General features: G+C 45.9%; 1 protein-coding gene across 1 annotated transcript; it reads left to right on the forward strand.

Moving 5' to 3' along the window:
• Window positions 1-3045: 3045 nt before the first annotated feature.
• Window positions 3046-37102, forward strand: LOC146200118 (cytochrome P450 4V2-like). The gene is made up of 11 exons (XM_084592872.1): window positions 3046-3295; window positions 12003-12112; window positions 12787-12875; window positions 18005-18204; window positions 19999-20068; window positions 22749-22875; window positions 25953-26138; window positions 28729-28902; window positions 30519-30585; window positions 32868-33047; window positions 36221-37102. Exons 1-11 carry the CDS (start codon window positions 3046-3048, stop codon window positions 36385-36387), a joined length of 1620 nt encoding a protein of 539 aa, XP_084448998.1. The 3' UTR covers window positions 36388-37102.
• Window positions 37103-72089: the final 34987 nt, after the last annotated feature.

Raw genomic sequence — 72089 nt, forward strand, 5'->3', positions numbered from 1 at the left:
TAATGACTACAGAAACACGAGGGGAAAGCACAGTAAGACAATTTTAATGCCGCAAGTTAAAACCAATGTTTACCGCTTTTCTTTCTTTCCCAGAACTATTCTCGAGTGGATCGGTTTACCTTACGAAGTTGTTGATGCGTCATCCGTTGAATCTTTTGTAATGGCCGTGACACCTTATCTGTGATAGCCAGTATTTCTTTGTAACGATGCTTCATTTTTCTTTGCCATATAGGCGCCTTTCGAACATTGGATTTTCTTTCTGTGCTTTTTGTATGTCGATCATATGTTTTGTTCCCCTGTCGTTAAAGTGCAACTCGGCTAGGTTTCAACAACATTGTAACCACTCCTGCTCTCACTGCCAAGAGGCGGTTGGCAGTATATATTAAATAAATAAATAAATAAATAAATAAATAAATAAATAAATAAATAAATAAATAAATAAATAAATAAATAAATAAATAAATAAATAAATAAATAAATAAATAAATGTTTTTGCACTACTTATTCAAGATAAATATAACCTAGCGCGACTCTCTATCCTGGTAATTTTACTAATATGCCGTAATGCCATATTAATTTCAACTTATTTACTAAACACTTAGAGATAGTCGTACTCCGCTAACTAACATAGTATAGTGCGAAAGAATCAAACTCCCGACTGTCGATCAATATCGCAGGTATTTCCGATCAGGTTTGCGGCTGGGCAACCTAAACATTGAATACAGGGCAAGTCTATTTTAGAGGTGGTCCAAGTAGGTTCTGAAGTCGGCCAACTCAATTTTCTAATTGGCAACAATCAATTTTGGGGGTGAGCTAATTAATTTCTGGAGTAGCTTTGTTAATTTTCAACGTGGGGTGGCTCAGTTCTAGAATTGGGCTGAATTTATATCGGGGGTGGGTCACACAAATTTTGGGGGTGGGCCAAGTAAACTTTCTTATTGGGCCTCACTTTTGGGCACGTGCTTATCCAATGCTCACTCGAGCCCATGTAGAATGTCCGCGCTCAAATTTGGCCCAGGTCGTTTCAAGGTCAAATTTCGGGTGAGTCTTGACATGTCCTAGACATGCCAAATGTCGTCCATGCATCATCATCGTTACCCTGACGGCCATCCTCAAACATGAGCTCTGCCTTGTTCAGTAGCAAAACACCGACCCATTCTTTTACAAAGTATGGGTGAGGCTTTGTTTTAGCAACATCGATTAGTGGCATGTTGGTATTGCATTTCGATAGGACATAACAGCGCATTTAAGCAAAGTACCAGAGCCTGTGTCTTTTCTATACCTGGCCCCTGTGTTAAATGTGCTGTTACGGTCTATCGAGGACTTCATTTTCGTTGCGACAGCCACCTTCGAAACCACTAGAAGTTAGTCTACACGTGTTTTCGCTCGAAATTGCGCATATCACCTCCACGTGCGCAAAAACACTTAGTGTCTATATATTCACACCTTCCTCGAACTAGTGGAGGCGAAACGAAGAAGCGTTAGTGTGCTTTGCGTTGTCAGCACACGTTAAAGATCCCCAGGTGGTCGAAATTACTCCGCAGCTCTCCACTGCAGCTCCTCTTTCTCTCTTTCCACTTTCACTCCCACCTTCCTCCCTTCCCTTACGGCGCGGTTGAGGTGTCCACAGAAAACAAGTGAGGCAGTTACCACGCCTTTCCCTTCCTATAAATAAATCAGTTTTTTCCTCAAACTAGTAGACCATGATTAGGAGAAACATCACGTTCCTCGGAGATGTGTGACTAGGATTACTATAATGGCTAAGCAAAGTATATAAAGCCATTACAACTGTAAACGTAGAGCAACCTGCTGAGACATCGCTTTGCGCCCTTGCCTTTCTTAGCACTTGTATCAGAAAGCTAAAATTACACTGCAAGTTTCGGGCTCATTTTATTGCTCTCCACAACACACAACAGTAAAACAGCGATGACTTTCAGCCTTTAACGAAGGAGGTTGATCTGGTTACGAGGTTTAACGTCTGAAAGCGACTGAGGCTATGGTGACGACCTAGTGGAAGACTCCGGATGATTTCTTTTGCTCGCGGTCTTACTTCTAATTGTGCAAACTTACAGGTCGATTAAGATAAAAAAAAAAAAAAAAAAACAATATCTCCAGTATTATTAATTTTCGGGAAAAATGTTTGACATGCTAGCTTTTCTGAACTCTCTAAGCAGACAAATTAACCTCTAGCCGCCAAAAAAGGTATTCGGTGCTCCTGCCTAGGCGTCGTGTTGCCAAGCTTACATTGTCTTCCTCTTACCGCCGGAACGCAATGAAACACAAAATAACGACATTGTTTCTCCAAAGAATATGATTCTTAAGCATGCATCATCCACCCGTTAGTCGTTCCAATTATTCCGGTTCCACTCAATAAGGAGAATGAGGGGCTGTAGTTTGCGTGAAACGCTGCCTAATATATTGCTTTTTTCTTCTTACGACTTCTCAGGAAACACTGGTTCTCATTGCACGGATCAAATTAACAGCGGTCTCCTCGCGAAAGGCCTTCCACATGTGTCTAATGCTGCAGAACAACAACGAGAGGTGAAAGAAAAGGGTACAGAGGCCACACATCAGGAAAAAAGCAACTATGTTTATTTCTTGACGTCGCGAGCACTTTGCCCCTGCCTTCCTCGTATTCAACTTCGAAGAACTTATGACAGTCTTAGGAAAACGTTCCACCGCGAGTCGCATTGCTATTATAGTTTTAGGCAAACATCAACTACATCATTGCATCGTACACTTCGCTCCGTACCTAGCTTATAAGCTGCTAAACTCGACGTGAGGCAAGGGTTACTAGAGAGAGTTCGCTTGCAGTGTACGTAGGCAAACGTAGGTCATTTCCCCCCTCCCCCTCCCGAGCACTTTCGCTTCCTTACTTTAATTGCTGTTAAGCGAGTGAACAGAGAGAAAGCGGAGGGGGAACAGTCGGGGGCTGCTGTCAGTGGCCCTCAAACCAAACACCTTATAAAAAGCAGGCGCGGGGCGTCCCGCGGGGAAGGAACGCTTTCTTTTGAGCCGTGCGGGACACGACAGCTTCTCGCGGCGATGATGCAGCTACACCCGCTGGCTTCGGTTGTGCCGGCTGCGTGTGAGCTGGTCACTTGGCAGGCACTCTCGTGGGCGCTCGCTGTGCCCCTCGTGGTTTGGCTCGTGAAGAGCTGGTACCTGCCTTGGCTGAAAGTGTGGTTGGCGCTTAAGCCACTGCCAGGGCCCTCGGATTGGATACCTTTCTGGTACCTGATCTCAGTCTACTGGGCCCGCAGGAAGCAGCTCAGCGCGGATAACTTCACGGCAGGTAAGTGGTGGCGCTGGATAAGTATTGTAATGAAGGTAAGGCAGCAGACGTGCAAACGGATCCTGAATCCGTTTAATCCGTGCGCTCATTTGCTAGCTGACTGGACTCGTAATAATAACCAATGAATTTGTATCTTATGTACTAGTAAACTCGCTAGTGCGATTATATAATTGAGGTTATAAACCCAAGAAGGTATAATAGGTTATATTTTGGACATTTTCATCTAAAACTGATCAATAAGGATGTGACAGGCAACACTGACAAATTCTATTTGTCTAGGAACTTGGTAAAGCGCGGGGAATTCACATGCGCAGACAGAAAATTTTAAATGGACAGAGGAATGAAGCCTAATCTGTGAAGCGAGTGCCCTCGGTCGCGTGATTTTGATCTCGGTGGACGTTCCACTTGTGCCTCATGATGGGCAGTACTGAAACCCTGCGCACAATTCGGTAGCCTCTAGCGGTGCGAGACAAAGCCAAATTAGTCTCGTTTTATGCTAGGGATTTACAGACAAGATACCTCTGCCGAGACGTTGAAAGAAAGACTGCAATCTGAGCGCTTGGAAGACCGTTGACGTAAGTTGCGACTGAAAATTTTTCACGCTATTAATTATTGTTATGTTGGTATCGAAAGGAAGAAATACATGTTGATGCCTCGTTATAACTCTGCGTGCATCACAGCTTCAAAGTACCTCAAAAACTGATATATTTCGGTTGCCTTTTTTTGTTTCAACAAAATACGCAATTGGCCCAAATTGGTTTGGTTTAGTATGTGGGGTTTGACGTCCCAAAGTGACTCAGGCTATGAGAGACGCCATGGTGGAGGACTCCGAAAATTTCGACCACCTGGGGTTCTTTAACGTGCACGGGCCAAATTGCCGTCAGACACTGCTTGTATTAATATCCAATGATGTTACTTTTCTGTGTTACAGTAACCACTTCAGTTTTGTCGGACCGAGAGTTTTTTTATTTGTTTTGTTTTCTTTTGCTTTTTGATGCTATGTTGGCTTGTTTTTTTTTTGTTTTTTTTTGCTGATACTGTTTATGTTTCTTTTATGCATACTCTCTCCTAATGTAATCCTGCTCGGCGCTGTGGATAAATAAATAAATAAATAAATAAGCAACACTGGTCAAAAGGAGATCGCGATGAGACAAGAATTCTAGGACCGACATCCGATTAGTCTGACCGTGCTGCAAATAAAGGTAACAGCAAAAGTAAAACAGCTCAAGGCTTCAGCGTACACACTGGACGCTTAGAGGCAGTAAATTCATGAGCAGTACGTGGTCGATGTGACGGAGATGAAACCTCGGTGGAAGTCTGAGGCTGCGCAGGCAGCAGTGTAGTAAGAGCGTTGAGCAAATGCAGGCGCAGCAAGCAACCTTGAGTATATCTGATCAGTCGACGCAACGCGGCTCCGGAATTGCCGTAAGATCAGTAGATAGATAAACGTTTGTGGAATTACTAGATGAAGTAAGGGCACTAGAGGCGAAGCAGTCGGTGTGAAGGAGACATTGCAAATTTCGATAGCAAGCCGTTGTGCGAGAGCCGAACATTCGGAGATAAAATCATCGGACGAAGGTCCTTCGGTGCAAGGTGACGGCCAGCTCCGACGATCCGCCAAAACCTCTGCAGAGAATCCTGTCGCTTTCGCTTCTGGCTTTCTGACCGGTTTTATAGAATACAGAGACTGATAAATATCAAGCAGGCAAAGAAGAGCGCATCTGAAGGTGCAAAAAAAGCGAGGGAAGCAGAAAAGAAAAATCAGACCACTCTGCAAATCCGGACAGAACTGTAAGAGGCTTGCATCTTCAAGGCGGCGATAACAGGTACAACCGAGTGCGTTCTTAGTTTAATGGCTACTGTGCGAAAAAATAGGTGTTTCGGATCTCAGGATATGAGATGACGTTTGCTAGAAATGTTTCAAATATGTGTGGTGACGCAGTTCATACGTTTTGCCAGGTAATGCATAATGTGGGTGGTATGTGTAGCCCATGTGGTCGAGAATGGCCGCTTACAACGAGGTTTCCAAGCTATCGCACTGTCACCTCTAGGGGCACATAGTTGTAATTTAGTGATTCTGTTCTGAAATCGCGCCAAAAAGGGGCCGACCACCAGTCATCAAGTAACAATAACATCCATCACGTATCCATCCAGAAGTCAAATGCAGGTTCTGCTTTTACTCACCATTTCGGGGGTAAAATATGTGCGTCGGTATCAAATTCTGCGTGCTGATCTCGGAGGCAATGCGTCCCATGTTTTGGGATGTTTATCGCGAGCCTGGATCGACAAGCAAATATCCTCGTCATCACCACCACCACCAGCAGCTTGACCATACACATCATCAGGGCAAACGGCTTTCCATACATTTCCCATAACCCGTCAGCTAACACAGTCCTGTGCCAGCTGCACACAATGAACTCCCGCAAAATCCCTAATCTCCTCCGCCTAGCTACCTTTCTGCCACCCCCTGCTATATATGCCTTTCCTCAAAGTCAAGTCTGTCACCCTAAGGACCATATATGCTAACTTGCCATGCCTGTCACCCTAAGGACCATATATGCTAACTTGTAACGCTGTCTTGGCGTTACATTACCTGCCCAGGCACATTTATTTTCGATTTCTAGTAGAATGTCATTACCACGAGTTTTTTGCTCGACTAATTTGGCAGGCTTCCTGTCTCTTAACGGCACACCACCCACTTTTCGTTCCATAACTCTCTGCGTGGTATTTAATTTAAATTAAACTCTTCTCGTTAGCCCGTACTTTTCTGCCCAAAAAGTGAGTACCGGTAATATATATCTGTTATATATAGTTTCCTCCGGATGATACTGCTAACCTGCCGTTCATGATCTGATAGTACTTTCCGAATGGTCTCTACCCAATCTGATGCTTCTAGCTGTACCCCTTTCGTGATCCGGGTCTATACCTGTCCTAATTTCTTTACTACTTCCAGCGCCTCCCTACATGGCGAACTAAATTAAATAATTGGTTCACAGGAAGGGAAAGGCGCAGTAACTGTCACACTTACTCTCTGGACACCCGAACCGCGCCGTAAGGGAAGGGAGGAAGGTGGGAATGAAAGTGGAAAGAGAGAAAGAGGAGCCGTAGTGGAGAGCTACAGAGTAATTTCGACCACCTCGGGACCTTTAACGTGCGCTGACATCGCACAGCACACGGACGCCACTTCGTTTCGCCTCCATCGAAACGCAGCCGCCGTTGTCGGGTTCGAACCCGGGAACTCCGGCACAGTAGTCGGGCGTCTTACCACTGCACCACCCCGGCGGGGCACATGGCGAACTGCTGCTGTTCCTTTTCGAAGCTTTTGAGCGTTACTCCAGAATTATGCATACTGGTTTAGTCTGCCCGTAGACTAGCGATACGTTTTTTTGTAATCCTTCTTTTTTTATCACGGAAGGCCTCCTTTAATGTCGGATAAACGTCTTCGTGCACAAAAAGTGACAGGCAATCAATCATACCAGCATACAAAAATCCCGCGATAAAATTCTCAGTGCTGTTTACGCTACAGCCGCTGTAATGATTTTATTTTGAACATGCTAAGTACTAATGCGAAATACTAAGTGTGAAATATACATATTATCGTGAGCCCGTCGATTGCGCGGGCAAACGCCTTTCCAAATAACCTTGCTTTTCTCGTCGCAAATGACTGTCTGCTGCCCCTGCTGTGGCTGCATTTTCTTGGAATCCGTTCATGCACATAAGGGGTCGTATCTTAATTTTATACGTTATCCTAGCTAGCCACGAATCGACACATGAAGGATGTCCCCAATGGGTGGCGAGAGATCACCTGAATAAATGCACGTAAATTCGGAGGAAATTGTCCTGTATGCGCATGCATTTGGCTGTCGCTTAGTTTTTTCTCGCGATCTTCACGATAGCTTTCCGCAAGAGGAGCAAGTCGGCTTGTTTTGAATTAAGGTTGCTTTATTGTTGTCATTATCTGGTTATCCTGTGATGTGGATGAGTGGCAACGGACAAGTATTACAAACTAACTCCTAACAAATGAAATTTTGAATATCTTGGAGCACAAGCTGTCCTCTAATTTGCATTGCACTACATAAATATAGAGGTGGTGTGTTAAGCGTTACGTTGGATACAAACGGATTTACCGCGGAATTTGGAACGTTTAGGCATTAAAAGTAAGAGAGAACGCAGCGTAATCATGATTTCGACATCTCCAAATAAGCTTTCAGCATTCTGTATGCGGGATCGAATCCCGGCCTCGGCGGCTGCGTTTCGATGGAGGCGAAACGAAGTGGCGTCCGTGTGCTGTGCGATGTCAGCGCACGTGAAAGATCCCCAGGTGGTCGAAATTACTCCGTAGCCCTCCACTACGGCCCCCCTTTCTCTCTATCCACTTTCAATCCCACCTTCATCCCTTCCCTTACGGCGCGGTTCAGGTGTCCACAGAGCAAGTGTGACAGATACTGCGCCTTTCCCTTCCTATGAACCAACCAACCATTCTGTATGTGGCTTTTACCTCAAGAACGCTGTAAATTTATGGGAAAATAGGAGTCGCGACAAGGAGCGTGAGTTGCGACTGCGGATGAAGCTTACTCCGACGACAAGGAAGGCGACATACAATATGGCGATCACCCTGATATGAGCTCTGCGGACCTAATTAATGCCGGTAGAGCAGTTCGCGACGACCTTCGATGGATAAAGAAAGCAGCTGGGGATATGAAGCGGAAATGGAGCTAAATACTACTCAGCTGACTTTATGCCCAGTGATCGGAGACAACAGGCGTTTATTAAGCTTTAATTCATTCCTTTTTTTAGGAAGGGTAACATGCAGCAATATTGTCGTTTCTTTTTTTTTTTCCCCGCAAATCGATGAGTGAGCGTTCGCAGTCCTTCTTTGGTGGTTGCGCACTTCAAGGACAAAGTTGTAATAAAGCTTTTACAGCAATGTGTTCGTTCAGCCATACAACGTCTGCAATGCCTATAACAGGCATTAGATGCAGTTTATTCCCCTATGGAGCAGCACACATTTACAGTATAGTACTGGGCTCATTTAGCCACATGGGTGCGCGAAAGTGGGGAGACCACGGCACCAAGGCTTCGGCGGCCGGAGCGGCTGCGGGAGCGCATCGCGTCGCTGCTATCTCGCACGGCTCGTTCGCTGCGAAAGTGCCCGGCGTGACCCAAAACTTTCCCTTGCTCTCGGGCTGGCGCTTGTCATGACTAACAAACTTCCAGTGCGGCATCCGTCTAGTCTACTCTGCTGTTGACGGTCACGTCAAAAAGAGCGGCATCGGAAGGTGTTAGAAATAACGCAGTCCCCCATTAGTCAATGGTGGATGGTAACGCTACGTCGATCTACTTGACTCCGCAGCATCAAATGCCATTTTAATTTTAATTGCACCAATGTTTCGTATTTTGCTCCCTGCAGAAGGAATAGCACTATATTTTAAACAGATAGCGTCAGTAAATCCAGGTCGAGAAGTAATTAATGTCCGTCAGCGTCGAAGGCGTCGGTCGTTTGAATACTCGAAGCCTTGAAGAATTGAGCAATCCCGAACCTCCGTTCTGACGGAACTCATGACAGTGATCGAACGATACAGCACAAGGCGTCACCCATTCAGGAGTGAAGATTCTAATAAAAAGGCTCTGAAATGCGCTTTGTGGTTCATGGAGCAAGAAAGATCGCTCTGAATCGCTGATTGGACTGAGTTATATTAGCTGAATTATTTCAATTATATCGCGCAGTCGAGTCAGCTGATCAAGATAAAAACACACCACAAGTCCTTCTGCGGGGAGAAAAATACGAAACGTCGGTGCAATTAAAATTGAAATAGCCTTTGATGCTGCGCCCCGCCGTGGTGGTGCAGCGGTAAGACGCCCGACTACTGTGCCGGAGTTCCCGGGCTCGAACCCGACCACGGCGGCTGCGTTTCGATACGAAACGAAGTGGCTTCCGTGCGCTGTGTACGTTAAAGATACCCAGGTGGTCGAAATTACTCCGTAGCCCAACACTACGGCTCCCATTTCTCTAATTCCACTTTCACTCCCACCTTCCTCCCGTCCCTTACGGTGCGGTTCAGGTGTCCACATAGCAAGCGTGACAGATACTGCGCCTTTCCCTTCCTGTGAACCAATTATTATATTAATATTGATGCTGCAGAGTCAAGTGGATCGAGGCGGCTTTACCATCCACTTCATTCACTAATGCGGGACTGCGCTATTTCCGAACACATTCTGATGCCGCTCATTTTGACGCGACCGTCAACGGCAGAGTAGCCGAATGCCGCACTGGAAGTTGGTCAGTCATGATAAGCGCCCGCCTGAGAGCGAGGGAAAGTCTTGCGTCACGACGGGCACTCTCGCAGCGAGCGAGTCGCACGAGATAGTAGATAGAAGCGACGCGGCGCCTCCCCGCAGCCGCTCCGGCCGCGAAAGCCGCAGTCTAACCACTTTTGCGCACGATGGTACAAATATCTTTAATACTCCTTGTTCATAAAAAGACAACCGCCGCTGCAATAGTCACAGTGCAGGAATCTATTTCTCTATGGAGCAGATCTCTGCACGACATGCGTGACTCAACATCATTGCCACTGATCTAAAGCTAAGTAAATTCCGAAAGAAGATAAACCGTGACGCAAGTACTGTGTAAGGACTGGCGGGGGCACATTGCGACCGGATTGCCGCCGAACGTAGGCCGCATATTCCCAGAAACGGAAGTAAAGCTGCTCGCGGAGGGGCTACATTTGCTGTGACAGCTGAGGATTCTTGTGCAGGGCTTTTATTTTTCCCTGTTTGAGCGAGGCTGCGTTTGCCTTGTCTCAAGGCTGGCAAGCCCGTTCAAAGCTTCAGCGTAAATTACGGGCTGGGAGCTTCGCCGCCATTGCAGCCCCTCTGGCACGTGAATCGTGTTTGCACTCTGGAGCCTTCCAGCGATGACCCTTGCTCACCTCGTACTGAGAAGAGCTCGATTACCTCTACCGCAAAAATAAGCGAGCAGCCAAAAGAAGCGGCGATGTTCCGAGATATCCTCTACAATTGCTTACTTTCTCTGCTTCATTTGCTGAAAAACATGCCAATGAGGAAGAAAAATTGATTTTATATATTTTCTGTTCATTGAACTGCACAATAATAAAATTGAGCAGGTAAGAACTCAAGCAAACATAGTACCAAATGCAGCTCATAGGCAGTCCACATCTATTTCTTGCAACTGACTTGTTAGCACTCATTCATTTATTTGTTATAATATTGCGCAGCCATTTCCGCGCTATAGTATTCGGCGACAATCAAAACGACATTCGCATGAGGGTAGTATACGTAGTTTGTGTACTACCATGAGGATACTATATAGAGTTAGTGGAGAGACTAATACATATAATCTACGTAACCATCAATGTTTCGCGCTTCTTTGCAAGCTGACTACATAGTTAATGTTTACTATTTGAGCCTTAGACAATACAACATTGGCATATTCGCCTGAAAATCTTCACATAAAATAAATAGTACTCAGTGGTGATATTTTCACACTGATACTTTTATATTTCTAGTATTTGCGTTCTTGTTCTGTGTTCAAGTGAAATCCTCAGCTTCAGGAACACTAATGGCGTCAGCAACGGCTGTTGATCAGTAATTTCGTCACTAACACTTTATTAGTAAAATAGGAAAAGTTATTGATCAGGATTTTTTACGGGCTGCCGTTTCTGTCGCCATATGGCTAGTTTCGAGCACAGTGCGGGCAACGCGTACCTGAGTGATGACAAACTGCCTACAGTATATATCGTTCTGAGGGGCTCTATAAGAACGCCGAAATGTTATTTCTTCAAGATGGACACAGATTGCTACTTACTGCGCCATAAAACTGATTATAGTGATTCGCATCTCTATATATATAGCTGTCTAGATGAATACGACGTGTTTGCAGGCATTGTATTAAATTTTGCTTTGCCTAGTAGTAGCAGTCTCGCAATTTAATTTCCTTTCTTATTGCTTGCGTTTTTAATCGCTATTAAGGCACATTGCTTCTGTCTGCATATTACATGAGGCTGCACTGCACATTTTGCAGTGTACTTCCATGGTGTGCAGGTTGTGATGTGCAGAAGGCGTGTCAGCTCTTTTTCGTTTTTTTTTTCTTTTGCCTTGGACAGCAAGCATCATTCTATCCATGCTGAAGGCCCTGCTTATCCTTTCATATTCTCAGCTATATATATATATATATATATATATATATATATATATATATATATATATATATATATATATATATATGTTTGTGTGTGTGTGTGTGTGTGTGTGTGTGTGTGTGTGTGTGTGTGTGTGTGTGTGTGTGTGTGTGTGTGTGTGTGTGTGTGTGTGTGTGTGTGTGTGTGTGTGTGTGTGTGTGTGTGTGTGTGTGTGTGTGTGTGTGTGTGTGTGTGTGTGTGTGTGTGTGTGTGTGTGTGTGTGTGTGTGTGTGTACCAGACACTTTGCCTTTGGCGCTCACTAAATCCGTACATTCGTGAGAAACTTCGCGAAAACTGCGCATATGCTACCTAGACACGTAGTAGCAGCCATTTCCCCATCAGTGGGGAGGAGGACATACGTTGATCTTGGATCCTATACGACTCTAATTTCCATTGTCAGCAGAGATGACATGACGTTCAAAGTGATACATTCTATGGATCATGTAGGGGAAAAGGAAAAAACACCTTCGTTTTGTTTTCTCTTTCTTTTTATGCACATTGCTCACAGCAATATTCAGCGCTGTGTGCGAGTTGAGCAAGGAATACGAGGGGAAGACGTTCAAAAGCTACCTCTTCCTGACGCCCATCGTTGCAATACACACGCCTGAGGCAGCACAGGTGAGCGACCATCCGTTTAGCACTCTGCTAATTTGCTACAGATTGGCTGTTTTATTTCATTGTGTGTGAAGTGGGTTCTATATTGGCTGTAATAAGAGCCACCTATAAGAACCGGCGGCCTTTGTTTCAATGCAGTCGCTTGCGGAGTGGGAGAGGCTATGCGTGAGACAATATTTCAAGTGTAATGGGCGTTCAAAAATGCATGCAGTACCGATCTATCTCTGCACCAGAATACTGCCATGACGTTGTACATTTGTAAAATACGACCGTTTCTTCGAGTTTGTTATGCACGGGCTGACACTTCAGCTTACACATAGCCCGAGACGCGGGATGTGTTCGTTCTCGTCAGCCAGTCGCATTTAGTGTGTGTACATAGTCCCCCAAAATAAAATCCTCTCTACGTTTATTAAACCTAACCTTACATTTACAGCAATTTTTTGTCCGCGCTTATTATGGAGGTAAAATTACAGGACGAAAACAGTCTTGCTTTCAGCAAAAATAAAGAGCAGCATATTGCGACAATAACGTAATGTCTAATATCTCTTGCGGACAAAAATAATACCCTGGTGTTAGCAGAAAAAGGCTTCGATCATACCGCGAAATATTCAGCTCAACAAATACGAGAACTGCGCTTAATGAGTAGCTAACCTGTAGAATGTTCCAAATTTTTTCAGGCTGTTCTCACAGGCAAGGTGAAATCAGACAAGCCTGTTCTGTACCGGTTCCTGAAGCCCTGGCTAGGCTATAAGAGCCTTCTTATGATGTGAGTGAGTCCGGAACATTCTCACTCGTACTCCAGCATGCGCTCTTTGAATGGCACAAAGCTTTTAAATGCTAATATGCCAGCCTAAACTACTAACTTTCTTTGGAATCAGTAGGGGCGTAAAGTTGCAAGGAATATTTCCGGCAACATTGTTCCGGAGACAGTAAATAACTGCCACGAGAGTGCGAATTAAATTCACGTCTGCTTTTTTATTCAAGCAATTCGCATCTTAACCAGCAATCATTTTAAAACATTGTCCAGTTCGTCACGGAAACCAGAATAAATGCATTTGATGTGGTCTTACTGAGGAATTTCTTTGTATTTTCTTATAGTACCGGCACAGAGAAGCTAGAACTTGCGGGGACATTTAACTTCACTTTAAAGGTACAATGCAAGGATATTTACTAAATCTAGATAACTCGTGTGTACAGTTGATATTCAGCCAATCGACTCCGCAACTCAGACATTTCTAATGCAGCTATTTTTAATGGGCAATTAAAAAAAAAAAAAACTTAAGTCGCAGCAGTGCACCACCGCTCGCCGTCCTACGCAATCCCGTCAACGTCACTTTGGCGTGCCCAATAAACAGGCGAAGTCGGACAGCCCCGTTGACATCTACGGACGGGGACGACTAAGAAAGCACTGAGGTGTGGCCAGGAGAAACTCTTCCAAAATTGTAAATTATAACAGATAAGCACAGCTTTCGATTCTTACTCGAATACTTACAAACCACCTCTACGGACTTGCTGCATTACAATATGATTATAAGCATGCAGTGTCAGTGCCGCGTTAAAGCACCCCAGGTGGTTAAAAGTTCCGAAGCCCTCCACTACGGTGTCTCTCACATAGCCCGAGTCGTTTTGAGACGTTAACCCCATAAAACCAGTGATTTTGTACGACTGGCAACTTGCTAAAAGCGAGAGAAGTTGCCGCGTGTGGCAGTTACGGTAGCACAAATGAGTATGGGCGCCATAGTACGTCATGGACGACTCGACCTATTTTTTGTGACACGGACTCTCACCGCCGGTGTGATTGTCCCCACAACACGGCGACTAACACTATTGCCCTAATATCTAGGAAAATCATCGACCATGACGCCTACTGAGTTGCTGTAGAAGCATTCAATTACTCGCGTTTCAGACGTCGAACACTCGACGGTGCTAGATAAAGAAGACCTTAGTTCCTCTTCTGCTGTTCTACGAATTAACAACTCACCTAAATCAATGACCTGCTCCAAACAAATGATATGCAGTGGTGTCTTCATAGACTAGACCTTGCAAAGGTAAAAAATCTAGACAGAGGAAAAAAACAAAGGTTTCCAAGGCGCAGTAATGAAGGGCGAGCTGTTCGTGGGCTGCACGCAAGCGTTGGGTCGACAAACGAGGAAGATAAGCGTCTTCACTTGCGTTCTGACGTGGGAGAGGTCAGCTTTGAGAAGCGCCTTGGTCCGCAGCTGCACGTGTGTTTCGACTCAGTGTATGCACCTCTGGCCTTGTCAAACATCGGGCGTGGTGTGAGGAAAACATTTGAGCAAAAAGGGCGTGTGAAACCGGGCTATACGCAGGGCCACACTTATGCAGGACGGCAGAAATGGAAGCGACGTTTGGATGGGAGGTCACCAGATTGCTTGAAAATTGCGTCGTAAGGAATAAAGCAATTTCTGAAGGTTCCTACTCGAGGAATTGATGTCGACAAAAATAGTGATTAAATGCAATCTGTTCCAGCAGACCAGGTAGCATTCGCTACCAACTTAGGTACCAGTGAAAGCATGGTGCAATGAGGGACCGGTAACTACAGCAGTCGTTGAATTTCTCAAGCGCTTGCAGTACTGATCGGTTATTACATTTCCTGGCCGCTCGGCTTTCGACATCTGTATAGAGGAGGCTGCCACTTCGAAAAGAAACTTACGTTACCTGTGTCACATTAGTTCGGCTTGGACGCGTATTTCGTGGGGAAATTGTCCTTGCTTACCTTGTGCCTATTTCTGCCTGAATAATAATAATAATAAAAAACTGCCAGAAAAAATTATTCTTTTCAAAGCAGATTACATTGCCAGAAATAAAGGTTTCATTCTTTAAATGTTCTTAAATGTAAAGACAAGTGTGATTATATATAACATAACGATCCCTTTTTGCTTTGTGGCTCTTTTTGTTGTTTTTAACTCGTCGCGAACACCTCGCGGGCAGGCTTCAGTTTTGATAAGGGTGCAACGATTCGAGTATGCCGCTCTTAACAACACTTTTAAATTTTCATTTCATGCTAGAAACATGAGCTAATGTAACCAGTTACCGAAACATAATTTCGACACTGCCATTACTGAAACATTTATTGCAAACTTCAACAAAATGCGTATTTGATGTTCTTGTAATCCTGTGTGCGATTTCGTTTGCCCTGATATGACGCAGTTGATGCTTGTTGTATGGTGTATACCTTTTACTATATGTAAATGCTTCGTGCTCACTTCTGCTTGGAATCATGTTACTCTTCGGTATTGTTAAAATTAATAACGAATAATTATTTGAGTGATTTTAACAATACCGAATAGTCTTACGAATCCAAGCAGGAGTGAGCCCGAAACATTTACATATAACAAAAGGTATACACCACACATTAAGCATAGACATTAATTAATTAATTAACTGAAGCGATGCCGTGGAAGCTTAGGCATGTTGATTTGTCAGCATCGGTACGGCGCAAGAGTCGAGCTTGAGATGAGTACAGGCACATAACGCTAGACTTACAAGTGATCTTTATTCACGGTTAGACGCTGCCTGAGTACTGTGGCAAACAGTCTCGAAATAAAATGCACACGCAACTAAAAATGACTAGCATGGGAAGACAATAGCTCTACATTTCGTAATGGAGGAACATATGAACCTGGAGAAGCCATTCATATGTATGAAAAAAAAAAAAAAAAGAATCCTCGGGCTAAGCCTGAAAATCTTCTTCACCACTAAACAAATTAGCTATATCTGGGTTGTCTCTTTGCAGCAGTAGTTACTGAAGATGACACACGATAAAAGAATGTCACATTGTTCCTCGAAGACAAGCTGGAACGTTTGTCTATTGAATATCCTTATCACGTAAAAAAGCTCTAACCAGGTTTTAAGTTTTGCGGTAAATGTTATCTTGCTTCATCCCCATAAATGATCTACATCAATATCTTCCTTTAGCTCGACATTTTCAATCTGGATAGTGTCTGTCTACATAAAAGAAAATGGCGTCGCAGTGACCTATATGTAGTTAGTTAGTTAGTTAGTTATATGGAGTTTTATGGCGCATAAGCTCTGACCTATATGTAGTTCTGCTCCTAAGTGACATTTATCTCATGCGCTATGACACACAGCTAGAAAATGCAATTGCGGAACGTGCTTTTAGATCTTTAGATAATTTTCTACATTTTGGTTGGGAGATGTTCAGTCGCTGAGACAGAGTTCTCGGTCTCGAAAGTTTTATCGATTCTTTTTCGTAGTGCCTTGAGCCGCTTGTTTTGAATTTCGCACAAAAGGTTCCTAGACATTTCCACGCGTTTCTCTGGCTACCACGCGTGCCAGCAAAGCGAGTCAAGTAGCCAGGAGGCTCTAACTCGATTCACGTCAACGCATTCTAAACTTGTTAAGCATAGTATTGCTAAATCATACTTTCGTAGCACACCAGAGAAATCGTCCAGGCAAGCAGTGCAAGATAGCTTTCGTAATCAGGCGCACCAGGACGCCCAAATTATCTTTTAATCTCCAATTTAGACCATAGAAAGGAAAACCAAACAAAAATAAGAACTAGAAATGCCGGTTTTGTTCCGTACTTACACATTGTTTCAGAGGACCTCAAGGGTCTGGGTTCACGTTTCAAGGTGAATGTTGTTCTTCCTTCATCGATAAGATGTCCGTGCTTCGTCATGTGGCTAATTCTTTATACGTAGGAAAAGCGGTCTGCACCAAGAAGCAAAGTCGTACAATGCGCTAGAAATAATATATATATCAGCTTCTGTTGTCACGAGGCAAGCACTACACGGGATAAATAGGCAGACGTCTCAATGACTGCCTAACGGAACGCAATAATAACATGAGGAACATTGGGGCCGGTTATCTTGGCAATTCATTGCGGAGACTGCACGAAAAATATGAATGAGGAAAAAAAAAGAGCTTCTCCTGTTTTCAACAAGCGCGCAGATGTGAAAAGTATGTCAAAATCACCAGAGAAATAACTGAAGCCTACGAAATACACAGACACCAAAACCAGTACGCAAGTGTAGCATCAGCAGCTTTGTCGAAAATATGAACTACGTATTGTTAAAGATCGACTGGAAAATGCGCACAGCTAATCATATGTCACTGTTGCAACGTGCAGAGGTTTCATGCCATTCTTGTCCTCTTTTGTTGTGTGTGTAGTTTCTTTGTTGCGTGTGTAGAGTGTTGGACACAGTGCTTAGGCAGCGGCTAACCCTCAATAAAAACAAATTGTATGTCAGCGCCATGTGTGTGTGCTCGTCTAGTCCTGGTTTCTGACTCTGTGCCGATGTTGGTGAAGTCTTGATGATCGATAGGCTAGATCCACTCATAAAGAGGCGGAACCAGCCATTCACAACGAGAGAAAGCAGTGGTAAAGGACACTTGTTCATGAGTTTACCGCCATCATTTGCATTTAGGAACAAAGGCATTAGGGCTGCTACAGAATAACTATCTGTGTCGGGTTGTTTTTAGTTCTCGCGCGTTCTTTCCTTAATAATATTTTACACTCACGTTTTCGAATGACTTCGCTGACAGCTACTTTCGGGAACCATAACTCATGTACTGGAGTAAAGACCACACCTTTTTGAAATTTTGGCCGGATACAGAGTTTGCGCGAAAGTGGAATTTTACAATTAAATATTTTTCGCTTCTAGCTCTTTTTAGCGGCTCCTTATTCAACACAAAGGCTAGCCTTTATATCTTCCTTTCGATTTTGCGACGGCCGTAAATGCTGGGACAGGTTTGTTTGTTTTATTTACTGAGCGTCCAATGGCAAAACGAGCTAAAAGCACTGAGAGAAGGGTTCCGCCTTCGGGACAGTTCAGAACTTGTCCTAATTCTCGCCCGTGAGTGTAGACGTCACATTCTACTTGTTAGATGGCGGTTTCTTTTGTATTCCAGCGGAGGTGATGCCTGGAAAACCAAGCGCCGTGTATTTTCGCAAGCTTTCCACACAAATGCCATGGATGGATATCTGGGCTCAATGCGCGAGAACGCTGACTGCCTGATTGCACGAATCGAGCAGCTCCTCAAGGAGTCACCCGAAAAGCCTGTAGTCTGCCTAGAGAACGTTCAGAAGTGCTCCCTGGACATCATAGGACGTAAGTATGCAGAATAGAGGTGCGTACTTGTTTATTGCTCATCACTGGCGAAAACAGCGCCAGGCATGGAGATGTTCGGGGACTCTTCCGTCTCCGTCCACGTGCCTTGCACTGTTTTAATCAAGAAAGTACGCAGTTCCTCAGCTAGGAAGAGCGTTTAGGCCGTTCACTCGAAATCACTGTTCCGCTTTTCTGAAAGAAAATTCTTGCATTGCCGGTTAACATGCACGCAAAGTATACAGTGTGCCGGAAAAGCAACTCAAGGTCAGAGTTGCCACGTTTGCGTGTAACAAAGGGCTACACGAAACTCCAATGTTGAGCACGCAAAGCGGCAACGGGATATCCTTTCTATTCATATTTTTGTAAGCAGTTTAGGTCTGCAAACAGCAGTTCTCAAAACTCGCATTTAGCACGCCGCTGCTGTGAGCATTGATTACGAGCAGGGCAGGCATGGACTGCGCACAATAGTTCACGTCGTATGTCTATGCTTCGAGCATTTCTTGCTTCATATATGCGTGTTTTATTTTTATGTTGACCAAGAAACACTACTCTAAACTTTAATTACTTCCTCTCACTACTTTAATAAATAATTTATGACGCATATGGTTAGCTAAATGTACGAGCAAAGCTTACATTTGATATTATTCACACCTTACTCATGAAGGCCATCTGCTGCGATCTAAGCTGCTGCGCAGAAGCTTTATACTCCAATATCAAATCTCACGGCCCTGAAAAATGAAAGAGGCGCGGGAAGGAACATCGCCAGTATGGCGAGAAAGCGTTAATGGCTCCCATGTTCGACGACCCTTGCGGATCATCTGTTGGGTATACAGTCTAGAGCGATTTGAAAGTTATCGCTCGAGCGCCGACCAGACCATCGTTTCAGGCGTCTAGCAGCCGGTTTCGGAACAGGGAAAATCACGACTTCACATTCTTCTCTCCCTCGTTCGCTGTTCCAGGCTACAACCATCGCCCCCGCGACAAGCTCACCACCATTTCTTTTCATTCTAAGGTTTCCATTAGTTGCGATAAAGTGTGGACTTGGTTACCTCTTATCTTCGCGGACGATAACAAACATTGGGGCAAATAAGTCACGTGTATTTGATCAATGTCTATTCGCTAAAACAATAACAAAACAAATTAAAAGATGTTCGCCCTGAATGGAAGTGGTGACTGCCTAAGGAACCGCAAAGAAAGTGAACGCATATGGCCTGATAACTCCCTCGATTACCCTCCAATCGCGCTAGGCTGTACATGCACATGATGCCAGTTCAATAAATAATGCTCTGATTTGTGCCGCTGGTATCTTAAGGGCGCTGATAAGCATCCAGTCTGAAGCTTAAGGACTCCCGACATCATGCTTAAGTCCACCCGCCGTAGATATAGAGCCCTGCTATCACCGAGCGGTGCGAATATATATGCCTCGGTGGTCAAAAAGCAGCATGTCTGATTCGGGATCTATAGGTCCCTGGTTCGATTCCCGTCTCAACCTGTCACCTCGAACAAACTACACGAGTTGGCTGCGCCTGCCAATTTGGTCATGTCACATGGATTCGTGACGTCCCACTATCCGCCGACCACTCAGGGCCATGGCCATGTCACGTGATAGCTACCATTCGTGATCTTTAGCTGGCAACACCGGCTCTAACGCTGACGCTGAAGTTTATGCAGAATGGGACACTTACTGCTATCGCGTCGAATTTAAGCGTGCAGTTCTAAAGCAGCAAGACCGCATTACAACGTTCAGGTAATTGCTGGTGCCTTGGACACATTTCATCCTTCTATTCAACGCAGGTTTTGCGCTGGGTGTGGAGCTCGGTGTACAGAAAGAGGCGCATGGAAACTACGGCACTTACTTTAACTTGTGAGTCCAGGTGTTCAATACCCTTTCATTGGTGTTCTGCTCGCTAATGGGAAACCGAAGAGTGCAACCCTCCCGAAACTTATTTACGCCTTGCACTGTATTTTCCCAGTGCGCTTCCCTTAACAGCAAATTCCTGCTGGCAGTAAGAAGGAAATGAACTGCCCTTTTGGTGTTAGGGAAGTGCCCACAATTAAGGTTACGCTAATTGCTTGACGTGCATGTGTAAAAAATGCCGAGTGAATGTGGATGCAGTGTCGGTGGGCAGGGGAACAAGTCCAACGAGAAAGATCGGTCATTTTTGAAAACATTGTTCTTTATTTTGGTGTTTCATGTCTATGAACTATAAGCAATTTTTGCGTGACTGCGAAGCACACAAAAACTAGACTATTGAAAATAAAGAGAGGGCTGTCGTTATTTATATGCATATTATTTGATGAAAACGCCGCCTTCCTCAGTTCATAACAGAGTAACTATAAGTTTTCTTCTTTCCCCAAGGACATGACGCCATAACGGCTGTGTTGAAAATTACTAAACAATAAAAGAAATAAACATAAATTTTCTAGGTGTAGAGTCCTCGGAACCAATACAGAATATTTAGGCTCGAATCTAGAGTTTCATGACGAAGACTGCAGTGAACTATAATCAAAGTTTTCATTTTCGGTCATGCTCGGTCAGGGCAGGTCAACTGGGAGTCCAGTGCCTTTTGAAATCAATTCTAATTCTCCGTTTATTAATGCAAAAGCATTACTTTGCTATGTTCACAGATTTCTGTTCGCAAACCGCGTCCGCAGATAGCGTCCGCAGATAGCGTCCGCAGATAGCGTCTGCAGGCCGCGTCCGCAGGCCGCGCCCACAGGCCGCCTCCGCAGGCCGCGTCAGCAAAATCGTGTTTGCAGCAGCTGTGAGTAATTGAGAAGTGGTAGAAGCTAATGAGTGGTATCAATCGATAGAGGGTGACATAATATTCGTTCGAGAAAATAATTAGGCCTATAAGTTACTTAGGTAACTAATTAGAGGCAAAAATATTAAACTCAAGCCCAAAATGGTCTCATTAGCCAATGGCTTGGCGCCACATTTGAATGTTTCAAATACTGAAGTGGTTAATTAAATCAGCAAATTAAGGTAACGTCAAGGGTGTGACGTCACGCAACCGGAAGTAGAGCCGAAAAAGCGCAAAGGAAGGGTTTGGAGCTCAATTTGAAAATACCGAAGACTAAAATGGGTAAACAAGAAGTGAATTAATAGTAGAGCCTAAAAATGGGCATAGGAAGGGATTGGCGTGCTATTTGAAAGCAACAAAGAATAAAATGAGCAATCAAGAAGTGAATAAAGCAACTAGAAACAACCACAAGCAACCAACAGCAGCATCCGTGCTTTCGCATTACTCCAATGAAGATTCGCCAGTGATCTTTAATTTTTGCTTCCCCTACGCCATCAACGTTCTCAACTTTATCGCATTACCTGCGTCACCACTGTTGCTAGTCGCGCGTTCCAACCTTTCACCAAGCATTCACAGGACACAACAGTTCATCAGACCTGCGCATCGCATGCGCTGCCCAAATGTATTCTTATTTATGAATTTAGCCGACCTATTCAGCCAACTTATAATCTTGTTGTACAAAGCACAACGCTATCTGCACGTCTCTTATAGTGTCGCGTAGTGTGTCGCTGTATTCTTAGTTGTCCTCACTACTTTAATTTCAACGTCTTCTTTGCTGTCCTCGAAAATTAGAAATATGAAGTGCTAACAGTATATACAGGCGGGTAATTGTTGCTGCATTTTCCAAAATTTTATGCATGAGTCAGGATCGCGCGAAACGAAACCGCATTCATTACTACTCCCTGGGCAATCCTTTCGAGAAGTTACCAATTTCGGGTCCCTAATATGGCTCACTCCACATTAATTTTACCAACAATGATGGGAGGGTGCAGTTCACGTCATTGATTCTTCACTGTGATACTTTGGATGACATTAGGAAATCGAAAATGTTTCCAGGCTCACTATTGAGAATAATGTTTAGGGAGATGCATTGTAAAAAGAGAGAGATTATACCTTCATGGTCTAGCATTTAGAAGTAGTATTTTATCGCTCGCGTCCTTCGCGGACTGCTTCAGTAGCACCGGCCCGACAGCTGATGCTGAAGGAGATATTTTATAATGCACCAGGTGTTCTCGCTAAATGTATACCAGGTTTTAAAATGAGCACAAAATACTCTATCAACAGTATCTGTGTGTTGTTTTTCTTCCAAACATACCTGGTGTAAAGAAGAATGTGAAAATTGTCCTGCTCAGCTAACTTTTTAATGTCGTTGATGATATAACTATAAGCGATTGTAAGCTGTCTTCAGTCGGCTGGCTGAATAGTGTAATGCTGCTTTGATTGATTAGCGGTTATTTTCGGAAACAATCGCAGGCGCAAGGATAAGGTAAGTTAGTCGGCCGTCAGGGCTTTAGGTATTTGGCACCTTTCTTTTTGAGGATTATAATATTGTGCCTGTATAATTCCATTTCTCTTGCGCACTTCAATAGTGCTGAGCGAACATATTTTGCTAAGAAAGCTAAATATACATTATAAAGCGAAATACCGTATACTCATATGTTACCCTCAATGCGCAAATTCTAATATTTGCCATGGTACTCTCTTGCGTAACCTCAACATCCTTTTCTCATTTGATTGCAGGCTGACAGTCTTGATAAGCACGCGGACTTTCCAACCTTGGAACTGGCTAGAAGCAATCTACTACTGCTCTCCTAACGGACAGCTTTTTCGGAAGACTTTGCGAAAGATTGAAGAAATCGTCCAAGGCGTATGTGATTGCTGATTTACGCTTTTTCCCCGGATAGAGACATTTACTTTTCATATTTTATGGCATTAAGGGATTTGGGCTTGATGACGGCGCTGGCTACTCCTTTTCACAAGTTCAAGAAATCACTCGTATTTGCTATATCAGCCTGACGAAAGGTAACTTAACTACAACATCGCAGTACCGATTCAAAACAGGTGACAGCAGAAACAATAATAATGAGCAAGCTAAATCGCTCCGGATACAAAGTAATCGAAAAACACTTACCGAGGACATTACAATGGTAACAATAAGCAAGATATACGGACTTCTCAATATGCAACGATGAATAATTAAAGAAATAGGCAAGGACATACGGATATAATGACAACGAAGACACATGGATGTTAACATTAAAAATGGCTGTCCAGCTACAATACCAAATATGCTGTAATAATTTTATTATTGTAAATGAACACTAAATATTGTTGCGAAGAAGAAGGTCGGCAGTGGCGCGAGAGGAGCCCTCGCGTTAGGCCAGGCATTAAATCATCGTTCATCATGTCGCCATGTTGTGCCGTCCTCTTTGCTTGTCAGCACGTAACAGTATATTGGGGACATTCCACATGGCATTAATGAAGAGGTGTAGCCGCTCTAACGTGGAAGTAACTCGTGATTCTCAAGGTTGCCGCTGACCTCTCGGAAATCATTTTAGCGCCATTAGTTCTCGTTGTTGCAGCGCATACGTCGGTCGCGGGATTAATAACTGTTGGAGAAATTTTTGGTCAAAAGTGCTAAGGTCCGTCGTCAACTGGGTCCTGGGGTGTTTGTGATATGAAAAAGTCAAATAATCGGTGAGCGACCTCCTCGTCTTTATGGCCGTAAAGTCATTATTGGCTGTGTGCGCGGCAAATTTTATGTAGAAAGCTTTGTATTTAGGCGTCTTTCGAACGTAAGCTATCAATTATAGGTGTCTCAAAATTCAGTTTATATATAATTTAATATTAAGCGGTATGAAATTGAGATAAAGACATTGATATCTTGGCTGAAACGAATCATGTCGCTCATTTCAATATACACTGACCTACACAAATGGCGCATTAACGGGCGGACAGAAGGGAAATCATTAGTGGGTGCTTATCAAGCTACTGCGAATTCTTCGGTGTATACGGAAATAAAGAAATGTCGGGCATAATTGGAAAACTATGTATGCGGCACTTCAGGAGCACTATAAAATGCTTTAAGGTTTCATGTTCTGGCCTCGTATTCCAAGGTACTGAATTTGCTCGGTAATTTAATGTTTTGTACGGAGTGAGAGTCACTGAAGATTTATCTACATAGGCAGATCTCGCAGTGATGAGATAAATTGGAAGGCCACACAACGGAAACTTTTAGTAGCGATTAATGCTGCAGAAGGAATAATTTTACTCCTCTTCGCTAACTGTTGAGAAGCAAACATCATCAAGTCACGCTTTCTAATTATTCCTTCGACGGAAAACTTCGTTTTAGTGATATAAATAGAATCCGCGCGTAGAAACCGCAGTAATTCCTTTTCGAGGAAGGGAAAGTGGAGGTTGGGTAGAAACGCTCGTTGTGTATGACATCTCACTCCTGCAGCACGGGAACTAATAAGTGCCTTCCATGCTTGGACACAAACCGAAATAGCACTGCAGTTCCTATTGTTCGCACCATATAATACGGGTACTCCCGTATATGTCTGAGATAGCTAGTAACTCTCAAAAGAAGAGGGGCCTATCCAAACTTCTGAAAGCAGGCCTTCAAGGCTGACGATCGCGAGTTGCCGGCGAAGAATAGGAATATTTGTTTCGTACATGAGCGCATTGTTAACTTTCAGCAGAGAACAGAAAGTATACGGGTATATCGGAAGCCCGCTCCGCACGCTTAGTGGCAAGCTGGGGAGGCGTCCGGTAAATCGGCGTACGGCGGTCTCCACTCCGCTAAATGCCTCTGTCAGCACAAACTGCCCGAAAAGTTATTTGCAAGCGTGGCGAGCACGTTCACCACGCAGCTCCCTTGATCTTCTATACACTTTTTTATGTCGAACCCAGGAGGGTTCTCTGTCAAGGACTATACACCGAAGGAACAATGCCACCTAACAGACTTCGAAGGGTGACCTTCGGACGAATCCGGGAATGCTTTAAGTGTTTTCGAGCAAAAAGTAGAATAGGTGTTTTTCTCCCGTAAGAGCACCCCCTCTTCTCTATTTTAACAAGCAGTCACTGATCTCTAAGAGTTCTGCAATGGCCGAGTGAACGAAGCCCTCTGGTCTGACAGAAGGGCCAATGCAACCATCATCGTAGTGGAGTGAACACTGCACACCAGGATATAGCTTTCGTGGTTTTAGCACCGTTAAACGAATAAGTTTGAACAAGCTAACCTGTGCCCCCCCCCCCCCCCCCTTCCGCCCACCTCTCTCCCCATTACTGAAGCCTTATTTCACAGTTTTTTCTTCTCTCGTCTACATGAATCTTTGCCAGTTACCTGAGCAGTGAGAAATGCTCTTTATTTATGCAATCAAACTAAAGTCCAGTGAACTTGAATTGGATTACGTCACCAAGTGTGTCGAATGTATGGTTCAATACAAAAAATAATGAAACGGTTATATCGCATTGTTTCCAATCATACTCACTGCATGCTACAAAACCGATCCAAGCACTGTTCTTAACTGTGGCTGAAAAAGCACTGCGAAACGAAGCGCAATCTGGTCGCCAACGAAGTGGTTGCATTCTACGCGTGACAGAAAGCGTGGACAGTCAAATTTAAATATTTATGACTCAATGTCTGACGTTCTAGCATGAAACAATAAACGTGTCTACTACGGACCGTCTTACGAGAAGCAGCCAAATATTGAAAAAAAAAGAAAAAGCACATGATAGATTTTCGTGAAAAGGGCGGAGCTTCTGTCTCCCGTAGTGAAACCTTGCAGGAAAGGGGCCTGGTACTTTTAGCTCTTTGATCTCCTGGTTCTTCGTAGAATCCAGGGGGCAGTACAGGTAAAAAGAGTGTCGCTCGTTCAAACAATGAATAAGAAACAGTTGGTTTCATGCAAAAAATTAGGTTCATTTGCGTTTTTTTTGTAGGTGCTGAAGAATCGGAAGAATGTGCTGCAAACGCTGTCCCATTCCACTGATCACAGTGAAAAGCTCTCCCAGAGCAGCGACGAAGGCGGCTCTCTGTTCCTAGACAGCCTGCTTCTGGCTCACATGAACACACCTTCCTACACTCTGGACGAAGTGAGGAAAGACGCCGACTTTATGATGTTCGCGGTGAGCAGTTGGAACCGTTATTTACTCTCCAGTACTGCGCAAAGACGTCCGTGCAATCGCGAAGTTCTCGCGGTGAAACTGCTTAGAAATTAAAGACAAGACAGAGAGAGGGAAAACATTAATGATAGCAAAGGCGGCAATGTGACGCTGACCTGTTTCTTAGCCTTAGAAGAAGGAGGATGGGAAAGAAAGGGAGAGGTAGGGAGCACATGGAAGGTGATAACTTATTAAGTACTATGATTTGCATAAATCAATCAGGCCGATGCTGTCATTGATGCAAACAGGGATCTATACATTTGTCTCTAGCACGTATTCGAACGTGTTGTACACGTGCAGCATTCTCACACAGACGCGCAGGCATACGCGTGTTCGCTCTCATAATCGTAGATATACGTATATATCAAGCGCACGTGTTACGTAGATTGGTATCTAGAAGGGGTTTGCGAATAGTACTTTTTCCAAACCGAATCGAATACGAATAGTACAGCCTTGCTATAAAATCGAATCCGAATAATGTAGCTAGAAACCGAATCAAATACGAATTAAATACTCTGCAAGTTATTATTATTATTATTATTATTATTATTATTATTATTATTATTATTATTATTATTATTATTATTATTATTATTATTATTATTATTATTATTATTATTATTATTATTATTATTATTATTATTATTATTATTATTATAACATTATTTGTACGCTGATTGCGAAACACGTTAAAGTGTCTAAAATTAAATTTGTTTTGGTTGATTTTGTTCTTTATCACTTAGCTCGCGTGTTTCCCTCTAGCTGATGGTAGGCGTCCGGAGATAGATAATGACGGGATTTATGAGTATGAGCTGACAACAATTATGCAACTTCATGTAATGCGCCACAAGCATAACAAACTTAACCCTCAACTATAGATGATGAATGTGAATCACATTTTCAGTGAATATACGTGTAGCTCCACTTCTCGGCAGATGAGAGACGTGTGAGCGATGACATGGCTATGAGTAGTGGCCTCCGCGATTGTAGATATGTCCGAGGCCTGCGATATAAATGCTTCCATGCGAATGAACCACGTAGCGGCCACACTGAACCCTGTAGGCTCTCTATCACAATTTCTGCTACTCAAGTAGGTTGGTTGCGGCAGCAAGCTGTACGTGCTCGGTGCTGATGCTGCCTTCGAGAGAGCGGTCGGAGATAATCGAGGCTTTCTTTGGTGCCAGTTATTCGAAAAGTATTCAAAAATAATTATTCTACAACTTCTAAAAACTAGTTTTTAAAAATTATTAGTATCCACTAATTGATTCATGTAAAGAATAGAATATGAGGATATTCGATTCAATATTTGAGCATTTTGGATATTCGCACAGTCCTAGTATCTAGGCTTGCCGCATAAAAACTGAAAGCCATTAAGCACCATGCATCATCAGTGGCTTCTTCTGGGAGTCAACCGTTTACAGGGTCGTCCACTATCAGTTTCAACACGGTCGCTGTCTGCAAAACGCCAGTGTGCCCCAAGCGGCCGCATATCGAAATGCCTTTAGCTTCACGGCGCGGCCGGAAGGAACGCAAGGATGCCTTGGAGACAGCGACCGGGTTGAAACAGAGTGGACTACTCTGCACCACATCTTCTGCGAGTCGAATATTGTGGGAGCAGGTAGCGAATAAAAAGTTTTGAAGGCACCTGGAATTTTGTAATGTGAGGATGGAAGTGCCAAAAGCAAAATTCATGCTTTATTTTACAGCAAGGGACACCGCCCAAGAGCGACCGGATAGAGTAAGCGACGCGTCTTCCCTGCTGGGTCTCTACCGTGTCCTGCTCATACCTCTCTGTATCTGTTTTCAATGTCAAACATGCTTGCCAAATTGTTACCATCGCTATTTTCTCTTTATACTCGAGTGCATAATTTACTTCTGAAAATTAAAACGACTCACGAACACGGAGCCGGAAAATCGATCGCTGTGTGGCGCAGGAATTAATGGCAAGATTCTGACACAGCACTAGGATCTAGTCTGTGAAAAATCTTTTCGATTTTTTTTTTGTAAAATCTGGAAGTCAGATGTGGTATCGTAAGAGCTCCGGTACGTCTAAGTAGAGTACTTGGCGAAATCATGCATTGTCATGCCACTGGGTAAGAGCATGAGGGGATTACTTTGCCGAAACAGAATGCGAGTCCGTGCAAATCACAGGCTAGGGCGGGCTGCTGGCGTGATCTTGCCTTTTGGGGTGGAGTTCAGCGCCCGCTCCTTCCTACCGGTGACAGCCAGCAGGCCCGAACATTTTCACTGCACTGATGTTACAACTACTACTACAACTGCTACTACAACTACAACAACAACTATAACAACTACAACTACGACGACTAGGAAAAGCTCGCTTTGTGCGGAAATACTGCACAGCAGATGTTCGGGGTAGCTAGTGTACAATGATTCCGAAAAATCTGGCAAAACTATATAAGCAGGAGGGACAATGACGAACGCTTTTGGTCCTTTCTTTCTCTCTGTATACGTGTTGTGCACGAATTGTGTCATTTTTAACCGTGAATATTGTGGGCCTTCTCATTAGCAGTGACCGTTCTGACACTGTCCGCAGGGAAGCGACTCGAGCTCGTGCGCCATAAGCTGGAGCCTTTATCTCCTTGGCCTTCATCCGGAGAAGCAGATAAAAGTGCAGCAGGAGTTGGAGGACGTCCTCGGTCACGATTCCGACAAGTTGTGCACCATGGAAGACCTGAAGCGGCTGCAGTACATGGAATGCTGCGTCAAGGTACGTTTCCTTTATGACACTATGCATTTAATTTTACGTCAGCAGATTTAAACTGCACCGGGGTAAGTGCTAAGAGGACGCGAGTGGAACTTTCGACAGATAGCGTCGTAAAGTGACCAGAGTTTCTGCCAGGAAGCCTTTGCTGAGCAGGCCTCCTCTCGCGGCTACATTGTATTATTTTTTCGCAATGATGTCGACTGGTAACTTGCTGCAGAATAGAGACAAAACATAATATCAAGACGGTGTAGGAGCTTCGGTGTTTAAAGGAGAGTGGAGGCGACGAGCACGGAGTGAACGCAGAGTGCACGACACCTGCATGGTATTAACGCGTATGAAGTGCAGTGTACTTTCTCTCTATCCACTTTCACTCCCACCTTCATCCCTTCCCTTACGGCGCGGTTCAGGTGTCCACAGAGCAAGTGTGACAGATACTGCGCCTTTCCCTTCCTATGAACCAACCAACCAACCAAGTGCAGTGTACTCATTGAGCGTGTCCCCATCTTACTCTGTAGGCCGGACTTCGGTGCATAATAGTGCGCCCATGAGTGGGTGGTCTCTGAAATTCCATTCTGCGGTCCCTTGAGGCGAGCGTTCCAGAAAGTGACCATTATGTCGGGAGAAAATACAGGTTCTGATGCCACTGCTTCGGTTCGGTGGATGTTGGACAAAACTGGGGGGTAGCCAAACCGTTGTTCGCTGCTTTCCCGTAGCCTGCGCATGATCACCATGAAAATAACAAACAATTGACCTTGTACCTAAAGGATCTCGAAATTCTTATTCGAACCACTTAATCAAAAACGGGATTTTTCATTTTTAGGTTTACTAAAAACTATAGGCCAATATAAGTTCATAACAGGACCCAGGTAAAACAAAATAACAGCACGGAATAGTAGTCTATAGGGTAATTTCAGGTCAGCATTGAAGACACGGGAAGAAAAAAAAAAAGTAGTGAATGCATGCAGTTAATATAAAAAGAACCTGACGTGGCTTTGGGAGCACATCCTTGTGTAGATGTCTTGATAGATCTTTACATCCCATAATAACATATGAAAAATCTGGGCATTTAATGCTGGCGTGTTTCATTTGAACTACCATAACGTTTTCATCATGGTAGATCGCTTTAAGCGGTTATTAACTTCGCACCAGACTATAGTCCCGGATTGTACTTTATAGGTCACTTTATTTTGACTGCACTGTAAAGGTACTGCTTTGTAGGGAAGGAAAACATGCTTTATAATGAGTCAACAAGATAGCATATATTATTTAGTACGAAAATTCGTTCGTCATTCAATCATTCTTTCGCGTGCGCATCGCTGAATTCAGATAGAATAACGATTTTCGCTCGACGAAAATATTTTGACCGCATAAGTCTTCCTTTACATCATGAGCAGCTTTCAATTTATGTTTTGTATATGCACATTGTGAACGAGACAAGGTAAAAGTGTCACTACTCATTCATGATGCACAGCATTGGATTTATATATATATATATATATATATATATATATATATATATATATATATATATATATATATATATATATATATATATATATATATATATATATATTACAGCGTTAATCCTCGATCATCATGCCGTACTTTTGAAATTGCAGGAGACGCTGCGTCTGTGTCCCCCTTTCCCTTTCATTGGAAAGGTTCTTGACCAAGATCTCGTCATAGGTAAGCCTATCGTCTCCGAGGGCACTTATATATACGACTGAAAAACTGAAAATTTGCTTTCTTCAGTATACATTAGGCTCAACACAATAATATGAAGTATATGCATTGTTTCTTGCATTGCTTCTAATGCACTAACAGTTGTACTGAGTTGTGACTTCGGGCAGGCGAAGAGGCCTGTATGAAGGATGTATGGTGCCCTATTCCAAAACTGGTTCGAAAAGGTCATTTCGCCTTCCAAACTGGTCGTTTGAATTTATAAAGTTGCTCACAGATATTTCGTGTGCACAGACACCAAATAAAAGCCTATCTGCGCTGTTGTTGTAGCACCGATGCCTTCTCAGCGCTTTACAGCCGAATCCTATAAAAGCCTTAATGGCACGTGCAGTGCTTCTTCGAAACACACTATGACAAGCTTAGTGCTTGGTAATGATATAAAGAAAGGAATTGGAGATAACAGTACTTAACCGCGGCCTAATGGCCGTGCGGAACGACTGAAGTTCGGCCCGTGCCCTTCACAGTACTCACACCAACCAGAGAGTAAACAGTAAAACAACGACCGCGGCCGCTTTGTGAAGACGGATCATGATTTTTCACGTATGCAGGCAGCCCTCAGGTCAGTTGAGAATTTCTTCCGTAATTTCATTCACTTTCACTATACTGACAGTGACAAGCCGTCTGGGTACTTGCAAGTATTAGCGTTGAAGCAGTACACGACGTGGCAGGCCTCAAGGTTCGTATTGTAACTGATGAATTCCTTTTGTCGCCGTATGGATCACAATTTGGCGTCATTAACATGCACGTTTGCACGAACATGCTGAGGCACTGCTGATTCCCGACCTTGACGTGTCGATTTTCAGTCAGCGCCTGGTTAAAGAAAATTGATTTTATCGTGCTCTGACATCGCACAGCACACGGACGCCACTTCGTTTCGCTTCCATCGAAACGCGGGTTCGATCCCAACTGCGGCAGCTGCGTTTCGATGGAGGCGAAACGAAGTGGCGTCCGTGTGCTGTGCAATGTCAGCGCAAGTTAGATCCCGAGGTGGCCGAAATTACTCCGCAGCCCTCCACTACGGCTCCTCTTTCTCTCTTTCCACTTTCACTCCCACCTTCCTCCCTTCCCTTACGGCGCGGTTCAGGTGTCCCCAGAAACAAGTATGACAGATACTGCACCTTTCCCTTCCTGTGAACCAATTATTTTTATTATTAATATGCGTAACGACCTGACATATGTCAAAACAATATGAAGCTCTGCATTTCTTCGCGCACCGCCGGGGTGGCGCAGTGGTTACGGCGTTCGACTACTGTCCCCAAGGAAGCTGGATCGAATCCCGGCCTTGGAGGTTGCGTTTCGATGGAGGCGAAACGGAGTGGCGTCCGTGTGCTGTGCGATGTCAGTGCACGTTTAAAGAACCCCAGGTGGTCGAAATTTCCGGAGTCCTCCACTACGGCGTCTCTCATAGCCTGAGTCGCTTTGGGACGTTAAACTCCATAAGCCAAACCAACCAACATTTCTTCGCAAAAAAAAAAGGAAAAAAAGAGGCACAATGCATTGAGATGAGTAAAACCTGCGTGCGGGCTAGTTCACTCTATTCTTCTTCATTTGATTGTTTGGTTTGGTTTTCACCAATACATTGCTGGGCCCGGCAGCACTAAAACATTTTGAGCCCTCCTTTAGTGGCAGCTGCCCACACTGTGGAGCGGTGTCTTCTGACATCTATCACATGGTGTGGGCCTGCCCCTCTAATCCGGCTGTTCCCCCCATCCCCAACCCAACCCGGGAGGACTGGGAGGCGATCCTGCTCGGCTGCCACGACTTACAGGCCCAACAAGCCTTAGTCGGGCGCGCCCGGGCGGCGGCAACCGCTACTGGGGTCCCAAACTAGGGACCTCCACCTAGTGCTTGTAAGGACCGGTCCCATATGGGCCGATCCGAACATACCTCCAGGCCCTTGTATAGGTATTAAATGTTCTTACCACTACCACCACCACCAAAGCGACTCAGGCTATGAGAGACGCCGTAGTGGAGGACTCCGGAAATTTCGACCACCTGGGGTTCTTTAACGTGCGCTGACATCACACAGCACGTGGACGCCACTCCGTTTCGCCTGTATGTGATGAATTGCAGCAGCAGCAGTTAAGAGTATTAAGGGCACATGGTTTGTTTCCAATTTCCTCCCAGGCTTCATTGCAGCAAACTCTTATAACAGCAAACTCTATGTGTGTTTAAATCACTGCATTGAAATGTGGCGGGCGGGATTCAGCAGTTTCCGTCTTCTGCAGACGGCCACACACTACCCAAGGGCCTGTCCTGTTTCATCAACATGTTCAGTCTCCACCGTGATCCGGGTCAGTTCGAGAAGCCCGAGGAGTACATGCCTGAGAGGTTCATGTCTGAAGAGAACAATCGCCGGCACCCGTACGCCTACATTCCCTTCTCCGCTGGCCCCAAAAACTGTATAGGTGAGTGGCTTATGAGCTTTCGAACATTACTTCCGCATGTCGGACCGCATTCCTACAGATATACTGCAGAAAAGAGTGTTGATAGAATTAATTTCATGGCGCCGAACCCGCCCACTTTAAGTCATCCACCCCCTTCTTCCTCTCTGAAATGTAGCAACCAGAAGAAAAAAAGAAATTGAAAGCGTGAGAAGGTGATTGCGCTGCATGGTGACGTGTTGTGTCCTCACGAGCAGCTTCGAGGTACCGGTGTAAAAGCGACACTTCGAGTGGCAGGATAAAAAATGAAAGGTTTTAATTTACATATTTACCGACTAACTAACGTAGAGCGACGCATCTTTACAACCGAGTCATAATATAGTGAACGCACGCGGTACATCAGGCGCCGGCCTTTACATCTTCAAGTTTGGAACGATGGGCGTGCTTGCAATTCCCTCCGAATATGATCCCCAATTGCGACCTCATTGTCCCTACTCCCGTCCTTCAGTGAGTACTCCTTCGTACCAGCTACATTTAATAAAGATTACATTACACTCTCATGCATCTTCAGCTAGTCTCCAGCAGGCTTTTGCTGAGGTCCGGGCTCCAGAGCGCACAGTGGAAATATCCCCTCCATGGCGAGCGTTTGTTGCAGACCACATGAGATTCACCGCGACTCTAGAAGAGCCATGTTTCATCATTGGACGCCCACCCTGGAATTTCCCGCAAGCCCGCTTATAACAGCTAGCTGTTTTTACGCCGGCCATTCTCATCATTGTCACTCCAGCTTAGCCGCACAGTCACGTGGCACCTGTCTTGAAAGCTCCGTAATTATTGCGCGCGTAGGACGACGCAGAGCACACGAGGGCATTTTGCGCTTCACTGTTAACTACAGTGTTCTAGAAGGGTACTATTAACGCAACCCTTCGGTTGTATTCGCAGTACGAGGAGGTGCCAACTGAGATGGTACGTGTGAATGCCCTGGTTGTGGCCGCATGGACATCGCACAAGTGGGCTTCAAAGCAACGCGAGGACAGCTTTATCGGGGCATCGCCGCAGTTAGACTAGCTCTGAAAATATTTTACACCACTATATCTGTCACAGCTTTGGCGTTGCTGCGTGCTGAAGCACCGACTTGTTCGCCGTCTACGAGTGCCATAGATGATGAGCCTTTGTGCAAGGTGTGGGTTGAGGCGGTGCTGTTGCCGCAGACCAGGAGTAGCCAGACAGGTATTTGAAAATAAATAAAAATATCTTTTCGTGAAATATCGCGAAAAAGAAAGAGAGAGTGGGGTAGGAATTTTTTTTTTTCGCGTGACAAGATTGACGCTCAAAGAGAATGCCAGTGGTAATTGATTGGTAATTGTGCCTCTGCACTGATACGGTACTCTTAGAGCAAGCCCCTTTGAATTTTTGCTTGAACGACATGGTTGCAGTTCGCGACAGCTAGTTCTTAACGGGACAGAACATTCCCCAAAATATGTAATGTGATTCTGGTGAAAATGAAAAGATCTTGGTTCATATGGTATCGATCGATCGCCACAATAACAAAGAAACGAGGGTTTATAGTGTTAATTTGGCACTGAAAATCGCGCAAAAACAACTGGTGTCGCCTTTTAGTTAGGAAACGCTGTGATATGTTCACTGTAGGAACCCATGTGACCACATCTTGGGAAAAATGTCACTGGTTTTCGTAAGTGCACAGTGTTCGCTGTCCTTTGAAGAGTGCTGGAGTTGTTTTATTATATCTTGTGTACTCTCCTCATCGCCCGTCACCAAAATCCAGCTTTCTTTCGCCTCGCTTGTGATGTCATTTTAGCGTTTGCCATTAGATGGCGCCACAGTGGCTTGAATTCTTTTGATGAAGAAATGGCCTTGGCCACTAAAACTTCAGTCAATAATGCGTACGTTCCTGAGCTTAACACCATTGGATGTAGAAACTAAACTTGACGTTACTGTGAACTAAACAATATCTAATTACCGTCTGTCGGTTGAAATTTGGCATACCACTTTTGCCGAAACGCAATAGTTAACCCGTTCGCTACTAAGGGTTTCCCGCATCGGACTACATAAAAACGTGCGCATGCACTGATCGAAACATTCTCGGTAAAATGTTTCTTCAGCATTACTGTCAAGACCACTACGGGATCGACCACTCGAGACAGGAAGCTTTACACTGCGCCGAAAAAAAAAAAAAATTAGAAGAGTTCAACGCTGCTGAACCGAATATGGAGCGAAGCAATAGCTGCGGGTGACCGAGCATTCTTTTAATTCTTCTTCTTCTTCTTCCCCAGCCCACACATAAAGCCCCGCTTTAACCAAGCCGTATGAATGTGCCTTAGTGGCCTGGAGGGGTAACGAAATGGCGAGGTCCTGGCAGGCTGATTCTAACATAAGCGTCCCATGTGAAACCAGAGAGCTAAGTTGGTAGCTCCTGCCAGCCCACATATTAAACCCCTCTTAAACCAAGCCGTATGAACGTGCCTTATTGGGCCCTAGGAGTAACCTGAGTGCCATGGCCCTGGCAGGCTGATTCTGACATAACCGTCCCATGTGAAACGAGAAACCCAAGTTGGCAGCTCCTGCCAGCTTGGGGACGTCTACGAGGGTCGTCTGGAGGTCAAAGGTCAATAGTGGTCACCGCCGGACCATGCTGACGGCTCAAACTGCGAGCAGTACTGATTTCGCAATAAAATTGGACGCTTAGAGTGCAGTCACGGCCGCTCAAAGTGCGCCTCCATTGAGCGGCCGTGGCAACGGATCAGATGCAGTTAGACAATAGTGCCTCACAGCAGTAGGCAGATAAGACTATGAGAGCTGCAGATCAGTAGCTCTTATGAGCACCTGCAGTCATTCTTAATCTTGTAGCTGCACTTCTAACGCTCAGACATCACCGACAAAGTTTCGCGTCATTCGAGAGACCAAGAAAGGATTTCATATGACATCTTAAACATGACATTTTAAAAAAAGGTTAGAAGTCACTCCCGAGTTTTTTCCTTTTTTATTTTTTTAACTTGAAGTATTTGCCTCGCTTTGCTTTGCTGAGATCGGTTTAGAACGGCGAGAAATACTGGGCAGGAGGCAGAGAGGGCGGAGAGCCACGAACCTCATTTTGACTCATGGGGAGCAGCATGCGATCCGCGAGGTGCTATCCCGGATCTGTATACTGACGTTTCTCTTCTTGCGTATGCGCGCAGGTCAGAAGTTCGTCATGATGGAAGTCAAGGTTGTGCTGGCCAAGATCCTCTCCAAGTTTACTGTCGAATCTGCTCATCCCCTCGGAGAACTGGATATGACATTCGAGATCGTCCTCAAGGCAAAGGGAGGCCTCCCCGTCTGGTTCCGCAGGCGGGACAGATCGTAGTTGTCATCCAATTGCGTCTGAATAAGAAGGGAGGCGTGTGTAGTGTGAAAGGAGAGTGAATGACTGCGTTCAAGGCCTTGAGGCATACCTTGTGATATCACGTTTGCAAGCGCCCCGCCAAGTTTCGAAATCGGAGTACCTCTCTGCTTGTTTAAGGGCAAGCGTTGGCTTCTTTGCGTAACTATACCTACGCCATTTTATCAAGGAAGACAACGCTCAACGAAACCAAGTATTTTATAATGGAGTGTTTTGTTTGTTATAAATTACTAACGCGGATCCGCAGGGAATTATCCGCGCCGTTATTTTGTAGCTGTAATGTAATTTACTACGAAGTAGAAAGAAAGAACGCATGTCGTTTGTGGAATCCGACCCCACGACCTCAATACGTGCGTAAAGCGCTCTACCTGTTTGAATATGGCGGCAGCTACCAATCTTCTACTCTCGGAAGTATATATGGCGCGTGCAAGCTCAGATTGGTGTAAAAACTGTATAAAGATTGAACGGTATGGGCCACTGCTGCTCGAGAAAAAAAATATGCTACCTCTGGCACCAGTACTGTCCGAACCAAGGCCCTCGTACAATAATTTAGCAGACAAATTTGAAATTAGAGAAAATGTACGGCTTATTATGATATACATATTTAGTTGACTAAGTTCAACACAACCAAGTAACTCAAAGGGGAATTTATTTTAACGAGACCCTCGACCAAGCTCTTGCTCAGCTACGTTTCCTCGCTGATGCTCTCAGTAAGCAATGTGTTGGGTAATGTAATAGATTTAGAGCTCGGCCTTTGTTTTTCAAGTGCTACAGCACAGCTAATCAATTTGTCTTTTCATTAAAGCGACATCACTTTAACGCGAATAGCGCTGGTGTTTATAAATATTCAATACTTGACTTACCTACCATACCTATTGCAGTTGCAAATGAGATAAACTATTGTAACTTATGCTGTCATTGATTATTAATGTATCGTATAGCATCAAAATGACGAAATGGACTGGGAATCCGCCGTGCGCGTTAAGTAAACCCACGAACCTGCCCATCAACGCGCATTCGATGCTGGAGTTCGCTGTTAACACATAGCCTGGAAAAACGCGAAATATCGACGATATCGTCGCAAACTAAGAGCATCGATTCTGCGACCACAATAGAGACGGCATAGAAGACGCAACTGAGAATATACTCGTTGTGATAAAAAATTAGTAGGAACCTGTCACAATCGGCCGTCTGTAAAGTGAACACGAAGAACGATAGCAGGCCTTACATCCAGTCAAACATGTGTTCATACTATTCCGCGGCTGAAGAAATAGCTCTTTTAGTATTTATGTGGGACAGTGGCTCAGTTTTTACACTCCTCGACGGCTTAATCCAAGGACACGGGGCCCAATCACGACCTAGGTGGTCTCTTTTCGACGGAGGCGATACGGAGTCGCGTATATAGCGTATATGTTGACCGCGTATGTGTCGAAGTGAAGTGGAAAACGAGGCCGCAGGGAACGCGGTTTCGGCATATTCGTACTAAGTGCGTGAATGCACAGCGCGGACATTCTAAAATGCTATAATCTTCGGATAAAAGCTGAAACTTTTCATGTTTCCTCTCCGAATGGATGTCGAGCGTTTTTTCTAAGCCCTTAGTGGGGCGATCAGAGCTGCCTTGGAACTCATCGTACTTGCTGCACAACACCGTCTTCGACCGTGGGCAGAAGCACCATGTTTCACATACCAACCAGCCATACCAGAGGGATCCTTTATATCTTATTGTTGTTGTTGTGGCTGCAGGAAGAAGGAAAAAAAATGCATGGGCCTGCTACTGGCTCTGCAGCTGAGCCACCTTTGCTGCCTCGTGCAGACAAAAGAGAAAATAGATAAGAAAGAAAAGGAAGAGGGAGAGAACGACGCGCGCCACGACAGCCTTCGTCCACCACCTAAGCGGTAGCGGGTGCAATGACGGCCTACAACCAATAAAAATTCGGTGGCAGGCCAGCCCCCGCCGCAAGCGGCGGTGACATACCTACCTATCCCATCCTCATCAAGGGAGTTTTTTTTTTATATCTTGCCCCTGCAGCGCCTGCTCACATTAAAGGGTTTGTACGCTGATGGACAATACCGTGCATACCTTTGCATAACCGATCACACGCACGAATGCTTTAATGCAGCTTCAGGAAGTGTAGCAGCACAACGCATGTGTAGCGTGACTGTCGGATCATATCATGGGTAGCCATATTGTATTTCCAGGGGCGAGCCCCCTATAACCGTGTGAGCAGCTCCTTCATTTCCCCACAACCTAGCTTAGATCACCTGGGGATCTTTAACGTGCACTATCATCGCACAGAACACGAACACCTCACCGTTTCGCCTCGACCAGTAGCTGGGTTTCTATGGAGGCGAAACGAAGATGGTTGGTTGGTTGGTTCACAGGAAGGGAAAGGCGCAGTATCTGTCACACTTGCTCTGTGGACACCTGAACCGCGCCGTAGGGAAGGGATGAGGGTGGGAGTGAAAGTGGATAGAGAGAAAGGGGGGCCGTAGTGGAGGGCTACGGAGTAATTTCGACCACCTGGGGATCTTTAACGTGCGCTGACATCACACAGCACACGGACGCCACTTCGTTTCGCCTCCATCGAAACGCAGCCGCCGAGGCCGGGATTCGATCCCGGGAACTCCGGCACAGTAGTCGGGCGTCTTACCACAGGCGCCGTGTTCTGTGGGATGTCAATTGTTGTTGTGGCTGTGGGAAGAAGGAAAAGAAAATGCACGGGCCTGCTACTGGCTCTGTAGCTGAGCCACCTTTGCTGCCTCGTGCAGACAGAAGAGAAAATAGATAAGAAAGAAAAGGAAGAGGGAGAGAACGACGCGCGCCGCAACAACAGCCGTCGTCCACCATAGAAGCGGTGGCGGGTGCGATGACGGCCTACAACAGATAAGAATTCGGTGGCAGGCTAGATCCCGCCGCAAGCGGCGGTGACCTACCTACCTGTCCCTGCCCTATCAGGGGAGACCTTACGTGGTGCCAGTGCACGTCAGATCCCACGTCAAAGATCCCCAGGTGGTCGAAATTACTCAACAACCCTCCACTGCGGCCCCGCCGGGGTGGTGCAGTGGTAAGACGCCCGACTACTGTGCCGGAGTTCCCGGGTTCGAACCCGACCGCGGCGGCTGCGTTTCGATGGAGGCGAAACGAAGTGGCGTCCGTGTGCTGTGCGATGTCAGCGCACGTTAAAGATCCCCAGGTGGTCGAAATTACTCCGTAGCCCTCCACTATGACTCCTCTTTCTCTCTTTCCACTTTCATTCCCACCTTACTCCCTTCCCTTACGGCGTGGTTCGGGTGTCCACAGAGCAAGTGTGACAGTTACTGCGCCTTTCCCTTCCTGTGAACCAATTAATTTAACCCTCCACTGCGGCTCCTCTTTCTCTCTTTCCACATTCACTCTCACCTTCTTCTCTTCCTTTACGGTGCGGTTCAGGCGTCCACATAAACAAGTGTGACAGATACTGTACCTTTCCCTCACGTGAACCAGTTATTATTATTATTATTATTATTATTATTATTATTATTATTATTATTATTATTATTATTATTATTATTATTATTATTATTATTATTATTATTATTATTATTATTATGTGTTACCTGCAGAAGCTATGGCTGCGACACTTACTGTTTTCGTTCCACAGATTTAACCCATGCTTCCTCCCCCACAGTTTTTAAGCTGCGAAGTCTTGGAAGCGGTCAGTTAATAACGAGCGAATACTACTACTACTACTACTACTACTACTACTACTACTACTACTACTACTACTACTACTACTACTACTACTACTACTAATAATAATAATAATAATAATAATAATAATCATAATAATAATAATAATAATAATAATAAATTGGTTCACGGAAAAGGAGATGTGCAGCATCTGTCACACTTACTCCGAGGACACCCCAACAGCGTCGTAAGATGAGGGAGGTAGGTGGGAGTAAACTGTCTTTTGAAGGATACGGCTTCCTCCGCGAAATAAGCTGTGGGCACATGTACGCTCTTCTTTTAAATGCATTACCTGGTTGCGTATGACTGTAGCTCATATGTTCCACCTGCGGGTTTTCCTATAATGGTGCTTTCTTGCCTCAGGGCACAAAAGGAATTTCTAAAATGGATAAAAAGAGTATTAGCGCCTTTGGTGATTACGCGACGCATCAATTATGCACTGTGCAAATATTTTATTTGCCAGCGCTTGCTTTGTCCATGCTTCTTCGCGAAGATGACATTGGGAAGCGGTCACTGATTGCGCGAGAAAGTACAGCTGGTTCTTCGGGAAATGCATGGCAAGCAGAGGTTTGCACCTTTTTCACACTTTACCTACGTTAGAAAATACGCTTCCGACTACACCCTATTGAAGTCCTTTTGTCTAACGTTTATACATGTTTTACTTTTAGGAGCACTTCTTATAATTGTAGCGAAGTTATATAGTCCAAGTGTGATAAAAGTTCGTGACAGTAGTCCTGAAATGTAACCGCATTTTCAAAAAAATGAAGAAAAAGGTAAAGTAAAGTAAAATTTCAAGAAAACACGAAAATGCAGGCGAACACGTAATCAAATACCCATATCATTTGAAAACACAAGTGTACAAAATTTTTGCGCATACCAGTTTTGTACCATAACGCAGTGAAGCTGCCCCGCTAGCCCAAAATTAGGAATGGATGAAGAGGATTGATCTACATCGTTCCTTATGAATTTTTCACTTCTGTTTCTACTCCACGTTTTATTCTCTGGGAAATACTTGCAGACACATTGCTTGGCTTCCTGCCAGCCGTATACCTTGGTAAGTGGATCTAAGTGAGGAGAGTGCAAGACAGAAGGCTGTGGGATTCAGCCGAGGGGTGTCAAGGAAACTGTTGCATCTTGGCCGCTTGTTAAGGATGGAAATAAACGAAGTATTAACAAAGCTATAATTGATGGAAGCTTGTTGTTTGTCGTTTTTTTCACATCAATCTGAGGCATAGGGATGAATTAATGCTGCGCGCCAAATGAGCTCATTGGCTTTACCTTGTGCGCCTTATTATCTTGCTCTCATGAAAGTCTATTGCAGAGCGCGTGTTTTTTTTCCCTTGAATAATTGTGAGGCTGGATGATTTATTTGTTCTTTTCCTTCATCAAGATATCCAGTCTCGTCTCCGTTGTGACATGGGTGGTGAAACCTGGCACTTAACCTCGTTTACAGGCAAGTCATCGATACACGCTTGTATTGTACAAGGTTCATTGAAGTAAGCGATTCTGTAGTATATAGAAAAAAGACTGGATTCGACAGACCTGTCGCGATATTTGCTCTCTACTCTCGGTACACTATGCAATTCTCAATCACAATTCTCGATTCTTGATTGGCATTAATGTTTACAAAATAGCTAATCAACTTCAGCCATGCTATACGGACTTGTTTACTATATATCACCTTATATAAGCGCAAGCGAATTATGCTTCTACAACGTCTTCCGGTCGAGGAGCGCGTTTTTCTTCAAACTGATAACAACGGCTTTAGCGGGATACCGCGCGCAAAGATACTAAAGACATCTGAGGCTATTTCGCAGGATATTGGAGAATAAAGAGACCACGCATATGTATGAGATAAAAGTCGTTTGTGTTAGCGAAAAATAAGAAAACAAAAATAGTACGATCGATTTGCGGAGCGGAGCCCGAGGCAGGAATTATTAGACGGAACTCGTTTTAAGGGATCAACGCGGCGTTATTCATGTGCCTACATTAGCGCCCGCGGAAAGCGCGTGAAATGAGCTTTCCTCGCGGTGCATCGTTTCTCACAGACTCTCTCTCTCTCTCCTTTCGTTTGCCTCGGGCTAAGCTTTTCGGCTCGCCGCTGGCTGCTTCTCCGACCTCCCATGAAGGAAGCGGCAGCTCCTGCCGGCCGCTTCGCCGGCCGATGAGCAGCCGTTCCGTAGCGAGAAGTACGCATACAGTGAACAGAATCACGAGAAACGCTTCCTTACCATCGCGCGGCGCGCCTGGAGTCCCTACTCCGCGTTCTCCAATCTGTTCTCCACCGCCGGAACTTCCTTCCGTTCCAGCTACGATGACATCCCCCCGTCCTCCTTTCTTCCACCCGCATCCTTGCTCCTTTATGAAAGGCCAACCCTATATAAACACCCGCGGCACGCCCATTATCCATGCAGCCATATTGCCGCTGTACTCATAATGTATATAATACACACATGATATTCGCTGTGCTAGGCGCAGAGGTTAGCGGTTCACCCTGTAGTGGCGTGCGGAACGTGTGAGAGATGAGACCGAGTCAGAGCCTTTTCCGCCATCCGAAGTCGCGCACTCCCTACCGCAGCTGTTTTCCCCCCTAGCTTACTTCCCTTCCTTTCTCCTGCGCTCCAAACGAGGCCGTTATATAGTCACGGACACGGGAGTTCGCCGCTCGCGAATCCGTATAGACGCGAGATGGCGCGCCCGGGGAGCTGCGTGGCCAACACATAAACACTGCCGCCGTACGGCCACCGCTGGGCAGGCTAATTCCAAACAGGACGGGCGATGAGGCCGGCGATATGAGGTCGATTCATCAGGACAGCCGAGTCGCCGACGCGCCGCCGAGAAGCGGCGATGCCCCGCTGCCGAGGAGAAAGTCGACGCAGCCACGAAGGCGATCCGGGAAGCAGCCGCCTCAGGGATTGAAGTCTGCCCGCGTACCCTCCCCCGTCAGCGCAGCTCGCGCACTCTTCTAGCTCAGGATGAATGGGTTCGCCGGCTTTGCCAGGAAACCCGCCGGGAATGAAGCGATTTGGCCGCCTTCGTCCTCCTCCTCTTCCTTCGCAAGCTGCCCCCGCCGAATTTGACTTCCAAATGGGCCGCTCCTCTCTGCTTGTCCCGGGCCCAGCGGTTCTACCCGCCGCGAGTGCTGCTGCTGCAGTGGTGCAAAGGCGCCGCTGATCCACGGACCGGCGGAGCAGCGGTCACTCTGTGAGCGCGCATATAATGCGTATCGGTGGCTGGTCGCAGCCGGCTCAGGCGACTCTTCGCCGATGCATGCTGAACTTTCTAATTCGCTGCAGCGGGGACCCTAGTGTGAAAAATATAGCTCCTTCCCACATTCCACGAGCTTCGTTGCCGTATATGACAAATGAAGAGTGTCAGGTCTATTCCGGGTATCAAGAAAGGGAGACAAAAAACTGCTGATTGCAGAAATAGTTCTATACATTAGTTTCTTACTCTGAACGTATGACATAATGTACGGCGCGAAATTATCAAAGTAGTCAAATCGCCCTGATTTTGTAACCCTAAGCTTCAGAAGGAGACAATAGCAGCAAGGAAGCAGAAAGGAAGCGCGAAAAGCGAGTAAAAGCAGTCTAAACTGAATATAAAGTTATTAAGGAGAGAGTCTCAAGGTCATCAAAAGCAACAGGCTATTCGGCTCACTATCCATTGTCTATAAGATATTCATTAAGGTGCTTGCTAACAGAGTAAAATTAACATTAAAGTTTAATTATTCATGGGACCAGGCTGAGTTAGAGGAAGACTGTTTGACAATAGCTCACGTTCGTGCTATGCTTTAGGCACTAGTGAAATGCGCAGAATGTAAAAATCCCTTGAATTCAATTAAGTCTTCACAGATAAGGAGAAAGCATTTGACCAATCCGAAACGTCTGCAGTCCTCGATGAAATCTAAAAGACGGGTGGGGACGAGGTCTAACAGACGGGACGAAAGTTATTTAAAGCAGTTGCACCGCCATCGCAGATCTCCGTAGAAAAGGTAAAAAACAACTGCGAGACACTTCAGAGCCGCGTTTAAGAGTTTGTCGAGACAGGTTTATCGGTTCCCGTGTTCAGGGGCGCCATGGGGAATCGCCGTTCGCCAACATTCACTCGTATAGGGCTTAACACCAGTTCGTAAAACTGTGTCTCAGTTGTCTCACTCAAACTTGCTAGCAGATTAATTAGCGCAAAAAACATTAATTATCACAAAATTAGCACATTGATTAGCACAAAGTTGTAAGCTACCATATTATCGAAAGACCCCCCGACAGGTATGAAGAGCCTGCGTTTTTTTAATCAAGTCGTAGGAAGATGTGCGTGCAGCCTAAGAGTACCATGTTTGACTCACGATCCAATGGTCCCAAAGGGTTCGATCCTGAGTTCAAAAAGTATGCCTGAGTCGACAGCTCCTACCAAGTTGACCGTGCCATGTGGCCTCCAGACGTCACACAACCCGCCGATGAATCATTGCTCGGCCATGCCATCTTTAAACTACTCGCTGCCAGAGTCACATCCGGGATTATTTGCTTACAAAGCCAACGCTGACGTCGGGAAAGCTGACGTAAAATAAACTACTCGCTGCCAGAGTCACATCCGGGATTATTTGCTTACAAAGCCAACGCTGACGTCGGGAAAGCTGACGTAAAATGTTCTGGGACACAAGTGCGTTTTGATGCCGTTGCGATGAGTAATTAAGCGCCACAAACCAAAATTAATAGGTATTGGCGAAAGCCTGTCTTGCCTTTGTTCCCTTGCGCATCCCTTTGAGGGTAGCTAGGGGAGACAGGGAGACATGCCTCACCCCTGTTATTGATCCTGCTTTCAAGAGATGTTCAGTGAACATGAGTCAGGGGAGGTTGTGGTAGAAGTCAATCAAGAATACCTTAAAAGGTTCTGTCTACTGGCGTTACTTGCTTGCAATGTAACTCAAAGGAGGAATTACACACCATGGTTTAAACTCGCACTGTCGTAGCAGGGCACAGACTGGTCGGCGTGCCGGTTGTGTGACATTCTCGGATCACTTGACATGGCCCAGTTGGCAGATGCTGCCAAGTGGTGCCATTATTTTGAGATGGTAGGTTGATCTCAAAATCAAACCACCACCCTTGCGTAGCGGCATAGTGCAGGAGCCACTTACTCTTGGTTCAATTTGATTTGAATTGATTTAGTGAATTATTGTGACGCTAAAAATGTGACGTAACGCAACAAGAAGTAGAGCTAAAAAATGGCATAGGAAGGGATTGGCGTGAAATTTGAAAGTACCAATGACTAAAACGGGTAAACAAGAAATGAATTAATATGACGTAGAGGATACGACGTCACGCAACCGGAAACTAAAAGGGGTAAACAAGAAGTGAATTAAGTAACTAGAAGCAACCAGAAGCAACCAACTGCAGCATCCGTGCTTTCACATTACTTCAATGCAAATTCTGCAGTGCTTTTGAATTTTTATTATTATTATTATTATTATTATTATTATTATTATTATTATTATTATTATTATTATTATTATTATTATTATTATTATTATTATTATTATTATTTTATTTATTTATCAAGCGCGTCTACAATACCCATCCTTCGATAAGGAGCAGCTGCGCCGCTGCGGTGGCGATGGGAACTAGGCTCAGCGCGCCTGTTCCGGGCCACACGACGACACATAGTGCGCATCCATTGAGCGTTTTGTTGGAGCTGGTCTAACTTTTTATTGCCCGTTCACAGCAAAAGCAACGCACTCTACTATATAAGGAAGATCATATCTCGACTTTTCCCAATTAAATAAATGTGCCAAATTCACTGCGAACTAATAGTGCCCGAAAATATCATGACACAAAGGCACATACACTATCAGGTGAGGGTAGCGGCTCCTGGTCCTACAGGGCTGGGAATGGTAGGCCCCCGCCATATGCGGCGGGTGCTCGCCTGCCATCAGTGGTTGTACCTGTTGTAGGCCGTCATTGCACCTGTCACCGCTTCGGTCGCGGACGACAGCTGTTGCGAAACGCGTCTTTTTCTTTCTCTCTCTCTCTTCGTTTTTTTCTTCTTTCTTCCCCATTTTCTCCTCTGTTCGCACGAGACAGCGGAGGTGGTTCAGCTCACGGCGGCTCAGCTACAGAGCAAGTGGAAGACCCGTGCATTTTCTTTTCCCTCTTCCTACAGTCGCAACAAACAACATCTGCCAAATGCTTGCCGATACCAGTTCAGAAGACCTAGATATTGTAACAAACAAAAATAAGATGAAGAAGAATATACAGTAATACTAACTTTAAATAAAAGTAGTTTGAACTACGTCACCATACCATTGGTCACTGCATCAGCAACGCATGTAAAAAGGTCCGTCGACATGTGAGAGATGAATAAGAAGAATAGAAAGTTCAAGACCCACCTCAACCATGTTAAATAACTCATCCAAAGAGAAATGACTCGTACAGTAAGCAGGTTCTAGGTTCACACTGTTCTCTGCCAGATTAGTGCTATTCTGCTAGACCATAGCGCTCCACAACACGACCTCAAGATGCCGTTCGTGCGGCTTGGCATGAGATGATTTGCTTACGTACGCTCGTCGTGCGCTGCTTTCTAACACTGCACGACTAGGTGCGGCAGAGTTTCGAATAAAGCGGGTCGAGGTTTCGCCGCTGTGGGAGGCTAAAGACGCACTATTGTACTCCTACGCTGCGCTGCGTCGCGGTACCCAGGGGCGCTTTCTTCGCAGCGCCCTACTGCGGAGGGTACGCTTGGAGGCGCCTAGCAGGTGAAGCGCGTACATGGGAACGATCAAAGGCCGAAGATAGGTGCTCGAGAAAGTCGCAGCGAAACAACCTGCTGCCATTTCGCCCTTCGTCACGAGTTGTGTGCAGTTCACTGGAGACTGGGCGGCATCCTGGTGCTCGCACTCTCGCGGCTGGCGAAAGAGAAAACAGCACCCTTCCCAGGCGTTCTTCTAACGATGGCTTTCTTCTCAACCGTGCCTTGTAATTCATCGTTAGTGGGTTTCATTCTGAATGCCACGGCGCCATTCGAAGAATGTGTCGTCGTTGTGTACGGCCTCAGTAGCAGCTTACATAACACGGTAGCCATTGAGGAGCGCAGCCCGCTCTAATAACAAGCGTTCGCAGCACTGTCCTGAACAAGAAAAGCGGGCATGCACTCTGACTTTCTGCTTTACGGGGCCCCCTCTCGTTAGCTCGCTTGAGATCAAGAGCGTCGTAAAAGCGTGCGCGCGCGCGCGCGTCAAAGAGCTGGCTTTCTTCGGACCACTGCAGCTACTCGCCCGCCTTGAGAGCACAGGGTTCCCAGCTACGATGTCACTTGCCGGCAAACAACGACGCAGCGGACTCCATGCAGTCCACTCCTGCAGAAAACAAAGATGCTAGCTGGGCCTATCCCAGGCTCGCTGGTCTCTCCGATACGCGCCCTTCTTACGCGCCCCATGCCCACGCGCCCTCCGGTACGCGCCCTTCTTGCTATACTGAGTGGCGTAAACGAGAGCACTTCACTCTCAAACGAAGGGGAATTGAGGGAAAAGCTGCTTGGGATTTCTAAAGCGACGCGGCAGTGCATCGCACAAATTAAAGCTGGACTAGATGCCAAAGTTAGCAAGCAAAATCGCACATTGGTTAGAAAGGCGCAGATGAGGAACGGTCCTTACGTAAAGCGGAGTACGAAGTTTAGGTTTTTGTTCCTGAAAGCTTTGCATTCGCTTCTAAAGGAAGCCTGCCGGCAAGCGACCTCTTGTGTCGCAGGAAGCTGCACTGGTATAGTGACACACAATAAACGGAATCCCGATCTGAGTACGCCATTTAATTCTATTTTTGACTTACTCCACCGATAGCTATTTTCTGAATAAACAACCACGCTGCTTCGTAGTGGGCAGCGTGGATGTCGCGTTTGAATGACGGGTATTTTTTACCTACATCGCAAGAATTACATCAACTCCAAATCATCTGTTCACAGTATCATACGTTAGGCATAAGTTTCAGTATAGTTGCAACTGTTCGTGTCCTACCCCTTGTGGCACAGGCTCAAGTCAGCTGCGCAGGCAGGCAGTTGTGCCTGCCAGTATAAGCACATTTAAAGACTTGCCGCGAATATGTTCTTAGTACGTAATTCCTGGACTGTTGCGCCGTAAGGGGGGAAGTTCCCCACACCTCACCTACTAAAAATGAATGTTTCCATAAAGTGACACAGTAAAATCGCAGGCTAGTGAACACCTCGTTTTCCATAAAAGTCGAAAAAGTATGAAGCGAATTAAGTGCGACAACAGAGTGACATGTGGAATCGCCCCGCCAAAACTACCCTGTCGAAATTCCGAGATTAAAAGTCGTCAACAATAAAAATGGCGTTCCTAACATTCCCAATCGAACAAGTCTCGAAACAGATTAAGTCACGTCTCATTCTCCGATGCTTGGTTTAAATGTGTATCTGTGAACTGCAGTAATACAGAAAGTTGAGCTAGTTGGTACATGATTGCAAATTACGAGCGCTGCGACGGAGAACAACACTCTCTCTCTCGTTGTTGTTCTCCGTCGCAGCGCTCGTAATTTGCAATCTGTGAACTGTTTCACACCAACGACGAGACCAACGAGATGCGACGGCACAGGTATGGGCACCTCCAACTGAACAATTTCCCGCCTGGAATAACCGTGTGCTCTGCCGCTATGTTCTACCAGAGATGTCGCTATGGAAATTCGTGTCACGTGGGAATTTAGAAAAAATGCTTCTGAATTAATGTAACTTCAACCTTTCCGGCATCTATATATAGAAAGCTTTCAGTCCCCACCGCAGCGGTGACTTGGTGGCTTTGGCGCTTAATTGCTGATTCCAAGGTCAAAGGATCAATCAAATTTTAATACAGATGAAACGACTATGCGCTATGAGATGCTACAGTGCGATAAAAAAACTCTTGCTGCTTTGAACTAATCCGAAACCTAAGCCTATATTGAAGCTTATGTGTCACTTCGGGAATGGATAAGCCGCACACACACCACATGCTCTTCTAGAACAAATTTGTCCGGAACGCCTTTTTACACACCTTTACTATAATTTAAAAACTGTATTTAATCAGTATTTCAGTTGTTTTGTATTATGATCTAAGATTTAATCTCTAAAGACTGAACGGGGACTGCCAAGTTTGAAGAAAGGAAAACAAGGTGACATGGGGTTACTAGCACTACAGAAGCACTGCGTAACATGCGTAACACATTCCCTTTAAACTCAAAGGGTTACGTGAAAGCAACGTCAATAGTAACAACTGGCGCTTAGATACAGGCTGGATGTCACTATTATTTGCTCCCTGTATGATTCGTGTATTGGGCTGAATCATTTTCGAAGGTTTCATAAAAAATTCACTGGATCGCTACACGCCAGTCAATAATACATGTCGGAGTGCTCTAGGCCGACCTCTGAGAGGGAAAAAGAAAGAGATAGGGAAGGTCGGGAGAACGACCGAAAGGGTGTTCCTGTTGATTATTCTTGCAATGGGAGAGATGGATGAGAAAAAGAAAAATAGAAAGAGAGAAGGCAGGAGGCCAATCACAATCTCCCGCTCAAGCTTGACGCTCCCAGGTAGCGCAACAATGTTTTGCAGGCCTTTAGGGCAGTCGACTGTTGTGACTAGAGATAAACATAGATATCTATAGTCCCACAAAATCATATGGATGTGCCTTCATGGACGTGTAACCTATCTTAATCATCAGTCAAATGTCCGGAAAGATTTGATTCCCATCACACTCACCCATTTAAAAAAAAAATGAAACTCGAGTTTGCAGATCCTGGCTTGCCATAAGGTCGCTTGACGTCGCATGACCCGCTGACCAATCAGCATCCGATCATGAAGTCTGCCAGACCCATGCCCGATTTTTCGTTCACAAGGCTAATGGCGCCATTAATGCCATTTGTTGAGCAGAATGGGGACATTAACGCTATTGCTTTAAACGCGGACACCTACGCAAAAAGGATGACTGGCCGATTCATTTTAGAGCATAATTCTACGTTAACCGCTGCTGATTTTGTAGACCTTCTGGAATTGATTGGCTACATTTCTGGGGAACCACATCAAAAGCGATGTATATTCACACACTTAAAGCATGCATTGTAAATTTTGAAAAGTTTTCTACACTGATACCAGTTACCAGCTCTAACCATCATGAAGCCCTTTACATCTGCCCATGTCCAAAGCCACAGGATAATTTTTCAATGGATTACACACAAATTTGTCCGGAACGCCTTTTCTCACACCTTTACTATACTTTCAAAACAGTACTCAATCAGTATTTAAGTTGTTTTGTATTATAATTCAAGATTTAATCTCTAAAGACTGAACGGAGACTGCCAAGTTTGAAGAAAGGAAAAGAAGGCGACATAGGGTTACTAGCACTACAGAAGCCCTGCGTAACATGCGTAATTACATTCCCTTTAAACTCAAAAGGTTACGTGAAAGCCACTCTTACCACCCTACCAGACCACCCGACACAGGGGTATAGACACATGGCCCACACAACCGAGAGCTGTTAGCATTCATTGCTGCCACAGGCCTGTATCAATATATTTAAACCCTTATGCCGAATGGCGAACTTGCGCAATAAAAAAAAAAAAAGATTACACACACTACGGGCTCGATGGAAACGAGAAGCCAGATGCCGAAGCAGAGGGAGCCCTCAGCAGTGGCTTCCAAACAGATGTGCCTTTTTGAAGAGCGAATACCACGAGTCTTCTCTCGAACTGCATGGGCAGTACGTGCGACTGCGGCTTACTGGGCCCAGCCAGACACCCGAAACGTTCGTCTTAGAAAACTAGGTCGGACATTTTAACTTTTTCTGTGCCACGTGGAATTCGCCACCATCATGCATGCTTGTTCCTTAGACTGCGCTTAAATGTGGTTTCCACGCGCTAACACTTGCACTTAATTGGAGAAGAGAGCTTCCGAAACGTTCCCACTTGTAGCATTGCGGAGGCCGCAGCGCATAATTTAATTGTGTGCCCAATGTATGCGAGAGAAAGGATAGCGCTACAGCGACTGCCTTTTAAGCGTCTGGACAGCAGGCCACTCTCTGAGTATTTACTACATGACACGGTAACTTGTGGTACAAGTTTTTTTTTAATGTCTCTTCGTACCACATGCCACCCATCACGTTCCCCTTTCTTCTCCTCTTACCTTTACACAGTACAGAGTAGCAGACCAGATATCCAACTTTCTGGGCGACCTCTGTGCCTTTGGAACAATAAACATATCTATACCTATCTAAGCTCAACCTTTATGGGTATGATGCCACAACTTAATGTCTTCCGTCCGCCAGCTCCCTTTACGGTTTCTGGTTCGCATACATTCACTTAGCTATTCGCTTAGGCACTATGTTTTCATTAATTGATGCTCTCGTGTTAATTATGTTTTAATTATTGATGCGATAGCGCTAAACGCCGCGTTATCGAGAAATTTCGGTGAAATAGCTCTGGCAGGAGTTAATAAAAGTCATATAGCCGTGCACTGACTAAACGCCAGTGCTGTGACGTCACGAGAGTCCCATGATATGACCTTTAATATTGAAGTGTGGGATCAAATTGCGGCATTCTATGAATCTTCCGTCCCGAGGTAGACACGCTGCGCCTAGGCCACGCAGGAACATTCATATACGGGTTGGTCAAAGCGGGACGTTGTATGTCGGGTGAGGCTTCGCATAATGAGGCGTCGTACGACTGGATGTGCTAATGAGCGTATGTGGAATAACACAGCCATTGGGTCCGCTGCCAATGGTTCGCCCAGCTGCATCTGATTGCAATGTCTAAACTGATTGTTTTCTAGACAAACCGCTGCACGAGGTAGAACATCAATTCTTGTTTCAAGAATATCTGCTATTTAACAGGCTTCTTTAAATGTTGTTCGTTTTGGATATACGCATATCTTTTCAAGTTTTATGCAAAGTTTATCGATACAAGTTGATCTTTCAAATAAAATTTTATAGTAAGATAGCAAACATTTAAATGATGCTTGTAATATAAAAAGTCAGCTTAATTAGCTTTATACGATGCGTTGATATAAATAATGAATCTCTTAGTTCCTGGACTTCAACAAAATGAAGGAGAATCTGGAAATACGTACAATTTTGCAATGGTGTACCAAAGGAGATGGGTCCCTGCGTAATGGTAGGTGTCCCTTAAATGCGACACTGCACAGTGGGGGATGTGGGATAATTCTGATCACCTGTAGAATTCGCTTGTGCCCTGATTTTGTACGTGCACTCAGGCGTCCTCGCATTTCAACTGTATCATAATGCATATACAGGCCAAGTGTTCGATTCCGTTAAGCAACCACTGCTTATACTAAAGTGTAGGTAAAAGGTCTCAGTCGGACAAAATTGATCCGCAATCATTTATGACTTCGTACATGAAACTCTAAAAGAGTATAGTATTGACAGGAACAAAGAAATTATGTGAATTTAAATGTTTCCAGCGCAGTTCGGAGCAGAGCGCACCCCAGTCACTTCAATTTTCCGACATACACCTCAGTGGAGAGCAACCTTTGCGAACTTAAAAGTGGTTTTCGAAACAGAAAGCAAATAGCACAACGAAGATGCCCATGGTGAAGAGGAAGATGGCGGACGATACAGAAAATGCATTGAAGCAATATGTGCAATTGATTACCTAATGACTTTTTCTATCCCCTAACGAGCGCTGCAGATGTTTAGAAAACAGAACCATCCTCGCTCATGCATGCTCTCTTTTTCCTTCTCTTTCGGGTGACCGTTTGTCTAGAAAGAGTGCTAAGCACGAGTGGCAAACATATAAGAACTACTCAAAACAAAAAGTTGCACGCCTCACTATAGTCGAAACGAATTGCCCGTTGTTTAAAAACCGAGCATTGGTAGAAACAACGTACATTATTTCCATGCCTGCCATTACGCATAACACAACTGCGGCGGGATGCAAGCAGGACACGAGCAGATAGAGCGCATGGAAAAGCCATTTTCGCGAAATAAAACGTCGCAATACCATTCCAATCAAAAACGGGTAGCTTCTTTCTGCCCGTCTCACATCGTTGCCTTCGTTCGCCGTTCTTTCTTTTTTTTTCTTTTTTCTTTGTTAATTTCTTGTCACCTTTCTTTTGCAGCGGTCCTACGATTCCAAGCAACTTGGTCGACATTCCTATTTTTTATATCCTTTTTTTTCCCTCACACTTATCGTTCCCTCGTGAATGCCGCAATCAGCGTCGTTATTCGGTGGCTAACGCATATGGGAATACAAACAGGCCGATCATTCGGAGCCACGTTTTTACGCCACTACCATTGTCATCCTCCTATTCGATTGCCTCCTTGTCCAATGGGCTCTCGTTCTTTTCTTTTACTTTTAATTCTCTTCCCACTTTTTTCTCGATTCGCGTCAGTTTGCATAAAAAAAAATAAAAAAAAAAAAACGCGCTCGCCCGCAATCAAGCGCACATTGCCTCGAAGCTGCAAACCAGATGTTGCTCGTCCTTTATTCTCGTTTGCGCCATGCGCGGCTGGTGGCGCTCCGTTTTTCCGTTATTGTTTTCCCTTCATCCCCGCTTGGGCCGCTGCGTCGGTTATTTACAACGCTATCGAGCATTCCCTTTACGAGGGATTACGCCCTGCGAAGGCGAGGAAGATTCCCTCCTGGGAGAACTTTCTTTCGCTGAGACGTCGGCGATCGTAAAGCAATAGAAAGCGCCAGCGTCTCGAGCACACGAGAGGCTTATATAGAGGAGGCGCTGCCCGTCCTCCTCCTCTTCCCTCTCTTCCCGATCTCCTGGCGGCGGCGATCCCGAAAGTCATTCTGAACGCTCATTTCGCGCCAGAGATACACGTACGTTTCAGCACGTGTCACTGCCCTGAAGCGACGCCGTTCGCGTGCCCAAATCTGGCAGGCTACGCAAGCGGTGCCGGTTGCCGAAGAAAGTCAGCCCGCAGGATGAAGATTGGTGGCATACAATACTCAGTATAAAGATTTCAAAAACCCACTGCGGATGCGTACGCTTACCTTAAAGAGCCATGAGCCATTCTGATTGTAGTCCGTGGCGGCGCGTGCACAAAAGCGTAATTTACGTTGCACTTTTATTGACATTAGATCGCAGAAACATTCCGCCGTGTCCGTTATTATCCTCAGCTAAAGTAAACAAAGATTTAGGTGCGCTTGGCTCGCCACAGCAGATGTGGTGCAAATAGAATGCGCGGTTTCTGCGTGGAGTAGGGCGACCAGCGGCGCAACGCTGTGCTTGTTATTACAGACTTCGTTTCATAGCTTTTGCACGTGGCAATGAAAGCACCGTTGACCGTATCCTTCGCTGTTTTTTCCGGAAGAGCGTTCCTCCAAAAAGCGATGTACGCCTTTGAACGTACTCGCGGAGTGTTTTCAGTTTTTGCCATGTTATTTTCCCTGTTAATTTCAGGGCATCCATCTATAGTTCACTCAGCATCACAAAGCGCTTGTCTTTATTTCTTCATCGAACTCTTTTTTTAATTTGCTTGTGTTATTGTTCTTTTTTATTCAGATAAGCGCATAAACATATTCATTAGGTTCTTCCTCTCTTATCAGCAAGTGAGTTGATAATACACGCGAGCTATGCCATTTCCTAAATATAGCTTTGAAAAACGCACGTGTTCCTTGCAAAATATAAAATTAGAAGAGGATATCGGGAAGGTTTTGCTGCGCCAAATTACGGTTGAATGGTTATTATTAATTTGTATCAATCACAGGATTTTCAAGAAATTGCTGTTATGTACATCTATATTTTGGAGGATAAAACAACCTTTGCTACCACGCCAGCCTTTCTCTGCGACTTACTGTCGCTATTTTTTCAGTATGGGCCGGAGTAGCATTGACTGGTGAGTGCGCTAGTTATAGTAATCTCTATTTATTTTCCGAAATACTGATTAATACTTAGATGATGCTTCCAAATAAGCGGCATGTTGTTAAAACTGCAATACTGCGTATTATAAATACGAATATGCAGCAAAAATAAGAACTATTTAACATTAAAGGGAGGTATAGCCACGGGTTTTCAATTCCTAAAAGTAAAAAATCACACTGCCCTCCTATGGCAGCATGGGGTACGAGGAGCAAATTGGTGCATAAAGCACGCGCCTGTTATGAAGTCCTGACTACGGAAAGAAAATTGGATAGACTTCTACGCCCAAAATGTTACTTCTGACAAAATTCGCTGGAAAGTCGGCTTGACGAAGGAGCCCGTAGATAATCCGAACGCCGCCTTGTTGGCATGCAGTTTGAGCCAATGCCTAAAATTTTCACAGAACGCAACAGACGTTCCAATACTTGAGACCTTAAAAAAAGAAATACCAGTCGCCGATGTAGAGTATATAGATACACTGATCAACAGAGACACGAAAATACAGTATGCAGGACAGTTTTATTATCTGCCTATATACTCTGTTTCTCGGGATATCGTTTTTTTTTTTAAATTTTCGCAGAGATATTTAGGTCCGCCCACGTGCATTAGTTCGGAACTCGCTAGCGCGATGCGCTACCTCAATGTTTCCTTCTACGGCGCGCGCTAGCAGGTGACCGGTAGAGACGCTGTACTCTATTGCTTCCCTACTTTTGCTCACTCCCCTCCTCTCACAACGATCTCGTACAGCGTCTTTGAAATAATAAGCCCCGCCGGGGTGGTGCAGTGGTAAAACGACCGAATACTGTGCCGGAGTACCCGGGTTCGAACCCGACCTCGGCGGCTGCGTTTCGATGGAGGCGAAAAGAAGAGGCGACCGTGTGCTGTGCGATGTCAGCGCACGTTAAAGATCCCCAGGTGGTCGAAATTACTCCGTAGCCCTTCACTACGGCTCATCTTTCTCTCCTTCCACTTTCACTACCACCTTCCGCCCTTCCCTTACGGCGCGGTTGAGGTGTCCACACAAAACAAGCGCGACAGTTACCGCGCCTTTCCCTTCCTATAAATCAGTCTCCGTTTCGCCTCCATCAAAACGCAGCCGCCGGCGGTCTGGATCGATTTAACTGATTTATTTATAGGAAGGGAAAGGCGCAGTAACTGTCTCACTTGTTTTCTGTGGACACCTCAATCGCGCCGTTAGGGAAGGGAGGAAGGTGGGAGTGAAAGTGGAAAGAGAGAAAAAGGAGCAGTAGTAGAGGGCTACGGAGTAATTGCGACCACCTGGGGATCTTTCACGTGCGCTGACATCGCACAGCACACGGACGCCTCTTCGTTTCGCCTCCATCGAAACGCAGCCGCCGAGGTCGGGTTCGAACCCGGGTACTCCGGCACAGTAGTCGGGCGACTTACCACTGCACCACCCCGGCGGGGCAAACGGTCTGGATCGAAGCCGGTATATCTCCTGCACAGGTAGTGAGGCATCTTAACAACTGCACCACAGCGGCGGGGCGGGACCAAATGAAACGAAAACAAAATGATACGCTACAAATTACGTCCGTAGGTCCCAGTTTTCAGGGATTATAAGAATACGAGCAGCTATGCCGGGTGTCCCAGCTAACTTGAACCAAGGGTTACAAAATAATACATTTGAGGTAGGTCAGTGAAACCAATTGCATACAACTGCCAGGCTGTTTGCGCACTACAGGCAATTTTTTGTTTTGCAATTACTTAATTAGCTAATTATGTTAATTTCTCTAATTTATTAAATATCGACTTTAGACCAAAAATGTGAATTGGAAAGTTGTAGAGCACCTTCAGAAACCCCCATTCCAGTAATTGCGATAAAGAAAGTCTCACGTGTATCTTTTTTTCCGGGCTGAGAAGAAAGCCCGCGAAATACAAATAATACCACGTGACTAGCGCATTTGTGCGTCGCGATTGTGGTGCTTTCAGTCGTGGTTTGAGCGAACGAAATCAGTTGCGGCCGTGACCCGATGGTCCCGTTGCAGCGGCAGGCAGAAATGTTGGCGATGGTTCGAGCGAGCTCGAGCTCGCCCGTCGCCACCACGACTTTGGCCAATCCTGCGCACCGCAGCAGCCTACATCACGACAGGCGGATGACGATAAAGAACCGGCAAATGAAGGTGCAGCGCTAATTTTAGTCGAGTCACATGATGTCATCTCGCCCCTTTACCCAAGCATGTATGCGCAGATTCAGTGGCTGATACCTTATCGCTCATCCGTTTGTCGTGACGTTCGCTGATGGGAGAGGAGGCCTTGTTACAATCTCGGTGGTGTCGGCTCGCCGCTCTCGCTGCTACTGCACCGTCACGTGGGCCGGCTGTCTGACGCGGGCGAAGAAGCCATCGCAGGCATATCGGCCTGCCGCTTTAACGGGGCCAAGAAGACACGGCCGCAGCTAATTTCGTTCGCTCGAACCACGACTGAGAGCACCGCAATCGCGGCGCACAAATGCACTAGTCGCGTGGTATTATTTGTACTTCGCGGGCTTTCTTTTGAGCCTGGAAAAAAAGATACACGTGAGACTTTCTTTATCGCAATTAATGAAATGGGGGTTTCTGAAGGTGCTCTACAACTTTCCAATTCACATTTTTGGTCTAAAGTCGATATTTAATAAATTAGAGAAATTAACATAATTAGCTAATTAAGTAATTGCAAAACAAAAAATTGCCTGTAGTGCGCAAACAGGCTGGCAGTTGTATGCAATTGGTTTCACTGACTTACCTCAAATATATTATTTTGTACCCCTTGGTTCAAGTTAGCTGGGACACTCGGTATATCGTAACGAGATCGTTTCAAAGCAAGTTCGTGTTTTAAGCGTTAAGCTTGCCTGACGGTCGACGTTTTTCTTTATTGTTGACCTCGAATACTTCGACATGACTATGACTTCTCCGGCGCGCACATGTTAAGAGGCCTTTAGCCCCCATCACGCTCTTTACTTACTCAGCCGGAAGGAATGAAATACCATATGTCGCTATCAGGGGCGTGTTCTCGCATCTGGCGCCTGATACGCTAGGCGCCAAGACAAAGGCAGAGTTCAGCAGCGAATACTTTTTTTTTTTGGCGGTTTGAAGAAGCCGTGCCACCTAGCTGTAGTGTTTCAAGAAAGAGGCGTAAGTATCGGCGAAGGCAGCAGGCGCCGTCTCTTCCACTTCGTTAGACGACGACATTGTGCGACGCTAAAATGGCCGTCGGACCTCTTTTTAAAGGCTCTTGATGTCGAAACGAGATACGGAGCAGTTCGAACGCAGCCCTGCCAAAACAGGAGGCGCCGTACGGTGCCGCTTTGTTTTCTGAGATTGCCTGCACCAAATCGGAGCCGTTTTATAGCCTGCATTATAAGACGCGCTATTCCTTTCCCTATATTCACTGGGCTACAGTGAGTGCTATATACTTAACATAGAAAATGGGAGTGAATACAATGCGAGGGTAGGTTTGGAATCGCAGCTTTGAAAAGTGCACAAAAAATGGCATGTATGGAAATAAAAGAAAGAAGGCCGCTAAAATTACTCCGAAAAGACACGAAAGAAAAACGCTCTGTGGCCCTTGGGTGCACTTTTTGTAACGAGAGCTACACTACGCTAGTCAGCACTGAATTTTGCCGTGAGTAAGACATGCCACTAGTGCTCATGCGCGGAAACAGGAGAGGAGCAGCAGGGGCGCTGCGGCAACACCACCTAGTCTAGGTGGCGCTGGTGCATGACATCAGAGCTCGCGGCGGTCGCAGCCGCGTAATGATGCGAGTTTTGCCCTGCGACGCTGCGATTCTCGTCAGTCTAGCCGCACAGCGAGCTCCGCTCCAGCCGCGGAGGCGTTCCCAACAGGTTGGTTGGTTGGTTCTACAACTTTTAATTCCATCGGAAATGGGCTTCCTCTTCACCGCCCCCGGCACGCGTGCCGGCGAAGACTGGGAGTCGTGCGCCCGCGGATTAGAGGCTGGCAGGTAGCCCTTGGCTTGTTGCGGCCTCTTCCACCAGATGGACGGTGCGGTGCTGGATCGCAGGGTCCGCGCTTCGGGGCAGGGTATCCCAGGCTTCTCTACTTGAAATATTTTGTCCTCTACCTGGAGATTGTGGGCACTCCCAAATTATGTGGTCGAGGGTCCCTCTCGCCCCACAGTGTTTGCACAGATCATTGTCCCTAAGATCTGGTAGCGCGTGAAACCCCCAGGCCGGGTTCATGAACGTATTAGTTTGTAGCCGCCTCCACGCGACAGCTTCTCTATTATTTAGTCTAACATCTGGCGGGGGTACCAGTCTACGTCCCAATTTATAATGGTCGATGATTTCCCCGTAATTTTGCAGACGCTCGTCGTATGCCCAGAGTTCGGGGGGCTCGGCGGCTACCCGGAAGTAGAGAGCTCGGGCTAGCTCGTGAGCCGCCTCGTTACCATGGACGGCAGCGTGAGCGGGTGTCCAAATTAACTGAATTTTCATATTCAGCGTTCTTTGGGTGAGAATTTTGGCCGCCTCCGGCGATATCCCCCCTTTCCCAAAATTTTGAATGGCAGTTTTGCTGTCGCTAATTATGAACTTGGCTTCCGTTCCTACGTGAACTAGCACTATCGCAACTTCCTCCGCAGTCTCTATGTTGCGGCATCTGATGGCTGCCGCGGATACCGGTGCCCCTCGGCCATCGACTACCGAAGCTACCGCCGCACCTCTTCTGCCACTTGCCGCATCAACATAGACTACTTCCTTTATTTCCATGTTCTTGAACCGTCGCTCTAGAGCTTCGGCTCGTTTGGCCCTTCTTTCGACATTAAAGTCTGGATGCATATTTCTAGGAAGGGGGGGGGGGGGGGGGGATTACCAAGGCATTTTTGATTCCACTAATAACTGTGACTTTTGTTTGAACTCCTCTGTCTGGGTTGAGGCCTACTTTTGCAAGGATTACCCTGCCCGTCTCGGTCGTGCTTAGTCTCTCTAATTGGGAGACTCGCACTGCCTCCGCCAATTCTGCCCACGTGTTATGCACTCCGAGTAAGAGCAGTCGTTCGCTCGAGGTACCCATGGGCTGTCCTAGCGCCTTCTTAACGCATCATCGAATCAGGCAGTCCAAGTTCTCTTTTTCGCCGGCCTTTATGTCCAGATAGGGCGTGGCGTAACTGATTCTGCTTAGTACGTACGTCTGGATTAGTTTTAGTAAATTTCTCTCCTTGAGGCCTCTTCCTTTGGTGGCGACCCTCCTCAAGAGCCCGATGGTTTGCATCGCGTAACTTTCTAATTTTTTCAGGACTTCTCCGTTATGGCCGTGGGATTGAATGACCATCCCCAAAATCCTGATCTCATCTACTTTTGGCACCAGTTTGCCCTCCACCTGAATATGAAACTCCCCGCTATTCTTGCAGCGAAGGTACTTTGGGTTATAAACGAACAACTCAGATTTATGCGGGGAGCACGAAAGTCCCCTTTTCGCCGCGTAATCGACAATGATGTCGGTCGCTGCCTGCAGGCGTTTCTCCGTACTCGCATCGCTCCCATGGTTAATCCAGAGGTTGATATCGACCGCATACATGCTAAAATTTAGCCCCTTGATTTGGTTAAGTTTACCCGGAAGGCCTCTCATTGCCACGTTGAATAGGAAAGGCGATAACACTGAGCCCTGCAGTGTGCATTTGCTTCCTAACTCTATCGTAGAAGATACTAAATTTTGAAATATCATGCAGGCTTTTCCGCCCGATAAGAAGTCTTTTATGTAGTTGTACGTTCTCTCCCCTACTCCGAGCACTTCGAGCCCTTCGAGGATATCCTCGCGCCTGACATTGTCGAAGGCCTTGGTGAGGTCTAGGCCCAGGATCACTTTGCCGTCTCTCGACCGCGAGTCTATGATATCATGCTTTAATCGGAGCATTACGTCCTGCGTGCACAAGTGTGGTCGGAAACCGACCATTTCGTGCGGCCACAGGTTGTTTTGCTCCGTGAAGCACGTTAATCTCGTCTGTATTAAGTGCTCCAGCAACTTCCTTCGCATGAGGTCAATCGGTCTCAAATTTTCCAGTTGCGGTGGTTTTCCCGGTTTGGGTACTGGTATTAAATTTGCCGTTTTCCGCTGATCTGGCAACTGGCTCGTTTCCCAAACTTTTCCAACGAATTCCGTTAGAAGACTAATAGAGTCATCGTCCAGATTCCTTAGCATTTTATTGGTGATCCCATCGGGGCCCGGGGCTGATTTAGTTTTTAGTTTTACAATTTCCGCCCTTACCTCCGCCTCCGTGATGGGGGCGTCAAGCGCCTCGTTGGGCGTGCCACCGTAGCTCGGGAGGGGGGAACACCGGTTGTCTGCAATGTACGTTTTTACTAACTTATTCATAAACACCGCATCCTGTCCTTCAAAGGCGTGTCTGACTTTTGCCAATCTTATTCCCGATTGAGTTTTTGAATTTGTTGGGTCCAGCAGATGCCGGAGCAACAGGTTGGAATTCAGTCGTAGCGTCGCCGCGGTCGTTCTGCGACTGACCAATGAGGAGCCGAGGAGCGTCGTGACGTTATGAGACGTATGGTGATGAATAACGGGTTGACACGCCTAGTATCGAAGGAGAGCGAGCGCCCCCACGAGACACCCCTATTTTCATGTCCGAGTGGTTTCATTCGACGCAGCAATGCGCTTTTTGTATGCTGAAAGATTGCCTGTTTTCAGAAATACGTATAAATTATTGGTTAGAGTTTAAAAATACATCTGAGTATATTTATTTTTATTTTTATTTATTTGTACATACTGCAGCCTCAATGAGACTATGGCAGGAGTGGGCAAACAAAAAAAAGTGCATCAAGAAAATACAAACACATAAAATCAAAGAAAATAAAAAAAATGGCACTAGGAAGCAATGATTGTCAAAAATTATTCAATGGGTAGCGAGCAGACGTTTCCAGGCAGAGAATTGCAGAGTTCAATCGTCAGAGGAAAGGAGCTGTGTTTGAATATCCCAGTGCGGGAAAAGAAAGGGATGAGATTCAGGCTATGGGAACTTCTAGTTATGGAAGGGTTGCTAATATTCAATTATGTAGTGATGGAAGGCGCTGAGAGTTAACCAGTATGTGCAAAAACTTCAAACATTCTGTTTGTCGGCGAAATGATAGGGCTGTGAGACCTAAATCTGTATAATGGGAAGAAGGGGAAACATATCCACTGTAGTGTTGAAAGATGAAGCGTACTGATTTCTTTTGAAATGATTCTAATTTTTTGATATCAGATTTCGTATAAGGGTTTCATACAATACAGCCGTAATCAAGAATGGGGAGAATAAGTGTCTTATATGTGAGCAGCTTAGTATATTTGGGGCTTTACGCAGTCAGCCTACGATGGAGGTATCTGAGACGTTTGACAGCTTTGTTACATATGATGTCAATGTGTTTGAACCATGACATACATGTCTTGGGAGAAATGAAGGCCGAGGTATTTATATTCCATGACTCGTTTTAAATCCTGACCATGAAAACTTCACTTGAAATGTGTAGGAGATGGGCGTCTAGAAAAGGACATGGAAACGGTTTTAAAGAAATTACTATTCATTTGCCATTCCTTGCGAATCTACACAAATTAGCAAATGAGTCAAGTATTTCATGGTCAAGTGGTGTGTTAATATCGTGATATAAGACGCAGTCATCAGTGTAAAGACGAATTTTTACAGATACACGACATGGAACGTCGTTAATATATACTAAGAAAAGAAGCGGGCCTAAAATGGAACCTTGCGGAACACCGGATGGGACCCTATCACGTACTGAAATCAAACGCTCTCTTCCTACGCGTGAAGACGTCAAATAACCCTGAGGGTATCTCTCACCGACTTCGCACAGGGGTTAGCTACATGTTTTGCCCCGCCGGGGTGGTGCAGTGGTAAGACGCCCGACTACTGTCCGGAGTGCCCGGGTTCGAACCCGACCTCGGCGGCTGCGTTTCGACGGAGGCCAAACGAAGAGGATTGATTGATTGATTTATAGGAAGGGAAAGGCGCGGTAACTGCCTCACTTGTTTTATGTGGTCACCTCAACCGCGCCGTAAGGGAAGGAAGGAAGGTGGGAATGAAAGTGGAAAGAGGAGCCGTAGTGGAGGGCTACGGAGTAATTTCGACCGCAAAATGAAGAGGCGTCCGTGTGCTGTGGGATGTTAGCGCACGTTAAAGATCCCCAGTTGGTCGAAATTACTCCGTAGCCCTCCACTACGGCACCTCTTTCTCTCTTTTCACTTTCACTCCCACCTTCCTCCCTACCCTTACGGCGCGGTTCAGGTGTCCATGGAATTAAGTGTGACAGATACTGCGCATTTCCCTTCCTGTGAACCAACATGTGAAAGCACTGTGCGCAATCGCCCTGCGGCGTCACCGACTGCCCCGAAAATATTCGCTGCAGTCGCAGCATGTGAAACGGGCCTTACAATACAGCCGCGTGTCGACTACACTGCAGTGTAGTCGACACGCGGCTGTATTGTAAGGCCCGATTCACATGCTGCGACTGCAGCGCATATTCTTCGGGGCAGTCGGTGACGCCGACAGGAGCGCCTTGCGCACAGTGCTTACACCAATTATATTGGTTCACATGAAGGGAAATGCGCTGTATCTGTCACACTTGCTATGTGGACACCTGAACCGCGCCGTAAGGGAAGGGAGGAAGGTGGGAGGGAAAGTGGAAAGAGAGAAAGAGGAGCCGTAGTGGAGGGCTACGGAGTAATTTCGACCACCTGGGGATATCTTTAACGTGCGCTGGCATAGCACAGCACGCGGACGCCACTTCGTTTCGCCTACATCCAAACAGAGCGCAATAATAATAATAATAATAATAATAATAATAACCGAAATTTCTGGAGTCCACCACTATGGCGTCTCTCATAGCCTGAGTGGCTTTGGGACGCTGAACCCCACAAACTAAACCAAATAATAATTATATTAATATTATCATTAATAATAATAATAATAATTTGGTCACAGGAAAGGAAATGCGCAATATTGTTCGCACAAGCTCTGTGATCACCTAACCCGCGCCGTATTGGAAGGAGGAAGGTGGGAGAGGACGTGGAAAGAGGACCAGTAGTGGAGGGCTACGGAGCAATTTTGACTTTTTTTGGCGGGTGCAATGACGGCCTACAACAGATAAAAATCAGTGGCAGGCTAAACCACTCCGCAGCCCCATTAGGGCAAGAATCAGCCACCCTTCACCACCTCCCTCCAACAGAGAAAGGAACGGCTTTCCAAAAGGGGATGCTAGACTACCAAAGCGTAAAAATTCTAGAGAGCACTTTGGACCAGTAAAATGCGATGAGGCGAAAGCTATATTGCGCGGTGGATCGTAGCCCTCCACTGCGGCCCCTCCATTTCCCTCTCTTCTTTTACTCCCACTTTCCTTCGTTTACGCCATGGTGCATGTTTCCGCAGGTGGTCGAAATTACTCCGTAGCCCTCCACTACGGATCCTCTTTCTCTCTTTCCCCTTTCACTCCCATCTTCCTCCCTTCCCTTACGGCGTGGTTGCGGTGTCCACAGAAAACAAGTGAGACAGTTACCGCACCTTTCCCTTCCTATAAATAAATCAGTTTTAACCCCGCCGAGGTGGCGCAGTGGTAAGACGCCCGACTACTGTGCCAGAGTACCCGAGCTCGAACCCGACCTCGGCTGCTGCGTTTCGACGGAGGCGAAAGTGTGACACCCCGTGCTGTGAATATGGCACACATATCATTTACGGCCCACCGCACTGGTATAGTGCTCTAGAAGATTGCACTGGTGCTGTAGTTAGGGGACTATCGTTAGGGGGCTCAACTGCTGTACCCAAGAACGCAGGATCGAATCCCGGCGGCGGTTGCCCCTTTCCGATTGAAGCTAAAAGCAAAGCGCCCATGTTCTGTGCGATACCAATACACACTAAAGAAACCCAGGTGGTCGAAATTTCCGGAGCCTTCCACTACGGCGTCTCTCATAGCCTGAGTCGCTTTGGGACGTTAAAAAGCATAAACCCAAACAAACTTATTTTCGCCTGCGCACATCAAACCGAAAGCAGCGTAATATCGCATACTGTGGCCGAATCCACGAAAGAGTCCGCTTTGGAACGCGTTCGCTTTCTCTCTGCCACCTCGCTCCATTGGTCGCGTGTCGCCACCGCTGGCGGTGACGCCATTTCACGAAGGCGGGACCACGAATTTCGTTGACGTCACGAGACATGTCAATCAAATGAAAGCGAACGCGTTCGGTCGCTGTGTGTGGAACTCGGTAAGTGGCGTTCGCTTCAATGCGAGAATCATGCTGCCCGAGGAGAAGGCCCGCGCCAAGGCAGAGCAACCGAGATGGGACCGCCCAGCAAAGCCGATTGGCTGTTCTCTTCCCCCAGCGTTCATCCCACCCTTCTCCCCCCGATGCCTACGTCAAATTGACGTCACGGCAAAGCGAACGCGTTCCAAAGCGAACTCTTTCTGGGCCGAATCCACGAAAGAGTTCGCTTTGGAACGCGTTCGCTTTCTCTCTCGCCGCCTCTCTCCATTGGTCGCGTGCCGCCACCGCTGGCGGTGACGCCATTTCACGAAGGCGGGACCACGGATTTCGTTGACGTCACGAGACATGTCAATCAAATGAAAGCGAACGCGTTCGGTCGCTGTGTGTGGAACTCGGTAAGTGACGTTCGCTTCAGCGCGAGAATCATACCGTACGTGCCCCCCGTCGCCGCGCTGTTGTTCGCAGTGCTCAGCGAATGTGATCGGTGGCTTCGGCGGTCGCGCGCACATGACGATCCTTTCGACATGCCTGACGATGCCTTCCGAAGGCCCTTCACACTGTCGAAGGGGCTTGTACGCGGGCTGTGCGAAGAGCTCAAACCCCACCTTGGCCCAACGAGGAAAGGCGCGCTCACAACAGACCGGAAAGTACTTGGCGCGCTGCGGTTCTTCGCTACCGGAGGCTCCCAAGCGGCAGTCGCCGGTGAGCCGGACAAGTTTAGCCGTCGCTCAGGCAATCGTGCGTGTCGGCACGGAGAAAAACTGGGTGTCGTTTCCTCGGACTCCCGAGGAGACGACCCGCGCCAAGGCAGAGCAACCGCAAGGCAGAGCAACCGGCCCAGCAAAGCCGATTGGCTGTTCTCTGCCCCCAGCGTTCATCCCACCCTTCTCCCCCCAATGCCCACATCAAATTGACGTCACGGCAAAGCGAACGTGTTCCAAAGCGAACTCTTTCGTGGATTCGGCCCCAGGTTTGAGCTGCTCGGCGGCTCCTCAAATATAGGCTCGTCGCCATTATTGAGAGTAGCAATGCCATAAAATAACAATCGCTGATAGAAGAACTGCACATTGCGTATGTTTAGGGTTATTCGTTTTCGGGTTTTATATTTTTTCAAATTCGGGGGGTAAAAATCAGGCGTTATTTTTCGGCGTGATAATAGGGAGAAATCGGGTTTTTCGTGGGAAAATTCCGTAATTCTGGTTTTATCGGGTTAAATTTGCAAACTAATAATTTATTCGATTTGATCTAACCGATGGGTAAAAATTAGGGCTAGATTTTGGGCTGATTTCAAGAAAATATTGCAAAACTTGGCGCTTCTTTGGTAATTATTACTCGCAGTGAGAGGCAACGGTCAGGTTTAAGAAAAGAAACATTTTATTGTCTTTCTGTCGGCCGCTTCTCGATTGCGCACCAACTGGAGGCACAGCAACTCCGTGGGCACAGTTTTTTCAGAAATCGGGAAAAATCGGGTTTTACCCGATATTGTAGGAACACGCTCGGGGTGCAAAAATCGGGTAAAATCGGGTTTTACCCGAAAACGAACAACCCTACGTATGTTATACGCTGCATATCTCCGCTGAGTGCGATGATGTTTCCTACTCGATAAACAGATAAGACGTTAAAACGCCAACCCAGATGGATTGATTGGAGCGCATGGCTATGCTTACTTTGCGCTTGCTTCTGGTAACGCGACACACAACGGTGACATGATTTGAGCGTCGCGCTCCCATCTCTTGAACGCAGGAAACAGGCAAGGAAATCCATGACACGTCGGGCTTCAACCCTTTCTCTCGCTTTGCTGCAAGCCTGGATTTCATCCGGATTTCAGCCCCGGTATGCATAATATAATCGCCAAATCGCCGTGTTCTTTAAAACGCGGGCACCGTAACTGTAGTTTCAGCTAACGTCAGCGGTTGAGAAAGAATCTTCATGTCACCGGCCACATCTGCCCGCTAATTCCCCGTCTGACGTTCTATACTGAAGTACAGAGAAGGCGATCCACTTATAGCAAGCCCACGTGCGCACTCTAGTCTCTTGTACAAACAGCCTGCAGGCACAAATTTTTTCTTTCAGCAGCAGTTGCAAAACTGGCTCAAGCGGTGCCTTTCAACAGCGCTGTCACCCGTCGTTATGAAACTCCGTAATCGCCGATTCACGACAGCCGTTTCGAGAGGGTAATAAGGCACGTGGAAAACGCTCCACTGCGAGCCGCCTTTCGCACGTGAACGACATTTGAAGCGTGCACTGTCCTGAATATCGGCACTAAAAAAATACAAAATTACAATGTACCCAGTCTATGGTACGTAGTAGAAAGAGAGGGGGTACCAGCCCGATGGTCCTCGTATGGTCTCACATTCGGCTTTAGAGCGCTACAACATACCTGAGAACTTGGTAGAAGAAGTGAATTTGTGCTTCTCTCTGAGCGCTGGCTTGTTTTGACCGATGTGAATCACGCTAGTGGATGAAGAATTGCACAAGGTCCGACAGAGGAGAACACCCTTTCAAAAGCAATGTGCTCAGTAAGCCGTGTAGGTCAAAAGCGTTATCGATAAGTTCTGACCTTCCGCCGATAGCTCTCTCCCTTAGCCGCAGTAACCGAAGAAGTTGCCTGGAAAGCTCCATCACATTAACACGTTTGTGACCATGGAATCCTCTTGAGCCATACACTGCGGAAACATTTTTTCCGGAAGTTAACTTTACTTGGCGATGCTTTTTATACCCATGCAACCACGTCATGGCTCGACGTTTGCCCATGTGCATGTAGTGGAGGGCGCGCTATCCCGCTGTTATTGTGCTATCTAATCGTCTTATAAAAACCTATTAAGAAGCTTTAGGGGAGCAAAAATTCAAGAGCACTGCAGAATCTGCATTGCAGTAATGCGAAAGCACCGATGCTGCTGTTGGTTGCTTCTGGTTGCTTCTAGTTGCTTAATTCACTTCTTGTTTACCCCTTTTAGTCTTTGGTACTTTCGTATTGCGCGCCAATCTCTTCCTATGAACAAGAGTCGACTGCAGCGCTGTTAGTTCACGCGACCGCCACCGGGAACACATCACCTGGCGGAGCTGTGAAACTGATTTTGTATCCACTTTCACTCCCGCCTTCCTCCCTTCCGTTACGACGCGGTTCAGGTCCCCACAGTTATGTGTGTGACATATACTGCGCCTTTCCCTTCCTGTGAACAAATTATTATTAACGTTGGTCAGTACTCCAAGTTTTATTACAATGAGAAAAGTAAAGACGCGATCCCTGCAGCGCGCTGAGAAGAAACGGACTCACGACTCTGAGTCCCTGAGTCACCTCCAATGCTAGCCACCCCACCAAACCACCACAAGAAAAAAATTGGCAGTGGCTTAGCTCTGCCATAGGGAACTAGAGTATATTCTAGTTCACTATATGCCAGGATATACGTAGCGCGAGCTTCGTTTATCTTGGCTTGTCCCGGATTTTCCTTGGATTATCTTAGCCTAATTATCTCGAGATGCAGCGGTGGCGTAGCGATAGAACATCCGCCTCGCATGCAAAAGGACCGGGGTTCAAATCCCGGTGCCGCGCAATTCTCCACCGGATGAAAAAAAAAAAAGAAAAAATCCGCGTGTCGATGGAATTGCATAAACAGGTTTGGGGTGCGACCTGATGCCGATGAACACCTCCGGCAACGCACTCCCTCACCAGAACAGGAGCTGGCCACCCTGGTGCAGTAATTGGCCACAACCTCCTATGATAAGCTCCATAAAACCCCGGCCCTCAGTCACCAGCGGCTGCGGAACAACTGACCACGGCGGCGGTCAGACCTGTGACGCAGCAGGGGGTGCTAAGAAAGCCTGGCTCCGCTGGACAGGCCGCCATTGGAAACTGACCCTGGCAACGTTTAATGCTAGAACCCTAGCTAGTGAAGCTAGTTTAGCAGTGCTGTTAGAGGAACTAGAGGGCATGAAATGGGATGTCATAGGGCTTAGTGAGGTTAGGAGGCCGAATGAGGCTTATACTGTACTGAAGGATGGGACTGTGTTATCAAGGTTTACCAGAGAGGCGACAACTAGGAGTAGGTTTCCTTGTCAATAAGTATATAGCAGGTAATATAGATGAATTCTATAGTATTAATGAGAGGGTTGCAGGCATCGTAATTAGGCTTAATAAGCGGTATAAACTGAAGGTTGTACAGGCCTATGCACCTACATGTAGTTATGATGACCAGGCAGTTGAAAGCTTCTATGAAGATGTAGAATCGGCAATGCGAAAAGTAAAGACGCAGTATACTATACTAATGGGCGATTTCAATGCCAAGGTAGAGAAAAAGCAGGCAGGAGACAAGGCAGTAGGTGACTATGGCATTGGTTCTAGGAATAGCAGGGGGAGTTACTAGTTGAGTTTGCAAAGCGCAATAACTTACGAATCATGAATACCTTCTTCAGCAAACGGAAGAACCGGAAATGGACATGGAAAAGTCCTAACGGAGAGACTAAAAATGAAATCGACTTCATAATGTGTCCAACCCCCGCCATTGTGCAGGATGTAGAGGTAATCGGGAAAGTGCGATGCAGTGACCACAGGATGGTGAGGTCCCAAATTAGCCTAAATCTGAAGAAGGAACGCTACAGATTAGTAAGAAAGAAACCCATCAACGAATTAGCGGTGAGAGGGAGGGCAGAAGAGTTCAGGATCTCGCTACAGAATAGGTATTCAGCTCTAACTGAGGATGGCGACATTACCCTAGAGGCAAGGAACAATAATTTCAGAGATATCATTACTGAGTGCGCGGTAGAAGTAGGCGGTAGGATAGTTAGAGAGGATACCGGTAAGCTGTCTAAGGAGACGAAAGATTTGATTAAGAAACGCCAGAGTATGAAAGCTTCCAATCCAACAGACCAGATCGAATTGGCCGAGATATCAAAGCTAATCAATAAGCGCAAGGTGGCCGATATAAGGAAGTATAACATGGAGAAAATTGAGCATGCTGTAAAGAACGGGGGAAGCCTTAAAGCGGTAAAGAAGAAATTGGGCATAGGCAAAAACCAGATGCATGCGATAAGGGACAAAGCAGGCAACATCATCACTAATATGGACAAGATAGTCAAAATAGCCGAGGAGTTCTATACAGATCTCTACAGTAGCCAAAGTAGTCAGGACCGTAATGAGATTGGCGGTAGGGCAAAACAGTCCGACGTTCCACCAGTGACGAAGTACGAGGTCAAGAAAGCACTAGAAACTATGAAAAGGGGGAAATCAGCTGGAGAAGATGAGATAACTACATATTTGCTGAAGGACGGGGGGGATATCGTGCTAGAAAAACTGGCCACCCTGTATGCGCAGTGCCTGGTGTCATCGACGGTACCGGAACCATGGAAGAATGCAAACATTATCCTCATTCACAAGAAAGGGGACTCTAAGGACCTTAAAAATTACAGACCAATCAGCTTACTGTCTGTTACGTATAAGGTATTTACTAAGGTAATCGCTAATAGAATCAGGACAACCTTAGACTGCAATCAAGCAAAGGATCAAGCAGGGTTTCGGAAACGGTACTCTACTATCGATCATATCCATACCATCAATCAGGTGATAGAAAAATGCTCGGAATATAACCAGCCCTTATACATAGCATTCATTGATTACGAAAAAGCATTTGAATCAGTTGAAACATCGGCGGTGGTGCAGGCATTGCGAAATCAGGGGGTAGACGAGCCGTACGTGAAAGTGCTGGAAGATATATAGGCTGCACAGCAACCATAGTTCTGCATAAAAAAGTTACAAAATTCCCATAAAGAAAGGTGTTAGGCAAGGAGACACAATCTCCCCAGTACTATTCACAGCTTGTTAAGAGGAAGTATTCAGAGACTTGGAATGGGAGAAGTTAGGGATAAGGGTAGATGGAGAATACCTCAGTAATCTGCGATCTGCTGATGACATTGCCTTGCTAAGCAACTCGGGGGATGAACTGCCAAATAATGATTGATGACCTAGACAGAAAAAGTAGAAATGTAGGCTTGAAAATCAATATGCAGAAGACTAAAGTAACGTTCAACAGCCTCGGGAAGGAACAGCAGTTTACATTAGGTAGCGAAATACTGGAAGTAGTAGGCGAATATGTCTACTTAGGACAGGTAGTAACCGCAGATCCGGACCATGAAAAGGAAATAACAAGAAGAATAAGATTGGGATAGAGCGCATTTGGCAAGCACTCGTCGATTATGACTAGCAGCTTACCGGTATCGCTCAAGAGGAAAGTATACAACAGTTGCATCTTGCCTGTACTCACCTATGGAGCTGAAACGTGGAGGCTAACCAAGAGAGTTCTACTTATGTTGAGGACAACCCAGAGGGCTATGGAACCAAAAATGGTAGGGGTAACATAAGAGATAGAAAGCGTGCAGAGTGGGTCAGAGAAATAACTCAAGTTACGACATTCTAGTGGAAATTAAGAAGAAGAAATGGACATGGGCAGGACATGTAGTGCGAAGAGAGGATAACCGATGGTCGCTGAGGGTAACAAACTGGATTCCAAGGGAAGGAAAGCGTAGCAGGGGGCGGCAGAAAGTTAGGTGGGCGGATGAGATTAAGAAGTTCGCAGGGGTCAAGTGGATGCAGCTAGCACAAAACCGGGTTAAGGTGGATTCACACGACGGACCGAATAGCGAAGCGATCGGTCACGTGACCTCTGATCCGAGGTCCGTCCGTCCGCAGCGAGCATTCACACGGTGGGAGAGAATAGCAGACGACAGAGCGGACTTACTCTTTCTCCCAAGCACTGCGCGAGAGGAGAGCCTTGTTCTGGCGCGCTGTTATCGAGGGTAGCCTACCATGGACCCATGGACGATGCATGGACAGTGGGTGAATGCGCGGGTTGCGGCGGCCTACAGCTACTGCTG

This window comes from Amblyomma maculatum, chromosome 2 (genome assembly GCF_055883805.1).
Source record: "Amblyomma maculatum isolate TAMU_Amacu chromosome 2, ASM5588380v1, whole genome shotgun sequence".
In the NCBI taxonomy this organism is placed as follows: domain Eukaryota; kingdom Metazoa; phylum Arthropoda; class Arachnida; order Ixodida; family Ixodidae; genus Amblyomma; species Amblyomma maculatum.

What these genes read in the sequence shown, in the direction of transcription:
- LOC146200118 (XM_084592872.1), top strand. Translation starts at nt 3,046, where the DNA reads ATGATGCAGCTACACCCGCTGGCTTCGGTTGTGCCGGCTGCGTGTGAG. An exon ending in ACACGCCTGAGGCAGCACAG is followed by an intron (nt 12,113 to 12,786) that starts GTGAGCGACCAT and finishes AAATTTTTTCAG; the next exon opens with GCTGTTCTCACAGGCAAGGT. An exon ending in TGACCAAGATCTCGTCATAG is followed by an intron (nt 30,586 to 32,867) that starts GTAAGCCTATCG and finishes CGTCTTCTGCAG; the next exon opens with ACGGCCACACACTACCCAAG.